The sequence below is a fragment of the Aphis gossypii genome, chromosome 1 (assembly GCF_020184175.1).
Source record: "Aphis gossypii isolate Hap1 chromosome 1, ASM2018417v2, whole genome shotgun sequence".
Classification (NCBI taxonomy): domain Eukaryota; kingdom Metazoa; phylum Arthropoda; class Insecta; order Hemiptera; family Aphididae; genus Aphis; species Aphis gossypii.
This window is the reverse complement of record NC_065530.1, coordinates 68455618-68518778: the sequence shown is the minus strand read 5'-3', so window position 1 is coordinate 68518778 and position 63161 is coordinate 68455618. Positions and strand designations below refer to the sequence as shown.

General features: G+C 28.9%; 1 protein-coding gene and 1 long non-coding RNA gene across 4 annotated transcripts; one reads left to right on the top strand and one right to left on the bottom strand.

The window, feature by feature from the left end:
- Positions 1-19606: 19606 nt before the first annotated feature.
- On the bottom strand, positions 19607-45769 carry LOC114129534 (early growth response protein 1-like). 2 transcript variants are annotated; one of them, XM_050197405.1, is made up of 4 exons: positions 45165-45767; positions 44890-44924; positions 27981-28397; positions 19607-23218 (listed from the first exon to the last, which is right to left on the bottom strand). In XM_050197405.1, exons 1-4 carry the CDS (start codon positions 45236-45238, stop codon positions 21915-21917), a joined length of 1830 nt encoding a protein of 609 aa, XP_050053362.1. In that variant the 5' UTR covers positions 45239-45767; the 3' UTR covers positions 19607-21914. The 2 variants fall into 2 exon arrangements, with proteins under 2 accessions (XP_050053362.1, XP_050053361.1); XM_050197404.1 differs by having other exon boundaries at positions 44890-45769.
- On the top strand, positions 24083-24805 carry LOC126549045 (uncharacterized). 2 transcript variants are annotated; one of them, XR_007603188.1, is made up of 3 exons: positions 24083-24170; positions 24241-24433; positions 24717-24805. It is a non-coding gene; the product is annotated as an uncharacterized LOC126549045 (long non-coding RNA). The 2 variants fall into 2 exon arrangements; XR_007603189.1 differs by having other exon boundaries at positions 24087-24174.
- Positions 45770-63161: the final 17392 nt, after the last annotated feature.

Genomic DNA, 63161 nt, shown 5'->3' with positions numbered 1-63161 from the left:
TCTAAAGAATAAAGATAGTAGAAAATAATGCTCTGATCATTATTTTTGATAGTTTTTTTGTTAAAAATGAGCTCTATTTAATACTTTTGAGAGGTTAAACATTTTCAATATTTTTTAAAACAATCGGCGGGAGATACGAACATTAAATTTGTTAAAAATATTCTGAATTATTGTTTGGATGTTTGGAATCTAAGTTAGGTTAAAAATTATTTAACTATGGTTGTCAAAAGGTTTGTCTGTCTTCACTTAGACTATTTTAATTTATTTTCCATAAATGTCTATAAAAATATTTTTTGCTTAGTCGAAAAGGTTGAAAATGTAGTGTAAAGTTGCTTATAAGTTGTTAATATACTAGAATTAAAAAAAGATCACCGAAATCCATAAATATTTTAGATAAAATATTTAAAAAAATAATTATTATTAAAAATTAAATCAACCTGTAAGAGTAATACTATAACAGTAAAATTAATTACTTTAATGTACACATCAAAAAATATATCATGAAGTATACTATGTATACTTAGTAATATAGACAGATCGTCTTCAGAATCATTTTTAATAAGTAATAATTTATTATTGAATTCAAATTTAATATGCATAGCATAGTGAATTACTCAATGACGAGGTAATAAGTACTCGACACCTACTGTAGAGCAGAGTGGTTACCTACTTTCTCCCTTTTTTTTATAAATTGTTTTAATTTTATAAATATTTTAACAAAAACAGTAAATATATTGAACCAGATTAAACGAATTATTACTTTTTATACTTAGCTTCATTCAGTAGAGATTAGTGTTCCTATTTTGATAAAATTAATAAAAAAATCTATTTTGATATGTTTTTTTTTACATAGTATTTTATGATTTTAATTTTAAAATATCAAATTTAATTCAAAATAAGCTTATTATAAAATATAAAGTACAAGTCAATTGATAATTTGTGTATATGTATTTCACACTAATATTTTGATAAATAATAAATTATAGGTATATAGTTACTTATATAATTACATACTCGTATAACTACATATATAAGAGTGTCATCATTTTATTAAATTTTTTGTGATGAATTATAAATTAAAACGGTGTTTATACAACGAAACTAAAAAGTATAAATGAGTAAGTGGCAAGTAAAAATTGATATTATAAGTATACTACAGTTTATGTTCTATTATACTCTTTTATTTCTAATTTGTTTTTTCCTATTATGTATAAAACATATTTTATAAAATAAATATTCTAAAGTAATACAAAATATGCACAGTTAAACATTCAATTATGTTAACACACTTGAAAATTATATGCATTTTTGAATTCTTATTCTTATAACCCTGCAAGAACGGACTCGATCAGATTTTATTTTCAGCTCATCTATTTTTAGAGTGAATCGTCAAACATTTTATTTTTCGTAGGACGAGCAAACTTGGTGGTTTGTTTGGTACACAATGACCTTGTATTTTATATCAACTAAGTTCATTTTGGCACTGTTCAATAAATTTCCATAGTATTATAATGGTTATGATTCATTGTAAATTAACATTAAATAATATATGCCTATAAAATACATATTTTAGATTCTCAATGAATTGATGAATTAATTGGTTTTAAAATTGTACATTGATGTTTTTAATCTTTCTTTGAGCCCCTTTTTTAGGCGGAAAGGATGCTTGAATATTTTTAACCAGCCGTACACACCATTAAGACACTGTATGGTAATTATGTACTGTTTTTTATTAAGCCATTTTTCAATTTTATCAGTTGTTTAGAATAATTAGGATTAGATTAGGATATTTTTTTTCTCTTTAAATTTATTGTTACAAAAATTTGTAGCATAAACGGTTTGTGACACGGTTTGATGGTCCTATCGAATTTCATTATTAGGTTTTTTTATATTAGGTACAGCATATACATCACACACTTATGTAATAATATTATTTATTTGTAAATGAATCAAAGTATCCATACATAATATTAGGCATAGTGTATGAAATCATCATTTGTATTGTATTATATTACATTGGTGTATTATTTTTAAAATAATAATATATAAAATTATTCAACATATTATATAAGTATAGGTAGGTAATCTAGCTTACTTAATTTACTAAGAAGAAACTTAATAATTTAAAATTTAACTTTTAGGTAATATATTTTGTAATTGCAAATATATTTTTAAATTCATATTATATGTATTTTCATTAATTATACTGTTATATTATATAATATAATTAAATTGTTATGTATAAAATTCATGTAGTATAATATAATGTACATAAAACTGTAATAGTTATGCGATTGGTTTATAGGTTGTATGGTTTGTTGTCAATTATTATTTCTGTTTAAATTTAATCGAAAATAAGGCACTACTGCAATATAAATATACTTTATTTATTTTAATTTCACCCAAAAAATCAAATTAGAAGTAAAACATAAAATATTTAAAATTATTTTTTCTCTCTCTTCAATCTAGCCTGCAGAAAACTAAAATAATTTCCATACGCCTGTTAACCCATTATTTGGTAATAATTTAATGGGTGACCAGATGGTCATCACACCTTTTGATGGGACCCAACTCTATACACATTTATATATATCTATATGTTACATGTACATTGTATATATTTTATATATTATATATATATATAACTGTATATTATATACACCGGCCAGTTTAATGAGATGCAAGGCCACTCCTATATGTGTATATATGCGCCAGGTTCTCTGCCACCTCCTCGACCTCTCCGCCAGTCTTTTTTGTTTTGCTTGTCTCCTCCGTCCGATCTTGTTCACCCTGAACAAAATACACGTGATTTATATACAAGTCTATACGACGTTTTAAAAAAAAAAATTATATACTTATATATGTATATACATAAACAATAATTCGATTAAAAAGACCCTCCCCTGATCAACAAATGTTTGAAAAACGAAGATTTTCACGATTAAAACGTCCATCGTGACATCTAAGAAGTAAAGAAAACGAATGGAACATAGTAAAATGTACAATAAATGTTAAAACGGCAAGTTATTGTGATTACCGTGGCCGAAAATGTAGTACCGGATGGTCAGTCTGACCCCGGAAGGCTATAATAGTGGATATAGATGGAGGAAAAAATAGAAATATTTCGACTGGATTATAAATATGTGAAGAACGTCTCGGAATGTAAAATTATGTTCATGATATAGTAATTGACGCTGGTTTATAGTAGATTACTTTAAGACTATAGTCTATATTATATTTGAGAAACATTTTATAAATGTATTTAAAAGAAAATATAAAAAAAATAATAATAATAAACGTTATAGACATGATTATTAGACTAACAAATTTAAAAGAATAATAGCCGCAGTATGTTATTTTATCATGTAATAATAAAATATTGTCTTAACAAAATGTAGTAGGTATGTGTCATGAAAACCTCACAAGTTGGGAACTATATTATATTACATAACTATTCGAATCAACCTGCCACAGTTATGTTTAAATGATAGGTAGGTACATTACCATCAAACTTTAGTGCAATGATTTTAAGTGCTGTAGTTGTGTGATGTATGATTAAATAGTAATACATGAACTATAAAAAGTAATGATTATCATAGTAATTTTAAGCTCTTCCTCGAGAGTACCAAAATTGTATTAATGAAATTAAAAAAATCATAAATCTTGAATCATTTATCTTAGTATCATACACAATAGGTTTGTTTTCTTTTAATACAGGCTTACATTTTTGTTAATAACACATAAGTTTACCAGAAAGTTGTGTAAATGTGTTGGGAATATTAACTTCATAGTTTAACTTAAATATTGAAGTTTTAATTTTCTGACCTTTTTTTCTAACAAAAATTAATATAATAATTATAATGTTTTGGCTACAAAATACAATTTATGATAAATACAATACCATAAACAAATACAGTTTTAGAGATCTGAAGATGTATTTTTATTATTATTATATTACTATTTTTTAATAATTTATTATCAATTGATTTACTGTTGTAAATATTTAAAATTTTAATATTGAATAATAATAATTAATTTCGCTTAATAAACTGTATTTGGTTTTTATGGCATTTAATGTTGGTTTTTTTATATTTTTATATACCTATCAAGTTGAACACAATGTGGCATCTATATGAAGCATTTGTATAATAATGTACTCGTACATTAGAGTAGTTGAGTGATAGATAAATTATACTACTAATTTTATAACATGCATCATTTTTATAATAATAAAAAAAGTACTTGATTTTTTATGCTATAAGTTTCTGGATTCAAATTTGACCAAGTTATTATTTGTGCGTGTGTGCGGGGGGATCAAAAGTAAAAGCTTCGGACTTTTCTTAATAATCATGGAAAAATAAAAATAAATTAAGGAAAACAAGAATATTTAGCGTTGTTGATTTTTGACAATAATTATTTTATTGTATTTCAAAAACAAATAACTAAAGATGCATTGTAAATATATGATGATTAATAAATCATAAAAAAATCCTAAATATTATGATGTGGTAGTTATGGAATAAATATTTAAAAATAATTAGTGTATTTACTGTATTTTGTTTACAATATTAAATATTAAAAATTATTATTTATATCAGCGTTTCCTGCAAAGTGGGCAATACCGCCCCCCTCGGGGGCGATATGGCTATCCAAGGGGGTGATGAAAGCTACAAGCTTAATTAATTTGTTATTGCTTACTGATGTACTAATACATTTTTTTATGGTAGGGGCGTCTGTTATTTTTTATTTTTACAAGTAGACGGTAAAGATAAAAAGTTTGAGAATCACTGATTAATATGATATTTTTATTATATATTTATATATAATAATTATTATTTATTTAAATATTTCATTGGGGTTTTTGTTTTTATAATCACATCTTTGAAAACCTTGAACTTCATGTTTGGAAAGCACAGTCAATACTTTTAAATTCCAATTGATTCTGTTACACACTTGTATAAAAAAAAAAATAATATCAATATATTCGAATCAAAAATACCTATTATATTATACATAACCACATTTTAAGACGTATGTGTTGTTAACATTAACTTAATACTAAAATCACAGGAGTATTACCATTCAAACGCAATCCTATTGATGTTGGTATTATTCACTTAAAATTTCTTTGTACGAGTAAGAATGTAAGATGCTGAATATTTGTGCTTTTTGAAATGTTTTCACACACTTAAACATATGTATATTGTATTATTTATAAATATATATAATATGAAATAAACCATAGGTATATTTTGTCTGTATAATTGAAATGGTTAGGATACATTATCGATTAATATTGATACATCCCTTAACATAATGTATAATATATTTTGATGATGGCCTCCCTCTCAAAAAATCACTTGTAAACGACACAATGACTGTATACGCTATATACGAGTACATGTACAAACGAAGTAGTGTCATAAATTCTTGTTTTAAGTGTTGTAGCCTATTCAAATTTTGAAAAGGTCAAACACGCACAGGCGCACAGTGCACACCCTAGTTTGTAATAGTATTTGATATTAAGACTTAAAAAAAAAACTTGGTATCTATGGGTGTAGATAGTAGAGGGATTATGGTACGCCGTACGATGTCGTTTGCATTGTTGGTGGACCGGCTCAGTCGTGTTATTAGGTGGCGCAAACGATAAATTAAAACGGAAGCCTTCTCTCAATTCTCAACCCGTTGTTTTCTTTCTTTCTCTTACTCACTTGAATTATTTTTAGATAAGCTGCTTAGGTGTATTACCCGACACAATGAGTGTATAATAAATGTATAAACTCGAATGTTATCGATTGTCCATATTGTTCCAGACCGAATCAAGGAATGTTATATACTTATATAACCACATGTTATGGTATATTATATATATTATACCCATTGAGCAATTAAATACGTTTACCTATTATAATAAGTATATAAAAACTGATCATAAGATTGGCAAAACTTATGAGACCATCTGCACATTATAATATAATATATTCGAATTGCACCTTTGAATAGAATATATTTTAAACACGGTTCATTTTAACTATATCTATAATGAACAAACGACAAAAAAGTATCGAAGAAGGAATTTTATTTATTTTTCATGTACAGTTGATTATAACTATACATTCGTATAATAATATTATAATAAACAAATAATAACAATTAATGATGTAAACATCAGTAGGTTTAATTATACCACAGCAGTCACACGTACGATTCTTATGATATTATAAAATCAATATTGAAAACCGTCAGCTCGTCCTGCAATCATAAAAGTTTGTTAAACATTTTGGTTTATCGTATTTCTGTTGATCGCCAAAATATGTGATATAATCGTCATAGATATCTATGGACGCAATGCCAAATTATGCTTACCGATAAAATTATCGTCGTTCATAATATTCGAAAGTACCTATATATGATGTCGAAACGAAAGTGGTCTATAGTATTAAAACTGTATTCAAACGCGACATTCGATTTCAGAGTTTGTATAGGTACCAGTATATTATAATATACACAATATATTACATGTACGTATATTATTATATATTGTATAGGGTGTACTCCATAAGACGACACGAGTACAAAACAAATAATAATAGGTATATATTGCAGTAGGCCGATAATTGAATATTGCTGAATAGCACATACGACTCGTGTACAAATCGTTTAAGTTCTAATATTATAAAACGTCAAAACGATGATAATTGTACGTGACGTATATACAACGCGAGACTTAACCCGACCGCCGTGTAAAATATATAATATTATTATTATCTCTTATTATCAGCTCTCCGTACACAAGTATGACTTTCTTACGGGCGTACGTCGTCGTCGTCGTCGTCGTTTCTAAATGGTGTCCGGGGTCGTAGGTCACGGGCGGTGTGTACGACGACGATGACGGCTGAGGTCGCGGCGGGCTCCGGCCGTAATCGCGGGGAGGGGAGGTAACGGCGGGCAGGGGAGGTGGTCGGGGGGGGGGGGGGAACGCGTAGAAACGGCGTTCATGAATGAACGCGAGAACGGTCGAGTTTTGACGGTCTGGCGGCGGTCGTGGTAGAAGTGGTTGTGGCGGCGGCGGCGTGCACGCGCGCTTCTTCCGACCGACCGAATAATATTATCATATTATATGTATTTTTTTTTTCGACAACGCTCGCCGTTCTCGTGAATGGAGAGCCAGAATCAGAGAGACTTTTGACTAAGACTCGATGGGAGCGCGCTAGGCGCGTGGCTGCGGCTCTCGGAATCTCTCCGGTATTGACGATAACGCGGCGGCCGCGGGCACCATCACATACAGGTATCGTATACTTACCTGTAGAACATGTGATGCTGTGGTGGCGCTGTGCGGCGCGTGCGTGTACGACAGGTGGAGTTTTGTATATGTAATAGGCCGAGGCGGTTTAATAATACTGCAATTATTATTATTGTGTATACGTACGTATTATTATAACGACGATGATAAACACAATAACAATAATGGCTTGTTTTATACGGTTAGGCGAGTAGTCGTATTATTATGTCATATTTTAATATAAAATATATTATATTATATGTGTCAATAACGGTGGCTCACAGATTATTATAATATTATATACCTAATATTACACCGCGATATCAATTGTAATATTATATTTTGTACACAAGGCCGGGCGAGTCGACAGATTTTTGTATGTACCTATTTTATATACAGCTGGCAGTTAAAGATTTCCACGAGTTGATTATAAGTTTATGAATATTGTTACTATATTATGTACAATCGTTTCAAAAAAAAAAAATACGTATAATTGCTTACAATATATAGTTTTTATGAACCTATACGTTTAAAACGGCATTGTTTTTTAAGCGCAATTAAAACGAATAACGTATTTTATATAGGTACTACCTAACCTGTAGTAAAAGAGATTATACTAACCTATAACTTACTTATAGTCATATACGGCGACATTGCAAAACTGTAGAATGTTTACAAAAAATGAGTATAATAATATGTTTGGTGCTGTATTATATTATATAAATACAAAGCGAGAAAATATAATTATAATATTATGTAAATTTAAATATTATATTTTGGCTTCTTCACATAGAGTCCGATCAATTTTAAAATTACAATAATAATTTGTTAATGCACTTTTTCCAAAATCCTTATTATATCTCCTAGTATACCTACTTGGATATACTAGTATATTTTTGTCACAAACCGATTCAATTCAAATTGAAAGTCATTTTCTAAAAAAGTATTTAGTTTTATCATTAATTTTATACTTCGTATATACAGACATAATATGTACTTAACGTTATATACTCGAGCAAGAGAATTGTCCGAAAACAATAGCATATAATGGTACATAATATATTAATATACATGTACACACTTAAGATATGTGAAGGTGCAGATAAATAATGGTAATAATAATAATAATAATAATAATAAAGAGGTTGTTCGGGTCAATCGGGGAGGCGCACAAGGCACATCCGGAGCAGTGGGACACCACCGCCACGGCTGTTCGTGACCGTTCAATATTCATAATAATAATATGTACACCAATGTGATAAATACGGCGTATTATAATATGACAATAATAATAATAATAATAATAATAAGACTGTAATATCAACAGGTAGGTACTATAATAGTAAATAATATTATGCGTATGTTATTATAATATGTCATCAAACTATTGTAGTTGTATTTGTACCTAAGTAGGACAAGAGTATATACTAAGAGGTAAACGGGAGTTGTTTAAAATCGTTTAATGAAATTAATTATGACTATATGACTGGTAATATTTAATCAAGCAATAGTAAAGTTAGATTATAAAAAATAGAGGTACAATTAAGAGTTATGAGGGAAATAGTCCCTCGGAATTTTATTTTAATAATATTTTACTTTTTTTTGAAGTACCTAATAAAGTTTACAGTTTTTAACTTAAAAAATTTAATCCCCCCATCCCAAGGGAAATTCATAATAAATTACACCATTGATGACGAATACCAGAATATCGGAAAATCCTTTATACATGGCTATATTATTAAATCATTTGGATGATTTTATATTCAGTACCTACTACCTATACTAATATACGTTATACTAATTTTTATCCGATATCTGTAATAAGTTAAAACTTAAAATATATAAGGAACCATAACACGTCACATAAGCTCTTAAAAGTCTACGAAAAACCGAGGGACTTATTTATCTAGTAAATATTTTAATTTTAGAAAGAGCTTATAGTTATAACTTGTAATTTTAAATTTATTCGTAGTTATAAGGTATTAAGGTATAGCCCAGATATACGCAGGAAAAGTTTTGATTATATTTTTAGTTTTCATAAATAACTTTCCAAGAATCAAAATGCCTAGAATGATAATTCTTTTATTCATAATTCTTTTTCTTATAATATAAATAATACTCGTAACTTACCACTTCAGTTTACTTTTTTTTGTATTTGTTAATATTTTATATTCAATATTAATAATATTAAGTGGATATTATTTTCTAGTTGCAGCATTTGACATTTTTGTATAATTGTATTTTATAACCACGGAAAGCACTTAAGTACTTCAAAATTAAACAATGTATTATATTTTATCAAAATGTATAATAAATTTTTTTTTTTTATTTCTTTAATTATGTTAAATTGATATCTTGCCCGATTTTGTTTTATAAAAATATCATTTATAGTATATTTTATTAATAGTTTTTATATGGTAAGAACACTAAGAACAATATCTAAATTTAATACATAATATACCTATTGACTATAATATAATATTATTTAATTTTCAAAGATTTAATATTTAGATGATAACACATTTTTATAATTTTTAAGTAATTATAATATTATTATTAACTGCTAATAATGTCTTCTAATATTATCATTATTCATTAAATAGTACATATTTATTTATTTAATGTTTTAATAAGGATACACAATTTTCAATATAATGTGATGATGAACTTAATAATAATAAAATTATAGGTACGCATAAGTTGGTAATGTCAATAGGTTGTGGGGAGGGAGTTTAAAAATAAATAATTCAAGTACTTTTCTTAATAATTAAAAATATTAATGTGTAACTTTTTTTTTTTGAATATTGATTTAATTTTTTTGATATACCTATATTTAATAATTTAAAAAGGTATAATCGAGAAGTATTTAGAAAACTAGTAGGTACCTAATTCCGAATTTTCGCCAAATATTTGTCATATTACTTACTAGAAATAATGTAATTTAAAAATATTTTAGCATTTTTAAAGCTATTTGAAATTATTAACTTTTAAAATTTTATTTATTTATGTTTATATAATTTTTGTTTTTAGTTCAAAAAGCATGAAAATTTAATATAAAGGTTTTAATTAATTGTTCTCAAAAAAGTTAAACAATGTCAAAAATAAATAGTTACGTATTTTTTTTTTTATTAGCTTATGATGTTAAAATGTTGACAAACTTTAATGTAACAAAATTTTTAATAAAATATCAAAATATATTTTTTTCAAAACTCATATTTATGTTGCATCAAAATACTACGTTTATATATCCAATCATATTATGATTAATTAAAGAAAATTTAGTGCCCATATAATATTACGATAAATATAACCTATATTAATAAGCATTATTAATTTGATAGTCTATGGTCGTAAATTCGTAAATATAAATATATTTTTTAAATATTTAATTTATATCCATTTAGTGTATTAGTGTGCATGTTTTGATCAATGAGACTCAATTAAAAAATTTGGTTTAGGACTCATCGCTGGAATATTCTGCTCCTGTATACTGTTTTTAATTGTCCAATTAAATGATTCTTTATATTTTAGCAGCTAATCTGAGCTGTAAACATATACTATGCATAATATTTTATTAGATACCTGATTTTATGATCTAGTGATCAGTTCATTGGTAATTTAGTTCATGGTACATTATCCTTGCAATCAATTAACCGGAATAAAATATGTACAAATTAACTATTGGTCAAACTATATTATACATGTAATTAGGAATTGCATCTTAAGTTACAATAAAATATAATGTACTTACTTAACATATTATGGTTAATTTTTATCGTAATATTAATATGTTTTTGTTTTTATTAGTAATTTTGATTCTATAATATTACAATAATTAATAAATAGTGGTATTTTACTAATTTTATATTATTATAAGAATATATTAAAATTTGTATCGATATTTTTTGTACCTGAAGGCTAATAAATCATGATACTTAATCTAATGCAGTAGGTTTAAAAACATTTTAATGTTTATTGTTATTTTAGATACACCAAATCTAATAATAAAAAGTCAACTACGAGTCGTAGTTGAATTCGGACAGTCCCGAAGCTTAAAATAAGTTAAATTTGAAGGAGTAATGTATAGCTTTATTTGAAAATGAAAATGTTTTTTTCTTTTTGGTGCTACAATAATTTATTTTTATTTACGAATAGCTGTCCAACACAGAATATGTTATACATACTATTTTTAAATTAATGTTGTATTTTATTTTTACTAATTTTCAGTGTTGCATTTTGTTAAATTATTTTTTATATTTTTAATTTTATGTTGAGTGTAAGTTAGAATTGTCAAGGTTTAATTATAACTAGATTCAAGCTACACATGAAATACTTCCACTTTTACTTTAAAGAAAATATTTAACTTAAAGTGTAATAAACTTTTATTTTATGTGATTTTTTTTTTTTAGATTCGATAACGCCGATAACTGATATGTTTATTTCATATCTACTGTTTGCTTGTACGCAAAAAATAAATATAAAGTCAGAAGCGGATTAAACACTTCTAAAATATACGTTAAAAGTATTAAGTGTTTGCTATGTATTTGTCTATATCTATACTATACTATTTTTAAGTGATAGTCCATGCATTTTAAAAATAATAATGTTATTAAGATTCTCAGTAGCTAAATCAATAACTAATAAAAGAACATTAAATTATTTATGGTATTTATATTATTTATAATATGTCAACAATTAAATAATATTAATAATAATCATAATTATTAACTAAACTATAACAATTTATAATTTTACATATTTTACTATTGCTTTTATTTAATTTTGGTAGCACACAATTATATGATTTATTTTATAGGCATATTACTTTATCAGAGTATCGTGTTGGAAATCTAAACTGCATTTTTAGTATATTGCCATATTATTATTATTATTATTATCTTTTCAATGATATATATGTTTATTGTTTAGGCGTCAATGAAATATTAATTTGTTTACAATAAGTATTATATAACATGTTTTCTGATCATGTTTAAGTCTTCATTCTATAAAATACTAAGGCTTTTTTTAGAATACCAAAAACTAGAAGGTATGAAAATTAAACATTTTATACAATGATTAGATATTCTAACTAATGTTGTACCCCGAATAGGAAGTGTATAGAATTTATACAAAATTATACATTAAAAAATATGATCAGATAAGAAACTTAAACCAGCAGAAATTGGTGCTACGGTATAAGTTTCAGTATCCGATGTAAACAAAGATCATGAGATGATCAAAATGTTTTAGTTGTTGATATAAAGATAAATATAAAACAATGTATAGTTAAATATTTAATTTATTCATATTTTATTATTTATAAATTATAACCAATTTAATATTATTTCAACTAACAGTTGATGGGTATTATCGATAACGAACTATGGAGAAGACCTTTAAAACGTCACACTCAATCCTCTAGGACTCAATTCATAATAAGTATGTTAGATAAATTTATTAATGATCCAAAGGAAAATACATTTGATTTACAGACAATAGTAACTCAACATTCTACTGGACAAGATATTGTAAAATGTACATCCACGTCAAAATGTCAAAGCAAAAAATAATATTTTATACAATTGAAAGTGACAAGCATCAAATTTATACTGCAATAAATAATAAACAAATTAATGTAATCGAATAATATATAAGTATTTAAAAATTGATTAAAACAATAAACGTATTTTGATAAAACACTAATTTAAAATTTCGGATCACTGGCATTATCTTATATAGAAATCTCGAGAATTTCATTAGAATGGCCATAAGGCATAATTTAAAATAACATTAAAACGTAATATATTGCCAAATAGTATACAAGAGTTTCTATAGAGTACTTGGGATTTCTATTGAATTCTTATATTCATTACATTTCCGATAATATATACATTACATCGTATATACTGTAAATTGTATATAAACACATTGTACAATGATCGAGAGTGCACACGTATATCTATCTACCTATATATATACGTCCGCACACTACAAGTAATTGCAAATCTGTCGCAGACACGGCGGGGAGAGGGCGTAATACGTTCTGTTCAAGGAGGACTAAATCGGTGGGGATAGTTTATATCCGTAGGCGAAGTACTACAAATTGACCGGACGTATCTGGATCGGGTTTTATGGTAAATTAATGCTAATGGAGTTGCATGTTATTCCCTATGTATATAAAATCGCGAGCGCGCTCATACACATTCCCAGTACGATGGCTAGGCGGGATACGTGTTGTGCGTACGGATGTATGTGTAGACGAGATACAGAGGTGCTATAAAAATCTCGACGGAAACTGGACTTTTTTATTTTAATTATTATTATTATTACTATTACCTACTACCAGTGGTGTATATTACTAATACACTCGGTATAATATAACGGCATCACGACCTTTTATTTCATTCATAATGAGTAATGACCCGCACAAACCGGGTGACTTTACGACGATTTTTACTGTATCGTATTTTGCTCATTCACTTTCTCGTTTCTTCTCACTCTATTCTTCCACAAATCATAGATATTTGTTGTACCGACATCGGTAACAATAAGTACCTATATATTATAGTGCAGTCGCTGATCGGTAATTGAAAACTCGGCCCGATATAGATACAGGTAATAAAAATATCGATTGTTTTTGATTTGGTTAACTTGACCAATACTATTACGGTAATTAATACAGCGACTGTATACTAATGGTATTTATTTCAAGCTATTTCATTTTTACATACTTACAAGTTATTCAATTTACCACGAAAAATCTGTTTATATATCGTTCACGCTACCATCAATATATGAGACTAAGTCCAATTACTTTTACTAAATAATATAGATATAATAAGTATTATAAGTACCTATTTCGCACGAATACCGCATTTACACGATTAAATAATGTTACTTAACTTGTTTGATTTATTTGACTAAATAAAAATTAAAAACTAATATATTAAACTCATGATTTAGACCGATAGGTAGGTATATATGGTTAGAATACTCCTATGGTATAGAATCCTGGAATTCGGTAATAATCTCGAATACCAATAAAATACGTGAATATTTCAAGTTATTCAAATGATATAAATCCTTCATACTATATAGTATATATTTAGGACGCTTCCACAGAGTATGAATTCATCAAACTAATAAGATTTCGCTATCAAGCGTAACTTACTATACCCAACATTTTTTTTAAATTCTAGTAAGCACAATTTACTAAAAATCTTATTGTATTACATTTTTAAGCCTCATAGACATATAGGTATTAAAATTAAAATTGTTATGCGTTTTAATTTTTAACTTTATTTAAATATTTTCCTACAATTAAACCAATTTTTAACAATTAAATTATTATTATAAATATATAGGTAATAACTAGTAAATAAATAAATAAATACATTTAAATCGTTAAAACGTTACATCTTACATATATCATTAGTTATTACTATGAAGGTATATAACAGATACATTTTTTATTTATACATGATGCGTACATTTAAAAATCTATGTATATAGGTATATCGTATATGTATAGAACATTATTATCATCATGGATATATTTAATTTCAATCTTAGTCCTCGTTATAATCCTTTACTACTTTTTTATTCAGTTTGTATTTATTTTATAAATGAGATATTATCTGAAAGTGATGATCAATTATTGCGTTTGAAATTTAATTACGAGTAAGAATTATATACAAAAATTATTCATATACAAAATATTTTTAGATTTTATAACATTATAAACCTAAACTGTGACTATCTGTATTACATTTTAGTATTTATGTGTGTTTTTATTTTGCTTATCTATTAATTACCTTTTTTAAGTTATCCAAGATTTCTCCAAATTTCGAATTTTATAAAAAAAAAAATTATCTATTAAATAACATATTGTATATTTTATTGTTTTTTAAAATTATAATGGTATTCATGAAAATTTAAATACATAAATTTGTTAAATTATTATTGACTGTTAAGTAAGTGGCTGCAGAAGTACCATTTTAATAACATTATATTGTCTATAACGATTGTTCAAAATCTATAATTAATGTGCAGATATTTACAAATTTTTTTTTTTTAATACATTGGTTCCTACCAGGAATGTATACAACGCCTTGTGTACGTATGTTGGAATTTCGAGTTAAATTGAAAAAATAAATAAATAAACAACACTACAAGAATCTGTGGCTGAACAATTCTTCATTAGCATATTCAGTAGCACTCGGTACACAGGATGGTGATAAACTGTTGTTTGTTCAGCTATCATGTGTTGGTCTAACACTTCTCCTGTTACGCCTTCGACGTGGCCCCCGTAAGTGTAAAAAGAGAAATAAAGAATCGGTGTGTGTGTGTGTATTTGTATGTGTGAACACATATTGTAATCGTTCAGACACCTCTTGGGTAGTCGATAATGAGCAAACACACCGAAAAGAAGTCGCGAGTTGTTTTTTTTACCTTTTTAATGGACGTTCTTTTTGGAATTATTTTTAAACACCGGAAACGAGACGTTTACATCGAGAAGCATAAAATTTACGATTATTATCTTGACCGTACGATGTCCTCAGGTAGTATATAAAATCAAAGTAGTCAGCTCAACCGACTGTAATTTCAAATACTTGTATTGTACATAATATATTTTGTTTAAATATTCTAGTGTTAATACTTTATACAATACAATATATTATATTACTCTTAAATTATAATACATAATAAATTACGATTATTTCATTATAATATTCTTCACTATTAAAATATTAATTACTGCTGATTATTATTTGTTTTTTGCCTGTTTTAAAGTACGATATATTTCAAAACTATTAAAAAGTATGATGTGAAACAAATAATAAGTAATAAAGTTTTTGAACATTATTTTCATACATTTATAACTAATATATTATTATTTGTGCTCTGCATTTAAAAAAAATATCTTTAGATTTTATCACTGATGATAGTACACTCAACTTTTTTTTATAATCTTTATAGGTACTGTTCATTATTCAAGTCGTATTGAAAAAAAAAATTAAATTGATAGTATTTTATTTAATTGACCAACAATAATAACAATTTGTCTATGTAGCATCAATATACAATTAAAGTGTCTTTTCTTACATCATATGGGAATTTAATCTAGGCGATTTTTTTTTTCAAAAATTTATATTGGTGGTACTATATTAGTCATAAATTTATATTAAAGTACCATAAAAATTATAATAATAGATTTGTGTATAACATATGCGGGCGTATGATGTTCTCGTGCAGTCTATTTATGTATGTGTCATAAATTCATATCTAATAAAATATAGATTCTGATAAAATTATTCATACCTATCTATACTCTCAACAAATTTAAAAATTTTAGTTGTTAATTAGATGCTGTTTTTAATTTTTTTTTTTTTTAAATTAATTGCTGAAATCACCAACAATAGATTTGTATACTATATTTTTCAAGCGAAAGTAATAATAATATGCTAAGTTTTATAAGCACGTTTATGTAAATTATAGGTAGAATAAAAAAAAATCTAACCTAAATTGTACTTAGAGGAGGTTATTTCACAATAATTAAAGTATAGTTATAAGATAAATACAGATATTTTAGTAGTATTTAAAATTGTAATTTTTAACCATATTGTTTTGTTGAATTGTGTTTTTAGGTTCTTAGATCCTTATATAAATTTAATAAGTTTTGAAATTCATTGTATAGGTATGGATAGGTACGTATTGAACGTATAGGAATTTTATTTATTATATTGTATTCAGTATTATTCATATACGAACAGTGTTCACTTGCAATTTTTAAAATGTTCAATAAAATTTATAGGATGAAAAAAATAAATATTTTTAAATATTCATTATATTGAATTTCAATAATTGAAATAAACGCTTTATATTCTTTATTATGATTTCTAGTTATTGTATAGATTTAAGTTCAGAAAATGTAAATAAGTTTTAAATTATTAAACGGCTTAGGTACCTATTTACATTCCTTAAAAGTATGACATACCCATCTAATATTGGCATATATTATTAATACATAGAGGTACACCCGATGACTTAATGATAAGGTTTGACAGCTTATATTATTTAAAAACGATGTCTATTGTCTCTAAAATTGGGTCACTACTCACTGCTCACTATAATACAAGTATATTATAATCAAATATATAATTAAAAATTAAAGTAATTACAAAAATATAAATTTAGTTTTAAAAATATACATTTTTACATACATCAATTATAACTTAAGTCAACAAAATAATTCACGTGCAATAATCTCATCAGATAATTAATAGTTCTTTTACTTCAAAGCTTTCTAATTGAATTTTATTTCACAGACAGTCGGTGTGTTTTAAATGCTGAAAGTAAATGTTTTAGAAACTTTTTGAATATGAATTATAGAATTGTACGGACATGATATTATATATACTATGTTATAAATGTTAAGATGAGTATCTGGAGTAATATTTTTATATTATTTATGTGAAGTTTTTATAAAGATTCTACAAATTGTAGATACATCATAGAGATTTGCTATAGTATGAGACAAAATAATATGAAAACACAACATTCACATACAATTTAGCAAAATAAAATAAATACTGAGCACTGTGGTATAGTTAACATTAATAAAACCAATACAACTATATATTACAAATTAAATACCGATTTATTTATAACTAAAAACAATTTAATTATGTATACGCAGTTTCTTTATTGTTGAAAATGTATATTGTTCATAAATTATGGTACAATTTTACATAAAAGATTTTTTGCATTTTAATATAGAGTATTTTTTTCAATTTGCATATTTTATTGGTTATTACAAATTTGTTTATTATGAATTGTGATGCCTACTAAAATTGTTTCATAGTAAAACATAATTAACGCGTAAGAGTTAAAAACGCATAATTATGTGTCTTAAGATATCAATAGTTTGTAAATATTATGAAACAAGCCGAGTACATACAATTTTCTTTTATTATACCTACCTATCATTATAATTTTTAAGTATTTTGTGACAGTTTCCTCATCATTTATCTGTATGAATATATGCATTAAAATGTAATGTAAACTTAAATTTAAATAAATAAACTTTAATAAGAGTATATTATGTTCATTGCAGCTGTGAGATGTAATAATATTTTTTTTCGCGCAACCGATTTAAGTATCATAATATATGATCAATTTAAAAATTGGAAAATATACAAGAAGTATTATTGTAAGTCCAGTCTTTCAGCATGCCCGTAGACATATGATAATTGCGACGAGATGTGGCCGTTTCATTAACTTTACTCGACCATTGTATTATAAATTTAGATGTCAGGGATCAAAGGTCTCCAAGGTCTTATTCGTTCAACCGGAGCTTATATTCTATTAACGCCGCTGCAATGTACGATGGTTTCCGAACCGTAGACTTTTTCTTGTTTACCGCACATTCCGCCGTTGTTTTAATGAATGTCCTATTTGCGCAATGCCCGAACACCAATCGATAGTGTCTTCTAATAAGTTATAAGTCATGAATATACTTACCTTTTTATATCTGCGGACACGTTGTGCATAAAATTATTCAGTGTTTTTTGAAATTCTTTGACGAGTGATGTCGTGTATGTACATTATACAGCTGCAGGTTATTAATATTATTATATGATAATTGTACGCATTTTCAAAAAATAAAATATTTACTAGACACTCTAAACGGCGAATACCTATAATTTCAGCGTATATACTCCTTATAGTAACTTTAATAGCCTGAAATCACAACTAAATAATAATATTAGGTACCTACTCATCAATTGTTCACCCGCCTAAAAATATGACAAATCGTCCACATCGAAACGACGTTCTGCGTTTATTTGTCATAAAGTATAGGTATGTATGCAATGAGTATATTGTTATAGTCACCGGTCATGAACTGTGTGTGTGTGTGTTGTCCAATATGGTGGGCCTCAGATAGTTATGTCTTAATAAAAATATTATAATACCAGTATTTTACCCTACTTGCGTTACAATATGTGATTCTGAAACGATAACCAAACACAACTATGACAATTGACACATAAATCACCACAGCGCCACCATTCACAACGATTCGACACGCCACATTCAACGTCCAATACACTGCATAGTAGAAGATATATACTTACATTTTATAACGACACCGTACCGAGCATAATGTATACCAATATATAATAATAATCATGTTATATTCGTTTATACGTAACTATACATATAAATAATAATAATTATATTATTAAAATATACAAGACCATACGGGGTATTATTATGTATAAAGACAAAAGTGTGTTTGGAAAAAAATAATAGAAAAACAACTTTTTTTTAGTTAACAATTTTACAGACATTTATTTTTTAAAATATTGTACACATAAAATATAAAAAGAAGAAAAATACATGTCAGTCAAAGAAGACAAAACATTAGACACTTAAAGTATAATACAATAAATATTATAACGTCTATTTTTAATTTTTAATTTTTTATACAAGTAATAAAAGTAAAATAATAATATACACTTATACATAAACATCAAACTTCACAAACTAGATAGAAAAATCTTTTAATTTATAATAACAACGATATAATGTAGTAACGTTTTTTTTTTTTAGTATATATATTTAAATATATGTATAATGTATATAACAAATGTTTGGCAGCTCAAAAATGGAATAATTTTGCCTGCCATGTGCTTTGAACGTGTCAATTTTAGACAAATTATTTACTGTAATATAGATTGTCAAATAATTTTTAAGTAATTAATACATAATATTTATAGAAGTATATGAACCTATGAATGAGCATGGAAAAAGTCATACCTAAGTTTACTTTCTGTTCTAAAAAAAGAAAAATAAGGGTTCTCCTCAATACTCTCTTGCCAATCTATCGGATATTTTTCTACATCGGTGAGTATTATCATAGCGCAGAGTAATTTAATGATATACCCACTTAAGTTAATATCTTTATTAGCTATTATCAGTTATGTATCATCTTGTTTGTGATAATTATCAGTAGGCAGGCATAACTCATACTTGAAGGAGAATTTATAAGTCTAAATTCGAATTATTTAAGACGTCATAAATGGTAACAATAATTATTTGAAACGTTTTTATGTACTAGTATACTACTTCTACCTCTTTATCATACGAATAAATGATATTAAAATTACTTAGATCAAGTAGTAGAGAGTGCGCGATTGAAAATATTCTTAACACGATTTAATTATTATTTTTATTAGTAAAGAAAATATGATTTAGAGACACTGAGTTATGAAATTTATAATGGTAGAAAATAGAGACATAATACGAATAAAGTATAAACCCATTGAGCGATTTACCATTTGTTGTACAAACGTTCGTATACAGATACAAAAACAAGCTATTACATTGTATAATACAAAAAATACGATAAACTTACAAAATAACAAAATGTAAGACACCAATGAATGAATAAAAAAATAAACAACATTAATTATTTTATACTTACAGTAAAACACCTTAACAGTAAGTTGTTAAATAATTGTTAATAGTTTTCAGCGTTTTTTATTTTAAATTTAGAAATTATATAAAATGCTTTTACCGAAGAACAAGTGGGTGTTAACAGAAACAGAGATTTACAAAAATTGTACTAAACCTAATTTTGAGTAATTTACAGAAAACATAGGAGAAAATAAATAAATAAATAAATAAATAAAACGAAGTATTAATTCATTTTTTTTGTGTGTACAAAAATATGTCTTTTAAATTTTATTAATTTTTATAAGAAAAGAATTCGTACCGTTTTAGCCTTCAAATTTAAATTTGTCCATAAAATAAAATTTCCAAAGAAATACCAGTAAAAATATATGTTGGAATGCAAAACGGGCATACCATAATAATAGTAAAAATGAAAATTACAGTTATATTGATAAAAAGCAAATAAAATAAATGCAAAAGATAAAACAATACATACTAATAATGCTAAAAGTAAAAACCTCGGGATATTCTATAGCCCAACGGTATATTTTAGCAAGGAATGTATTCGTGCATTATATTTTAATCATGGTTTAATCAGGTACTTCGATGAGTTTGTTTCCTCGAACCGACATAATTGCTATAAATCTGGGAACCAGGAGCACAATTAATATTAAATATTTTTTCACACAACATATAAGAAACACGGCTTAACTACGGAATATATTAATAAATATTACGAATTCACCTATTTGGATTGACAGATTTATAAGTTTCACAGATTAGTGAAAAGTAAAATACCTATTGCGTTGTTAGATGTTGCAAATCCTTACTACTTGAAAAGTACACAAACAGATTTAAATTACTCTACGATGGCGTATTCTACATTCAAGATGATCCACATTAAAGATACAATTCGTGTAGCACCAATAATTATTACAAATATAGTTATGTCCCTGTTTTGATTTTGGCGACTTCATTGCCGACGGTATTAATACTCTGTAATCCAATAATAATGATAAGATAGGCATCGTAAGATGGAGCGACTCATACATCGGTAGTGTAACTAAACATGGTAACAGTGGTTTCTTCCGTGCTTAACTCTAGGTTTCTAGCACCCTAGCGTACGAAGAAAAAATAAAAAGGAATAATTAAAGACATATTTGTATGATTGAGTCTACATGTGACCAGTGTCGCCGGTTTGGAATCCCATGTGATGCATGTGTTGTTGTTGCGACGATCCTTGTTGCTGTTGATGCTGTTGTTGTTGCTGTTGCTGTTGCTGCTGCTGCTGCTGCTGTTGTTGTTGTGCTAGCAACGCTGCCATTTTGGTCTCTTTTTTCGTCCGTTGCTTCAAATGAACTTTAGCGTGTCTCTTCTTTTCGTCGCTTCTCGCGAACTTACGACCACACACGTCACATGTAAACGGTTTCTCACCGGTGTGTGTTCGGATGTGTGTCGTAAGATGGTCAGATCTGGAAAACGATCGCATGCATATACGACATTGGAACGGTTTTTGACCCGTGTGTATACGGATGTGCCTTGTAAGTTCGTCCGATCTGGAAAACCGACGGTCGCAATGCTCCACCGGACATGCATATGGTCGCTCGTGCACTGGCGTCTTGCTAGGTCTGTTTGGGTATTTCCGGGGTTTCACTGGCACTAGCTTCAGTGGTAGTGAAGACTGCTGGTACACTTGTGATAGTATTTCGTGACCTTTGCTCGTCGACGGGTTATATTCAGCTAATTGGACGCTGTAGCCGCTCTGTGACACGCTCGACGAACCTGGTGATTGAACGTCAACATTTACTACGTTGAACTCTTGCTTGGGAATCATTTGTTGTTGTTGCTGTTGAGATTGTAACTGCTGCTGCTGCTGTTGTTGTTGTTGTTGTTGATGCTGTCCACCGTATTCGACCGGCGAATCCAACCAATGGTATTTGTTCACTGGCGATGACTGTTGTTGCATCATTTGACCACGGTTATGGTATATGAGATCTTGATCGTTTCCAGTCACTCCGCAACCGGTGTATGTGGGTGGTGCTTGTTTACCACAGTCGATACTCATTCCAAGCAATTCTACTTGACTTTGTTGAGATCTGTCTTCGTAGTGAGGACTGGAGCTGTGGTATGAGGTGGGCGTGTTCGACGGCTGAGGTTGGAGCAGGTTGAACAGAGGTGGAAATATGTTCTTGTCTGGGCTAGGCAAAAGCCAAGAAGTGCTGAGGTGGTTGTTATTGTTATTTGAGGAACTAGTTGAGCACGGAGCTGTTTGCATAGGACTATTTGTTGAGAATCTATAACTAATCCTGGACTGCCCTGATGGTATGCTAGAGTTAGTTGTGTACATGACGTCCTGGCCGGCATCGTCCTGTTCCGGCTCACCTCCGATGGCTTCTGTTTTCAATTGAAGCGATACCTCTAACTTGTGTTCAATGCCACTTCTATTGCTACCATTTTCATCAGTGTCTTGCAATGATCCTGAAAAAAAAATACAAAAATCATTATATTTTTATATTATGAATATAATATTATATATTAAGTTATGAAACAATTTATTGTGTTTTCACACTTCGTAAAGGATCATATTGGTGTTAAACTAAATAGTTTAAAAAAAACTTGTGACACGTGTCGGCTGGTGATTATTTTTTGTATAAAATTTGGATTTCTGCCACCATTCCACATTATACATTTACACGTTTAATAATAACTACGTGCTAGTTATATATGACTATGGCACGAAATACGAACACCAAAATTTCACTGATTGTTGCAATCCATTACCAGACCCTACCTTTATTTATTTCGGACACATATGTTTGTCAGTTTAAATTTTAAATTTTTTTTATTATTATTTATTTTTCAATATCATAACTTTTCACAATAATTTTCCAACTTTAAATCGAAACTCACGATACTAAAATTGTCAAAAATAAAAAATTCTATTAGAATATTAATTATTATACAATATCAAATTATACTATGTTTGTTATTTTGTTATAAAATAATGTGTAGCATAAAAGAGGAAACTGTATAATGGAGAATGAAATGATAATAATTGTATGCGATAAAGGATTTTAGCCAGTATCAAAATTTACTGATAATCTGTTTTTTTTTACGATATCGAATTTTCGATAAATATTCACAGTGATGAATAATATTTTTGGACGTCAGAATTTGTAGATATCGCGTATAAAACTGTTTGTAGTTTTTTAACGTGTGTCACATATTTTTCGGATTATCTCGATGGCGACGACAACTGGTTTATGCTGATGGCGAATTTGTTACTTTTTTCTACATACTTTATTATCCCGTCGTCTTTTCAACCCATTCTAAACTATGTAACCATTGCAATGCACGTACATTATGATGTTGAGCACGTATACATAACTGAAGACCTTATTAGAGGCATTCGTTAATCCGTGAAAATCCCGTAGGTACTCAGTAAATGTTGTATAAAGATAGAAATAGTAATAAAAAAAATTATTTTTTTTTGTATCCAGGGCTACGCAAACACTCGAAATGTTGTTGAATATTATTTTTATTCATTTTTTTTTTTTTTTAAGCAATTGAAATGAAACTGTCGCGGTTTTATATAAAATCTAGACATTATAATAACGTGAACAATAAATAATGATTGTAATAATTGTATAACATTTTATTTTATAAAAATTAAAACAACACAGATTGAAAATAGTGAGTCTAAACAATTACAACTTCTGATCAATGTTTATATTAAGTAGTTTTTTTTAGTATTTCGTTATTGTTATTTATACATTCTTCTGAGATTTATTAAAAAAAAAAAAAAAAAAATAAAACAACTGACCCAGTGGTTTGTAGACTATTGGGGATCATTATCAAGGCACCACATGCTGAGTGTTTAGTTTTGATTTTTTTTGTATAAATATACGTATATAAACAACACTGCCACAAACTAGAATACATTATTTTTATGAAAAATATTAACTTGCGTATATAGTGTGTAGTATTATAAATCGTCCGGTAGAACCATGGGATGCCGAGAGAAAGCAAATGCCGCGACATTTTTTCAAGTCGGTCTTAGCTGAGTTTTTGAAAAAAAAAAGTAAAAACAATATTAGACGCATTGGACGTTTGACGGTTATGAATCGCCATTAAAGATTTGTGTCGTGAATTAATCCAACACGCAATAACTCACATTATAGGTTATCTTATTAATACTTATACAAACGTATTTTTTTTAGGATTTAATTATTTTTATTGTTGCAAATGCATAATATAAAGGACGTTAAGAATGTGTACAAATCGTTGAATAATTGTTACAGTTTATGCCGAGCGGTACCTATATATAACTAGTAATACACGCACATATTAAATCATATACACGTGTAACAGCTATAATTAATAATTAAAATGTATGTAAGTTGTATTTAATATAACTGTTATATATTTTTAGGTTTATATTTCTTTATCATATACTGCAGGTTTTAAGGACAACAATACGTAAATATGTGAATATTGTAATATTGGTCGACTGCCAGATATTAGACGAGGTATGTTAGTATATAATAGGTATCTATACACTTTTTAATTTTAAAATTAACGCCGTTCTACCGGCAGAGAGAACTAATTTGTTTAAATTAATGCTTTTATATAATTTCTCAATGTTTATTCAAAGATTTAAATAAACGGATTCTAATGATAAAAAAAAATTTTAAAAAGCAAAAGCGCTTAGACATGCCATGAAAGCGGCAGCTCACTGATGAATGTAAACGTTTCATTTAGACACATGGTAATTAATACTTGTATTGGAACACGTGGATTGTACATGGTGGAATTCATTTACGCAATTGAAAAATATTAATTTATTGCATAAGTTTAGGAATGCTATTGGTCGTAATCGAACGGTCGGTGCACGGCAGTGTATATAATTATTGGCTGAGCGCGTTATGTATCATAAATATTATAATTCATTATAATTCAGATTATTATAACCGTAACGTGAATTGATGGACACACTTTCCATGTAAATTAAGTATCTAATACCATGTTTATAATTGCAACTTATATTACAGTATATATTATAGTAGGATCGTTGAAAATACTGTCGTGATTGTTGTGATTTAAAAAACTTATTACAACAGTTTTGTTTAGTTATTATAATGGCTTTACAATCGATTATGTATACAATAAAGTATACACTTTTATTTTTTGCTGAATTGCGAGCGATCGTAATAAAAAGTGAAATCATTTCTCGTCAACTATATATGTATAACGACCTCGTCAGTCGGCTTACAGGGGTCGGTAACGCGCGGGTTGTGCGTGAACGTAGGCGAAGAGTGGAGTTATGTCCGGGTAGGAAGAAATATTGATTTCGACTCCATCGCATAACCTTCCAGGGAAAGCAATATAAAGTATGTAAATTGTAATATAATAGAGTAAAATATTTTTCTACCAAATTTCCACTTATATATATGTATTATATATACATTAATACAACACAACATGGCAGCAATGCCTAATTAATGTCGCAGACGTTGATAAAATCGGAACTTATCGCTGTATTTTCTCTGAGTAGTTGCGTATATAATTTGTATAGGTATATATATGTATATAAGTTCACCACCCGCCTTTTATTGATCTTTTCCTTCACAGTCCTTCTGACATTTACCTCACCGTCAATTCACGACGCCACATAATCGACGATCCGTCCCATTCATGTGGAGAATAGCAACCACTATCAATACAATTCCATTATAAAATATTTAAGTCCCTTTCACGGCTGGTATTGATCCACCGGTGGTGGTGGTTCGGACGCAATGCCACGGCCACCACCCTCTAGATCGCGCTCGAAACGCACACATATACCACGCAGCATTCCTGGTAAGTCCATTCAACTTGGCAGCACAATCTCTGTCCTATACATGACCCCCCAACATCCTATCTCCGCCAACACCGCGATAGAAAATTCAATCCTGCGCTATAGCGTTCCCCGGACGGCCAGATTACCAAGCGCCTACAATGACATCTTGCCCGTGATCCGATTTTTGTGTATTTTTTGTATTGTACCTAATTATTGCAATAGGTTTTATTGCTTACATAGTATTTAATAATGTTTGCATATTTATTTATAGGTCGTTAGGTTAAAATAAAAGTATGTAGCTAGTAGCTTAATCTGTAAGTACCTATAAGCCACGCGAGAGAGTGACGGTGAAAATATATAGTCATGCCGAATTGTGATATATATTTATAATATTATATATAAATAGGTGTATACTGTATATACGTATATTGGAGCTGTAGGGTGGAAACGAGAGGGAAATATATTTCATTCACCTTCCCGGCGTTCCGAGGTCACTGCGAAATCGATAAACGACTACCAGCGCGGGAGGGTCACCGACACCACCCGCGTTGTTCGGGGGGTTATGGAAGTTGTATTCACATAATATTTCATTCATGTATACCTACTGCAATATGAAATAAGGTACCTATACAACAATGCTAGTGCTTTACAAATTAATTATAATTTATAATCAAAGCGGCATAACCAAAATACTATACATCCAGTACCTATACACTATACACGTTATATTATAATGTAAATTTCACGAAAATGTATTATAAGAAATTTCTGATATAAAATAATAATTATTAACATTTTGTAAGTAGGTATACTTTCGTTTTTATTTACCTATGTACTTGGCTTATTTTGTGTACTATGTACTTCCCCTAATTTTGATTGGAAATAAGGCTTACGTATATAATAAGGTATTAAATAGATTGAAATGTAGGTGTTTATACTCTATCCCTACACATATATACCTAATTAACATTTTATCGAAATCATTTTCACATTTCACCAAGTATTCTTATTTTACGATTTATAACAGAAGATTTTTAATTTTATTTCTACTTAAATATCGTTTATCTGCAGGAAAAATGTTCTTTTTTTAACATTGCGCACATAACATTACTTTTTGTCTAATTTACTTATGCAGTTTATCATTTTATCGTTAAACCTACCTATGGATTATTACGTACGTATTGAAATGATTAAGTGCGAGATAATTTTGTTTTGTCGTAAGATACCTTCTCTAAAGTAAGATTCACTTCGAAATAATAATACTATCGGATTTTTGATTTTTAAACATTTTGAAATCGTAGTAAAACGTAGAACGAGTGCCTCATTATAGGCATCTACTATAGTCGATTAAAATATATAATATACTTATATTATTATTTAAGTCATAGTATTTGTGGGTACCTGTTATGAGTGGCGGTTCTACGACTGTGGACGGGCCGAAAAACGAAGGTACTTCGGCGCTCGTCGTGACGGGCGTGTTGAGATCGGTGCCGGCGTTTCCCTGTGCCGGACTGTGACACGCCGAGTTTCCGGTGCCGTGTCCGCCGTTGCCCACGTGCCCACCGGTGCCGGTGGCCACGCCGCCTTTGTACGTTTCGAAGCTGAGCACGTTAAAGTGGCCGGCGGCCGTGGTGGCCGTGGTGACGGCGGCCGCGGACTCGGCCAACAAGTACGGGTGATGGTGATGGTGGTGGTGATGATGGTGATGCGCGTGATGGAGCGGCCCGACGCCGGGCTCGAGGGCACCGCACTCCATGATCATATCGGCTTCGGGCTGTTGTTGGTGCTGCTGGTGCTGCTGGTGCTGCTCCGGGACACCTACGGCACAAGCGTCACGCCGATCGCGATTATTATTAACAGTGCCGGTGTTGTTGTTGTTGTTGTTGTTGTTGTGGTTGTGGTTGTCGTTCGCGTCGGTACGATCGGCAACGGGAGCGCGGTCTTTTGGATCAATTATTGGGCACGGTGGTGGCGATTCCGGCGATTCGACCAGCTCGATGTCGTGGAACGGGTACCAATCGTCCGGCGGCGGCGACCACGAGCTGGGGGCCAGGGGCACGCGGATCACACACCTGGACAGTGCCAGGCCTGAGCTGGGGGGTTTGCGCGTGCGGTGACAAAAACGGCGACGAGCGAACAAAGTCTTTTTAGCAATCGTTATACTATAATAATATATAGTGCGTACACTCGACGTGCATATATAATATAATAGTATAATAAAATATTTATATAGCGTACAAACTGTGTGTGTCGAAAAATAGCAGTAGCAGGCGTTCCGTCGGTGGAAAAACCAAAATTCGTCCTTTTTTTGTTTTTTTTTTTTGAACACCCGATCTATGCGATCTCGATGTCACCGTAAAACGCGCGTGCGGCGTAGGCGTAGTCGACGATATTATATTATATTATAATAATTTTTTATTATAATATAACGATAATAATTATTAATAACGGGGGCGAGCGCACTCGACGACGACGGTAAAACAATAATATATTATTTAAGACTCGCGTATCGTTCGTTACTGCGATGATGGTACTGCGGCAACGCACATGACTCTGGGGCCGCTGCACTTGCACACACACACACTAACGTAAAAACGCACACGCACACGGTCACGCACACGCACGTGATGCTGGCGCCGGTCGACTTGTTGAACTGAAGGCGCGCGCGGCGCGTGTGTCGGGATACGCGGCGGCCGTACACACTGAGAACGAGCGCACTGCCCACACCGCGGCGCGGGGCGACGTATAAGCGACGGTTTTATGAATGAAGCCCGTCTCTGTCCCATATATGGCAACGAGCGCCGGGCGGCGGCGGTGCGGAGGAGGCCGGGCGGACGGCGGCGGTCCGGACCAATGGCAGCGCGCCCGTAACGGTGACGTCGGCGTGACGTCACTCGCCGCAGACGACCTGCCGTACGCGCACCGGCCGCCGCCACCACCGGCCGCCACCACCGGCCGCCGCCACCGCCACCGCCCCGCCGCCGCCGTTGACGGACGGCCGCCGCGGCGTGGCGGTGTGCGCCGGCGATGGTGTCTCGCCGTCGGTGTGGGAAGGGGGTGGTGGGGAGGAGAGGCGAGGATTTCGCGATCCCTCCCCACCGCCGCTACCGCGGTCGTCGCGCCCCGTCCGACCCCCCCACATCCCCCCCACACACACAACAAGTCCGCCGAGCGAAACCCTCCGACGACGACGACGCGACGTCCCTATACCCGGCAATAACGTCGTTTTGGATTTCACTCGTTATAATACGAAATAATAATAATATATTACACCGTATTTATAAGGTATTATATATTATATATTATATATATATATATATATTGTAAGTAGGTAGTATGGTGTGTCGTTTTATTTCTCTAACCGCCGTCGATCGCGTGCGCAGTTTCAAAAATCGTTTTATTTCTCATCGTGTGACGTCTTACGTATATACATACGTATTTATAATAATATATTATAATAATGTCACACGATGCACCTATATAATATACAAATAATATATCACCATTCCCGGCACGATACACGGTCCGCACCGGGTGTATTTTCTTTCGAACGCTGCGTGTTTTATTATATATTCACATCTTTGGTTTACATATATTTATTTTATTATATTCGCTGTTGTGATTTATTTTTTTCCATGTACATTATAGATATTTGCGCGAGTGTATTATGCAACGTTTTATAATATTTAGACTCGACTATACGCTGCGAGTACCTATTACAGGTATACGTCTTTTCCTCTTTCGAAATCGAACCCTCAACGAATCGTTATTATTCATAAATTATGACTGTATTATGTGCCTAGGTATACACTACAACAATATTTCTGCGATGCGTCGAGTTTGAAAAAATTTTAAGCACCGATCTGCAACACGAACCCGATTTTTCTAAAACAATAATATTTCTGCAGTATGTTCTTAATATTATATTAGGTAATAATAATGACGTTATGAACCTCACCTTATGACGAGGTTCCTGAGTAACGTTACAAAAAATTATAAGTGATACAGGTGTTATAGTCGGTAAAATAATAATGGTTATGAAAATGTATGTTTGGATTCTCTGTGTGTCGAAACTGTAAGATTCGATTTTGTAAAAGCATAATAGTATTATGTCTTCAAAGATTGTATATTTGTACAGATTATTCAGATTAAATATTGTACATAAGTTGATTAATATATATATATTATATATGTATTTCTACGAAAGTCTATAAACTAAATATAATTGTAATACATATTATACTAAATGAAAAGTGTTGCAATAAATGAGATTCTTATAAAGTTTATATGAACTTCTAAATATTTTGGTAAACATTTGAAGGTTATAGATGACAATAATATTAACCTTTCGTTTTTAATTCAAGAACTTTTATTGGCGTACAAGTTAAGAGATATCAAACGAGTTTCAGGGACTTACTATGACAACTTATGTACTCGACATTTGACCCACCGAATAATTTATTAATACCTAAATATATATAAATATCACTTACGGCTGTATGTATAATACCTAATACATTGCTTCTATATACATAGATATATAGTTCAGTAAGTACGTTTATAATGCTTTGAACGTTTTATAGATTTCATTCTTATATACGTAGTATTATATAGTCAAATATTGATTTGATATAGTATATATAGTGAGTGTTTACTAAATGTCACGATGGAATGTATATTAATTATTAAATAATATTAAATTTGAGCCAAATACTTTAATTTTATCCCTATAAATAAAGTAACTTTAATACTTTTTTAGAATATACCTAATGCATAAATAGGATTATGCTATAACATGCCTTTTATTGTAAATTATGTACTTAAATAAAATTAAAAATTGTAATTACGTTTAAAATAATTATTATGAAAATTACAAATATTAAATATTTATATTATAATCTATAGGTATGTTATAGCCAAAAACTAATAATAATTTTTATTTTTAACCATGAATATTTTATTTTTAGCAAAGGCAACGTTCTGTCAAAAAAAAAAAAAAAATGAAAATTCTTTATTTAGTACATACGTATAATTATGTATATAATATTGATTTAAATGACTCTTGAAAACTTTGTTTAAAACGGCTGGTAATAAATAATAATATATGTATTAGAATTTTTTATTTCCAACCTCATATACTGACTGATGTTCCAGAGTACCATCAATGACGTAGATTGCTGGTTACTCGTAGGTTATATTTTATATTGTCAAAAATAAACGATGTGGGTTTCCGGTGTCATTTCAAAGAAATCTCATCATTACAAGACACAATTAAAACTAAGCATGTGATGTTTAGAAAAATAAAATAAAAATATTCTTATAAAATAATATACTTAATAAGAAATAGGATCTAAAAAACATTCTATTTTCGCATTGAGTTATAAAATATATAGAACCATACGTTTATTTTTATTAGATTTTAGTGAAACATGAAGAAATTTTGTAAAATCAGTGACATACGCCTATAATATTATATTGCCATCATACATTTTAAAAATCTATAAAATTTAGATTTTCCAGCTACTTATCAGTTAAGAAACATTAAATATTTTATGTTCGTATTGTATTTGAGTTTGATATTAAGTTATTATCCAGTATTTATCCAAATACTTATATATATCGAAAAACTCATATACTTGTATTATCAACTTAATAATAGTAGTGGTATTTGTGGTAACCAGGCATTAAGGAATATTCGAATACATGATGGTGTAGATAATACCATGGTGTTTATACATAACTCATACGTTATAGTCTATATTTGTTCTATCATTTGATATCTGTATCTGTGTTTTTTTATAGGCTGTTTTTTTTATATTATATCTACAAATTTATCTAAACCATTCTCTAACTGAATGAAAATCTAAATCAACATTTTATAAATAGTACCTACCAACTCGTCTATCACAGAGCAATACATTTAGTTAAACTATGATGAAAATAAATTTTCATCAATACGGAATAATTTCTATTTGTTATGTTCAATGTTGTATGTGACATGTGTTATTATAATACATATAGAATCTTTCAAGTGATCTGATTAACAATAAGTCATTATTGTTCTAAAAACTATTGTATATTTCATTAAACTTGTATTTTCTATCTATTCGGAGAGTAAATTCAATTAATTATCAAGAGAATTCATTAAAATGTTTAAATGACAATTTATTTCAGGAATTCTTAACTTGTGCGAATACACAAAAGCCGAAGAAACAACTACTCGAATATGACGTAGGTACCTATTGTTTTAATATTTCATATGACGTATGAATCAATTATGATTTAGAATATAATTTATATTTATATTTGAAGTATAATATAACCTATAGTTATGTTTTATGTTATATATTATAGAATAATATTTAACGTACATATGATTTTAAATATATTATATGATTAACGGAGTGTGGCACTTCTATCATGAATCATAATATTTTCATATTTATATTAATAAAGATTACAGAATAATAATAAACTATATCTGTATGCGATTGTTATGATACATACATTTTCTTATTCAAAAATGAAATATGATTATGTATTTTAGATCAAACAATTTAAACCTAATATAATGATTATGTTAGGTAAATTAAATAATTGATTTTTTATATTTTTGATGAATTTACCCAAACGATATTATAGATGACAAAAATAAAAATATACAATAGGTATAATAATGCATTATTAATATATTATTACTTGTATTATTTTACACAATTATTATATATACTTGGCAAAATCGAGAAAAGTAAAATTGTATAACCATTGCGTATTTGCGTAGACGATATTAATATTATATGTACACATGTTTAATATTATGCATGTATAGTGTATACGTTTTGTAAACGTTTCTGACAAACGCAATACCTATACATTCGTACAGGTGTAATAAATATAACTAATGCTATTATTATATAGTTCATAATATATAATATAACTAACACCGTAGATATTAACAATAATTAATATTATTGTGTACGTATACATATTATTATTATACATCCTTCTCGAGTCCCGGCTCATCCCACATTCGTTGTCCGCGCGGAATATTCTTTATACCTATAAGTCCTGCAGCATCGTGCGTAAGACACTAAACTATAATTATTATCGTTTATTTTCTGTTTTATAATAATATATGTTATTATATTGAAATAGCATATTATTATATTATATACACACGATGGCGGAGGTGAGATCGGAACGCGCTCTCGAATAACGGATATATTTGTAGGTCAGTACAATACCGATATATCGGTCACTCTGCCAATACAACAACACGACCACACATATGTGTATAATGCGACCTACATAATATTATTATTGTGATCTTATGTTTTTTTTTTCTCGCCCCCGAAGTTTAACGCTACGCACATTGCATATACGTTATTTGTGTTTGTGCGTGTCTCGTGTTTGTATATAATACATATTATAACATATACGCGCGATCGTGTATTGTGGAATTCGGACGGCCCACGGAATATGGTCTTCTAAAATTAAGCTGGCTAACAGCCCGGATCGGTTATTTTGAGTACGTGACTAAGTCGTGTTAGCTGTGTGAACAAATAATAATAATAATAATAAAAAAAAAATAACATATATCGCAGTTATACGGTTTTCTGTTTAAAGCTTCGGCGATTCCACATTGTTTAAACTTTTTCGTCTGTATATTAAATTTTCTCGCATTTAATAACTGTTTTCACTATATCTATATAGTCCTAACAATAATATTGTGTTTATTTATGGGATTTAAGTATTTCACACATAATTTCACCGGTATATCGCCGCTTGTACTATATATATTCAATATTGTTTTGAGATTAATCGAATAAAGAGTCTTATATTTTGGCCATTTTGTATTCTACTGGATTCAGTTGTTGTATAATAGTATAGGTACACAAGACACAATAAAACATGCGCACAAAAGATCTTCTTTTTCATTCTTATCGGAGATGGGTATAAAACAATAGAACATAATAATATTTAGATACGTAGTTTAGGTATTTAAATTTACCATAATCAAAATATTTTTCGTTTTTATTTATTTTACAAGTTTAAGTCAATATTTATTTTTATATCTACGCTTGAATGGTTAAAACGTCTTAAGAACTAATTAAAAATCATTACCCGTTGATGGCGCCGTTTTAATTATTTAGACGAATTATCTTATGACTTAATGAGTTATACTTAATAACTATGTGTCTTTTATATTTATTATTTTCATAGCTTATAAAATTAAAAAACAATGTTGAAGAATCTATAGCGAATGTTTTATTATTGTGGTAATCTTGTATAATGAAAAATATATAATGACGCAAATCTCTAAAAATATACAAGCATCTCTCATCTCTGCTTGTACATTGACGTCTTCTGTTTTAATTTTGGTATCAAGATTTTTTTTTTCTTAAAATCTACTCCAATTGTTTACGAAGCTTTTGCGTATAACGCAATATAACGTATAAGTAAACATGTTTCAAATTTCAATCAATTGAAAACAAATATAAAGAAACCCTGAAAAATCTTATAATGAATCTCATAGAAGAGAAACCAATAGAAATGTACTGACTACTGACTAGTGACTACAATAGTAATAATACTCATGGGTTCTTTAAAATATACTTTCTACCATTTTTTTTTTTTTTTTTTTTTAATTTGGTTTTGCGCGTCTAATAGATATAATATATACATTGTACATAATATAATATGATGATAGTTACATTTTAATTGTATAGTTTTTTTTCCTGATTATTATTTTTTTTTAAATTAATTTGTGTATTTTTTTTAATTATTATGAAAAATATTATTATATATTTCTACTCATTGCATAGTTATCAAAAGAAGTAAATTTTTATGGTATATAATATATATATATATATATATATATATACTCGTATTATTGTTCTTATTTAACTTCGGTGACAATTGTTATTAGTTACAATTTACAAATACAATTATTGTTTGTTACTTACACATTTTTTTTAAAACTAGATTGTACAATTTGGTTTTGATTAAAATTTTAAAATTTTTGTGATGGCGTCTAGTTGATGGTGTCTGGTCTGAGTGATTGTATAATGTAATTATATGTAATAACATAATGATGACTGCAAGTTCTGCATTAGAAATCATTTGTTCTTTCAGATGTACATTTGCATAATTCGGAATTACATTAAAATAACTACATTTTTCCTTCGCATGTATGTACAGTATGTGTCATATATTCATGTGTATAACTCCATGTGTATACATGGAATCTAAATGGTGGCAGCTGAATACGAATTACATCGAGTGTCATGGCACACACACACGCACACACAAGTATAATATATATACATATATGTGCCAATGTGCCATATAAATCGCTTAGGTATATACGATGAGCCACCTCGATACGAAATGTACCTTTTTATTTTTTCATCTTTTCATTTTGTTGTCTTACTCTCTCCGTTCGCATAATATAATAATAATACGTATCGACGAGTAATAAAATATATTGGATTTTATCGGGTGTCTTATATATATATATATTCTCCCGTGCAAAATTGTAAAATATAGAAATTCTTTTCGTCTCCCTTCCGCCGTCTCTCTCTCTGTACCGCACTCTCTCACTCGATCATTGACAATATTCTTCCTCCTGGTTTCTCTTTTTCTTCAGACCAACCCTTCTCCCCGTTAGATATCACACCTAAATCTTTCTGTTGTTCCATAGTACAGTAAATACGATGACTGCATGTGTGTGCGTACTGTAATCTACGTATAATGTATATACATAGAAGGATAATACACGTGCAAAACAGGCACCGGATTACTGCGCGAAAATGATAATAACTCTTCGTTTGGCCGCCACTGCATATGTGTTGGCGCGCGTGTGTGTATACTTATCGCACCAGACAATCGACTTTACTTTATAGGAGCTGCTGCTTAAATGCAATACTCGCCGCAGCAATATTGTCATCTATACTCTATACGATGGATGTCCGGGGATAGAAGCGTTTGTTTTGTATAATATGTGTTTTATTGTTCGAGGTAAATTTTCTTTCAGACCATTGTTAAAGGCGTCTGTTTGGTTATTTTTCACTACGTCCAAGAATATGATATAATATATTATACATATTATATAATATTGCTGCTGTATAAGTAAGTACTCGACGAATATACGCCAGACCTCTGGAGGAATATTAAAAACGACCAAAACCAAACAACAGTGTTCACAAACATCGATAAAATATTTTCCTATACTTACAAGCTTTTAGGTTTATTATTAAGCAAAAACCTGGCAAATTTACAATTTGTTTTTAACTTATTAAATGATACGAGAAAAAAAATATTATGATCAATTTTTTATTGAGTTTTTAGTATTTTATGTAACTCAAGAAAGCAAATATTACATCTACAAAGGGGAAAACTAGAAAAAAAAATCCAATCCATAAAAAAAAATACAATTAACTTCTGTATAAAAAGGAAAAAAGCTTATTAACTAACAAATAATAATTTTTTTATTTCAAAATAAAATTCAATTGATATATATTTTTAATATTTAAAAAGATTGAACTTTTCAAAATGTAGGTGGTAAATAAAAGTAAAGCAAATGGGTTCACAAAGAACTGTAATTTGCAACAAAAAAGTGAAATAATGCCTTAGTTGTAGATTAAAGATAAGTGGAGTAGGTACCTACAATATAGTCAAAACCCATATAATTATCTATTTTTAGGATTTAAACATTATTTTAATGATTTTATTTAAAATATCATTGTTTTATATTAAAATATCTATACCTATAAATCGTATTTTTATGATATTTATAAACATGGTTTACAATGTATTGTACTATATCAATGATACCTGAGATCCGAAACCATTTTACCCTCTATTTATAAATAAAAAATATATTTTAAATTACTCTACTAACCTTCCGATGGTTACTGGTAAAACATAAGCTTTTGATTTTATATATAACTTTTTTTTTATCTTTATAGTATTGTACCTAATATTTGTGTACACTAATTTGTTTATATTTTCTGTACACGCGTTTTAAAAACTTCACGAGGCAATTAATTGATGTACAAAAACAAATTAAAACTTACTGCATTGTAGTCACAATATAACTTTTATGTTTACATTCAGTTAAAATATACCGGATATTAAATTTTTAAATTCAATTTTTTACTGAATATATTTTAATATAAAACTAGGTAGAAGTTAAAAGTCGCACAAAATAACAAAATACGTCATAATTGTTATATTCTGTTAATCCTTGTGGATTGTTTACAGTTTACATAATTATATTCTACATAATATAACGCAGGTACAACGGACCGTTTTAATATTGAATAAGGTTTACCATCTTATTAATTATAATAAATAATATTTGTATAAACCATTTTATGAAAAACCATATTATACGAGTATAAGATGATAATTAGAAAAATAAATGAATGAATTCTAAAAGCACCATATTTAAAAGAGGATAAATGCACTGAATTGTCTTTATTAAAAAAAAAAAAAAAATGATAACGTATAGTTACTCCTCATCGTTAAGAACGAAACTGTTCTGAAAATATGCAGATGTACCTACCTAGTCTTACAGATAGGTTTAATATTTTTTTTTCATCTACGTAGTTTGTTTTTAATAGTTTATCATATCAAATGTCATTCAAAGCAAATAATGTTCGCATTTTACATATTGTGACGTTGTGTTAGTGTCAATGTGATGTTTGCCTTCAGTATATGAACGTGAAATTCGCACGTGCGACAGCATATATTGATGGTATCACGGGGACGAGGAATTAAAACTACGTCATCGGTTGATTTATCGCGAACAGTACACCACAGATGAAAATTATATATATTTATATAGGTAAGTATATGACGTAGTTTTAGCGTACTTTGACTCGCTCGTCGAAAATTTACAGCATTCTCTTTATTTTCTAAAGTTTAAACCTAATAATACGTATATATATATGTATACACTGTCGTATTTTATTATCAGCACGCTTTTTGATTGACGTGGTTGTCTGGCTATGTTATAAATATTTAATTTAATAATACATATATTGTATTGTATCTATATAATATATCATGCACAGTGGCTAAAATACGTATACATAAATGCTTTCTTTGTTGTAACCATCATTGTAATATTATATAACAACGCTTTAAGCGAAAGAGAACTTTTTGATATACACATTACACATACCTGATATAAAAGATTATAATATTAGACTAAAATAGTTTTTTTTTAATTAATTAAAAAATGGTTTAATATTGATTAAATTGTAGAAAATAACAACTGTACTTTATTATTGTAACGGATCAAACATGCAATATTTTCTGATTTTCACGCAATTAAAAAATGTGACAAACATACTAGTCCACAAGGTTGAGTTGTGAAGATTTTTATTTAGACTGTTCTTCGAATATATTCTCGAATAATTTTCAAGCATAATGTTAAATATATATAATATAAAATAAATGTATATTATATAACGGTTTGTATTAATTTTAATACTATAGTGTATAGGAACTATAGTGATTCTTTCATCACGAATCACTAATTATTTCAAAAATTATTTCTGATTTCAATATGTCTCTGGAGTAATATGTTTAAAAATTATTCGAATAATCGTGAATCGATAATTATCGGAATAATATACCCGATATTATGTTATTTAAATAAAACATGTCATTCGAATACAATACCGTGTCGCAAGGTCACCTCCACACTACCCTCACAGTCTATGTACGATAAACGCTTATCAAAAAAAAAAAAAAAAACCTATCGCCTTCAAACACATATTTTCTGCGAACGTTCCATTTACCGTCGAAATTCACCCCTCACACGCGGACGGTGGAGGATCGTCAGCGCGCGCATCCGCCCCGGCGAGGCGGCGGCGGTCGTCGGCCTCGCGGTCTTTGATCGTCGCCGGCCGTGCACGTCGTCCTCGCACAATCGTATTATATAGGTATATGGTATTATTATATTGGGCCGTGTGCGCACGCGCGCCCGTTTTCTCGTGAATGGGCCGTGACGTCACGCCGAACGTGTGCCGCGGCGCGTGCCTTGCCGGGTGACGGCGGCGGCGGCAGTAGCATCGGCATTTGCCTACACCGCAGCCGCCGCCGTTTTCGCGGTCACGGCCAACAAAGGTCGACCACCGCCTCCCGATTTCCACTTTACAGCCGGGCGGTGGCGGTGTCGGCGGTTGAAACGGCACGTAAAGTATTTCATGGCGGCGTGCGTGGGGTGCCCATTGACTATAACGTTATACCGTATAGAACGGTGTCCCGCGAAGGGTATTATTATCCCACCGCCGCCACCTCGTCATTGGGTCATTCGTTTTCGACCACTCTCGAGTCCGGATCGATAAGCAGTAGTCTTACTTTTTTTTTCCCTTTCATATATACCTACTTTTATTCGTAAATTTTTTGGATTTAATTTCGTTTTTCCCGTTAACAATAATACTATTATTCTTTATAAATGACGAATCCGACAGTCGAATAAATAATAATAATGTATTTTTAGTACTTACTACACGACGTCATGTCGAGAGTATAGGTGAATAATATTATAATATTATTATTATTATCGGAAACGTTTATTATTACTTCGGTTCGGTTCTTAAAAATTAATTTCAGTTCCTCGATAATAATATATTGTAGTTGAAAACACATTTGAACGATTCAAATCGTTTCGTAACATATTAAGTCAAAGCATGAATTTATACACGACTTGACTAATAAAATAATAATTAAAAATCATTAATACGAGGAAAAATATATTATCTTCGTAGTAGGCAATAATCAGCGTTTGGGACTTGTTGCATTTAAAATTATCGAAATACACAGTCAAATTCGTTAAAATATGCAGCTATTTTTTTTATTTTTAAAAGGTTTTCTGTTTTTGTCTTTATCGAATTTCCGTGTTCACCACATTTTTAGTTAGTCTTAACTTTGAATCTACTACTATTTGAACTGAGCTGGCAAGTGATAGTCCTCGCTTTTCAAGACTCGTTATTGCGTTAGGCAAAAAATCCAAAATTGGATTTAACAAACATGCTAATTGATTTTTAATGTTTTTTTTTGTTCGATATATTTTTGTTCCGTTTTTAATAGAGACCGCACCATCTTCATCCGAAACGTTTAAATTTGACTGTATTAATTTAAAATGTTCATCATAATAGAGAGAAACTTCAATTCATGTGTCCCATCTCGTTAACCAGTTATAGTGATGTATTTTTAGGTTATTATGCCTTTAGCGAGGTCCCTGTTTTAATATTTTCAATATCTGAGTATAAAGGTATGTCAATTATGCATTTGATTGCTAGTTTAAATCAGTCAATATAAACTGAAATAAACTGCTATTAAAATTATTGCGAATGTCATATACCTATCTCATCAGTCATCATCATTGTACTAATAGTTTTGAACCACAATACACCGCAAAATGTCGACTTGTGTGTGACTTCGAGAGTGACAGGAATAATATGAATATTAAGCAGTAATAGTAGGTATATTTCAAATATTTCATAGATTTACCGACATTTAATTAATATATATTAATAATAAATAATAATATAAAATACATCGATCAGCGTCAGCATCAGCATCTATGCTACGATACCAATAACAACCGAGACGTGTTTTACATTTTAATAAAAATTAAGGATATATCATTGTATTTCTGGTTAGTAAATTATTCAAATTAATATGAAGTCACGCAAAAAAAATATTAATCTCATTGTATGTGCTTGTAAAATAAAATATTTTAATTTATTTTTATAGTTTATACACTAATTCCGGTTAAATAGAATATTCCGATTGGTATAGCTTCCTGTTGATTGCAACATGTAATCGTATATTTTTAACATGGTCATCATTTTTTATTTTTTTTTTAATAAATTATTGTTTCATAAGTATACTACATGTATGTTGTGGTATCAACTAAGTACCTAATTTTTAACGATAAAACATTTTATATAATTATTTCTTTCATACATTTTTGTTCTATAAACAAGCTAATATGACTTATCTTATTTTCATCCATAAATTAATTGATAAAAATATTTTAGAATTATGGACCACATAATATTATTTATTAACTAGCTATAAATTTAATAGGTATATTAACATTATAGTACCATAATCGGCCTAACCTATGGTTATTTGATACTGCTAAATTAAAAATGGTAAAACTTTATTAGAACTATGTTCCTATTGTTGTTATAGATTACTGAATTAGTGAATTATGTAGACTACATGATACATGTTATTGCAGATAATGCCAAATAGTCAACTTTTATTTTTTCTTTACCATCAGTTATGATAATTATTAATTACTATGTAGGAACCCTATGATTTTACCATACAAAGGTGTAGTGAAACAGTAATACCCTCTACACCCCACTAACATGACCTTTTATACACCGGAAATAATGTAGACATTGGTATGGGATTTAAATTATTTTTATATATTATTATATTTAACTTAATCAAGTAAGTATCTGTATACTAAAAGTAAACACAATAATATAAATATTATGTTAGAATATATTATATCAACAAATATGAATTCAAATTTGTAGTCGCTATTTAACTGCTGATCATTATTATTTTTTTTTAATATTATGTATGTAATTTGTACAATTAGGTTAATAAAATTAAGTTTTCACAGTCTAAAGCATACATAATACATAAATTATCCATATTTTGCATTATACTATATATATGTATACGAATATATAAATAAATTCGTTCAAGTTGTTTTATTTTTAGTGCTTAAGTATTTATAGGTTTTAAATAGGTATTTATTCTACTCTATTATTTAGTTTCGTTATATTTTTAGATTCTGAACGGAGTGATGAATGTATTGATTTTACAATGATGTATGTTTTTTTTTTGTGTTTCCCTTAATTATACGTTTAGTTTTGATAATATTTTATGTGTTCCTTTCAATTTTATATTTTAATGCATGAGCATTATTCTTTATTGATTATTTATAATTTTGTCACTATTATGTAGACGTATTATAGTATGATGCATTCAATGTTGGATAGTATTGCTTTTTTCAGAAGATTCTAAGTAAAAGATGTGCTTTTCAGTAAGATTGTAATGGTCGTTTTACTGTTTTCTTTTCTTGACAAAGTTTTTTAGGTAAACGTTTCCCCAATAACCGGATCGAAATTATGTTTTTAATTAACCACTATCCAGTATCCACACTAGGAAACACTATTAAACTGAGTATGTAAACCGATTATTACAGTGCACCTCCGATGATTATTATTATTATTATGTCGCCCACTCGGGACACCTTGGGTTTACTGGCCCTCTCTGATCGCAATTCCATATAAAGCTATACACGGCCATACCTGTTTTTTCTTTCTTTTATTTTATGAACGTTTTGCGAAAACGATGTGTTATTCTAACTTTAAAAACCTTACTCAGGGCCTCCGAAAACCGTAGGGTTCCTCTCCATATTATAGAATAATGTATTCACATACACGTCTAGAAAACGTTCATTCTGTTGATAATATTATTTTTAAGTTTTCTGTGAAAAATATAAAAGAATTTTTGTAAAAAATTTTGCTTAAATATTTCGAATCTTCGTGCACCGATGTGAGTATATTTCGATTTATAATTCGAATATTAAAATGAACAATTATTATTAGGTACTAACTAATAGGAAGGTATATCAATTATTTGGTTTGAACAAAAAGGTCTTGCGCGCTTGAATGTACGGAGAAAATATAATTTACTTACGTATTTAAATTTATGTAAAGCCAGGGTGTAGTGTCCATTTTAGTACCTACATTCAACTCGTATAATATAAACGCATCAAAAGGGTATAACTCTGTAGAGAATAAAGCGGTAAATCCTATACAAATTGTGTTTACAAGTGTGGTTGTTAACGAAATACCTAATAAAAACATTGTTTAGTTACAAACTTTCTCTTTTTATTTTATTTCTCAATAATGTTTCAAATTGCAATCGATATTCTAGTTACAATATTGTTGAATTTTAAATAATCATCTCAAACTTTTACAATTAAATTTATTATACATTAATAGTTTTATCTATACCTAATGATGTACATTAGGTATAATTTATAGTTATATAGTTAATATTGTAGTGGTGTAGACTATAGAATATTGCCCAACGACTTTGTGATAAGTATAGTGTACAAACTAAGTAGTGAGGCTTGAGCAAGACATGTTATTTTTTTTTTAAAAAAAGGCTATTATTTCTTTATTTTTTGAAATGTATTCGATTTTGACATCCGTAAAATCTTAAAAAGTATAAATTTCCAATAGAGCTGACTCATCCGGTTAACGTGAAGGAAAAAAACAAACTAGCGAGTACACCCGCCAGCGGTTTCTAAGCTATTTACAAATCGAAGTACACTCACCGATACCATAATCAATTATAAATACCAGTAATTATAATTATGTTTTGCTCGTGCGCACGTCTGTGGTGTACTTAAGAGGCCCGAAGGGAAGAATATACGTAAAATATATAATGTAATGTGTACACGATGTTATCTGTACGATGAAATTTCTATCAATCAGTACACACTATATTCTCAGTCCGAGATAAAAAGTCCCTAAAGCTAATAACCGCCCATAACGATTGGCTTTTAGACTTAAGTTGACAGTGTAACGGATTTTATGGTTGATATAGTCCTTAACATTTTAATAGTTCTACATATTTTTCTAATATTACAAATTAATAATGCTTTTCAGAAATTTATTATTCATATTCACTATTAACGGTAAACTGTAACTATGTGTTAGTATTATTATTTATTATATTCACATCTAAATACCTAATACTGCAAACTAACAAATCAAAACTCGGTATACACAATAGAAGTTCTAGTCATAATCTAATCACAGCCCTCGACCACTCAACAATACAGCATTTAAACTTCAACATGTATTCACAAATTCCAAAAACACCGTCCGTATAGCAAACAAAATAATTTCGAACTCGATGATATCGCAACAGTAATTATCAATAAAATACAACCATTATTTGGATACTGAGCCACCGAGGCACTGTAATATCCACGAAAATGAAGAAGCCGACTGACTAGTATATATTGTAGACTTCATCGTAATATCGGTCACGTTGTTTTATTTCGCTAATACATTCGTCGTCGTCGTCGTCGTCGTCGTCGACCGCCGTTTTAAAACCGCACGCGCTTTTCTGCAGGGTAGCAAAGGGGTGTGATTGTGTTGTAGTTCGGAGGGATGTTAACGATGGTCGTAAACGTAGAGTGTAATATACATATTATATAATATATAGTAGTGGTCGTACGTACCTGTTGCAGCTGTGCTCGCACCGGAACCGCCGCCGCCGCCACCGCTGCCACCACCGCCGCCGTCCAACCAATCGGCGAACAGCCAATCGTCGGTCGTGGTCACGGCCGTCGTCGAATCCCTTCCGTCGACCACCACGACCGCCGACGAAGACTCGGCCGCGGCGGCCACCGCCTGGAGCCTGTGCAGCGCTCCGCTGGTGACGGTGGCCGCGGCCGCGACGGGCTGCGGCGGCGGCTGAGCCGTCGGCGACGGGGACGGCGGCGGCCCGTCACCGTCCAACCCGCGACGGCGCCTGTTCCGCAGGGACTTGCGTTCGCCTCCGCCGTCGACGCCGACATTCTTTTTCATAGCCCGCGCGACTTCGGCGTCTCGCGTCCGTCGTGACCACCACCATGGCCAGCGTCAGCTGCGCACGGCCGCGCCGCCGACCATCGGGTAACAGCCGCCGCGTCCGGTGTGTCTGATCGATCGTTCATGTGTCGAGCCGCTTAATGTCCTATATCTCGCGTATATAGGTAATTCGAAAAACCCGCGAGCGAGCGCACGACCCGGCGCTCAAGTCGGTGCCGACGAATGCGGCTCGGAGAGGGGGGAACGAAGAAGATTCGAAACTGGCGCGCACTCACACACGCGCACACTCGTACACACTCGGATACGTTCTAACGACGACGGCGGCGGCACTGCACGTGGATTGCGCGACGACGGATAATATCGTGCGGTCGCGTCGCGGCGGCGGTCTAAACGACAAGTACGCTCGCGATATTATAATATTAAACGTTATCGCGTCGATTAGGTAGGTACGGATTTCACGTGTGCGCGCGCGTCCGCACCTGTTGGCGTTCTGGTCGCCGTCCGGACAGGGTGTGCGCGCCGAGAGGACTTTTTACGCGACCGGCCGGTCCTCCGCGCGTACGTGTGGCGGCGTGGCCGCCGAACGAGACCGGCGGCCGGCCGTTGCCTATGCGGCGCGACCGGTGAACGGTGCCGCCGACGGTGTCCGTAGGCGGAAAAACCAAGGCAACAACACCGTAAATGAAACGCGCGGCGGCCGTGTTTTTCGTCGGAGACCGCGGGCGTACGGCGCGCGCTGACGTCACGGTCGTGTTAGCCGCCGCCGCCGACACGGGCATGACGTCATGCGCGCGCGAGTTTTGACGCGCCCCGCCGCCGGTGCCGCGCGCGCGACTCCGCGCGTTCAGATCGCTGCGGTTCGCGGTGTGTACGCTGCACATGTCGTGAAATCGTTGTGATTTTGGGCGTTAAACCCGACGACGATGGGTTCTACAACTGTGTATAGAGCCCGTTAGGTTGGGTTAGGTTAACCTAACCTGTGTCGTCGGATCTCGACGTGTCCGCCGATTCGAACGCGTCCTGCGATTTGTTCGGGTTCAAAGGATTTCGCACGAAAATTTATACTTCTGTAGGTGTATACCTACAGATATTATTATAACCTATGAAAATTAATGTCCTTTGGGTTCAAATGACGCGCGTATAACTTTTCTACGCGTTTACGTCGTGTTCGCGTATATACTTTGATCTTATATCGTATACGTCTTTGATTCTCGACATGGCCGTATTTTCACTACGAATAACATTTATTTTTTACACTTTTAAAAATTTAACTATATAGGTATATTCAAAAAACCTATCTATCATTTGTTGTAATATCAGTGTTAAGAACATAAAACGAGATTATAATATTATGTATTGTGTTCTCTTTCGCGAGACAGTTAATAGTCAGATATTTATGTTTTGAGATTTTTTTTCTTCAAAAATCAGCATTAAACTGTAGCTAAATGTTTAAAAATATGTACAACTAAAAAGTAAAATATTAAGAGTCGTACTCTACATTGTTTACAAATGTATGTGTTAGAATTTTTTTAACTGGTTTAAATGCAGTACTCAAGCATACGAGTTGTCTGATCCTATAAATGTTCAAAATTACATAATTTTACGTAAATCATTTAATTAATTTACGTTTAAACTTTGTACTTAAAAATAAAATAAATAAGTAAGAATATTGTTAGTATATATTTGTTTGAAGCATTCTATATAATCTTAATAAAGGTCTCTAAGCGCTTAATCTAACCTAACATACGAATATATCCTACAACAAGTATTTAGCAAGAACGCGTACTCTGCAAACATTATATTTTGGTCATTTAAAGTTTTAAACTATGTTCATTTTTAATATTATTTTTATCAGATTTTAATTTTTGTTGGCTAGTACGTATAATTTTAATTATGTTTCGGTTTTAGACAAACATTAAAAAATAAATAGTTTATGGAGTTATGAAAATTGTTTTCACCGTGTAAACAATACATAACAGTTATTTATAGTTTATAATATAGGTACATAAAGCTGCGAAGGTTACTAAAACATTTTCTATATTTCCTTTCGTCTTTACTGACTCGAATTATTTATTTATTAACTCTTGCTATTTCTACAACAACTAAAATATCTATGAAAAGATATAATTTGGATAATAAAATATCAAAAAAGATAAGTTAGGTTGCTAAAACTAACAAACTTAATAATATTTTAGTTATTAACAAGTTTAATATTTTTTACATAAACGTCGAGAAATGAGAAAAATACAACTAAAGTGTATACTATAATAGTATACAATAATATAAAACACTGAGTAATAAAATATATTTTTTAATTTTTATAACATAATATATTTTATATTTATTTTTATAAAGGTTGTATTCGTTAAAATCAATACTGTTATTATTGTTAATTTGAATTGTTTATTTTCGTTGTATTTATATTTCATAATCGCATCAGTATTTGAATTTTTCGGTTGTATTCGAAATTATATGAAACAAAGTATACTATGTATAATCAACAATTTCATGAGGATATAATTTTTATGTATCTGTAATTATTATAAGTAGTATTTAGTTTCTACTTTTAATATTATGATAAGTGATATAGTTCTTACTTATTTGGTATAGGTAATAATATTTTTAGTAAACTTAATTCAACAGTTTATTATAAAATTGATAATTTATTTGTCATACTTCGAATCTGAAATAATAATCAATATAAATTGTATCTATACATTCGGTATCAATTAACAGAAAACTTATCCTTCGTTGAGTATATTATTATTTATCTATTGTTATTATTTACTTGTATAAGTAGTATTATACTTTAAATATAATTGGTTATGTAAAATGTATAATATTTAAAATAGAACACACTTTATTTTAATTATATAATAAGTGGTTTCTGGTTTATCAATATATGTTTATTTAGAGTTTGCAATAATCATAGTATAAATTTGTGACTTGTGCAAGAAGGGCTAACAGGGCCGGATTAAGTCCGTAAGCCTTAGGCACTGGAAAAAATCAAATTTCATAACATAGGCACTTTTGAGTACTATATTTTGTATATATTTTTTTAATTTTGCATAATATGTACCTATTGTACCATATCAATTATTATTTACTCGTAAATGCTAATTATTTTAAAAGTATAATCTATTATAATTATTAAATTAGAGTATCTACAATAATGATTTCTTTATAGCATGACATGTGCAGCACGTGTCCCAAAAATATAGCGCTCATGTATACGATTTGACTATATATTTTACATTAATAGACTGTTTTTAGATTTTGAGTGAAGTGAAAGATCTTATGTTTTCACAATGTTTTTTTTAATTTAGTCATATTTTCGTTGGCCTTCCGCTTGTCGCAAGCCCTAGGCGTAGGCCTATAATGATTAATACGGCTCTGAGTGTTAATATCAAAAAAAAAAAAAAATCACTGTAGGAAAATTGAATTTAAAATATGCCATATTTAAAAAAAATATATGACTATTACAATAGTGAGCTTAACGTTATAGTTTTAGAATTTCAATGACTAGATTTTTTTCGTTTTGTTTTTGTTGATTTAATGAAAGATTTATTAATAACTGAAATTGGTTAAAAACTTATATATAAAATAAAGAATTTTTTTAATATTTAAACAAAATAACTTTTTATTAAAACCTAATAATTATAATCAATTGTACACAATATTAATAAGTTATATATTTATAAACTTAATCACTTAATGTTAAAGTGGCTAATATAATATGTATTAATTTGATCGTATTGCATCAAAACATTGTCCGTTTTAACACAAACAACATAATCAAACATTAATGATATTTGCTTTTTTTCACCAAGCCACAGAAATAATTATCCAAGAGAGTATCTATACCTACTTATATATAATTTTAAATTATAATATAGGTATCGACGTTTAGTATTAGTTAATTTGTAAGTATTTTAAATGTTTACTAAACACAAATACATATATATGTATAACATATATTGCAGGTAACCATGTTACAATTGCAAGGTACCTTAACTTATTAATTACTAAGTATCTATAGCTTTAATTTTATGAATATTTATTAAATATATTATGTTGACCAGGATAATCATAAATCAATTATTTTTTAAAATTGTCAATTTGAATTAGACGCGATTTAAATGTGTATACTATTTTCTCTTAATGGGATGTAGATAGTGTACGAAATCAATCAATTATATTAATAAATAATCTTCTCATTAAAGCAATTAATCAAAATTTTAGGTTTTTTTTTTTTTATTAAATTCAATAATTTTATATATTCTAACTTTATGATACAGTAATTGAATAAAATCGGATATAATATATGGTTCCCGATAATTGCAGAGAAGTAATATTGTTCACACAGAGACTCCTTCGCTGTCGGTTAAACAGGAAAGAAGTCCAAATAGTTGACGTTTTTTTACCTTAAAATATTGACACTCCATTATTGTACTCTACAATAATTTATTATACCAAGAGTTTACAACTAAACGAGTGGTGTATTTTGATGATATACTTATCCAAACAAATGCAGTCAAGTTTTATAAAATTTAATGTTTTTATTTTTTTATACATTTTATTAAAAAATTATCTTGTGGAATAACAAATAAATCAGCTAGCTGAGCCAAATGTTTGACGACTGGTATAGATGTCATTTAAGTTTCAACGAACAATTTTTGTCAAAACATTTTGAAATACGTATTTAAGATATATTACAGTCGTTATCCTCGCTTATGTAGTTAAGTAAAAGTGTTTTGTTTGTTATTTTTAAAAAATGTCTTTTTTTAATATATAAATACCCGTTTAAATAATGATTTCAATGACTGTAGGATTCTGGTCAATTTATGAATCTTATAAAAAGAAATAATAAATTATTTTAAGGTTGAGCCATTACTTTTTAAAATAAAACACATACCTTACTGCAATATATTTTTTTAAGTATTTTAAGTTTAAACTCATTTTAAACGGAAATTAACGTTGTATGTATTTTAAGCTAATTATTTAAAGTATGATGAATCATCTGAACTATTATTAATTATGGTTTTAAGTTCAAATACTTTTAAAATATTTGATAACTCGATTTCGAATTTAAATTAATAATTTATTACTTAAAATAAACTATTTGTATGTTATATTTATAAAAACATCTACAGATAAAATATATTTTATTCTATATAATAAAATCAAAAATTTGATTATCTGGTAGAATAAATGGTATGCTAAATTGTATAATACAGAAAAATATTTTCTCGATAATACAACAAATGTCTAAAATAACTAACATCCTTCATTTATGAATTATATTTAATTGAGATTTTGATGAACATTATAATTTTACATTAAATTAAATTAAAGTCAAAATAGTTTTCATTTTATTACATCATATAAATGTTGTAAAAATTCAATCAAATTGTATTTAAACACACATTTTTCATTGCATTTATATTTATAATATAAACACCACACCTTTTGAATACACGCCCATTTGGTTTATTTAACATGTGAAGGTTTTTATTTATATAAATTAATACTTAAAATATTTTATCTTTGATATATTAAAACTCATTTGACTTAGAATGCAAAATACTTTTTAAAGTTAAAATCGTATTTTTATATATCTTTAAAAATGTATTTTTAACTTGTTTAGATAGTTTAACAATAAAATTAGATAAATTATAATTAATGTGTCATAATAAATATCATACTAAAGTAATATCTACCATCTAACCTCATTATTTAAGGCATCTATACAATAGTATGTACTTTTTTATTTTCTTTAAACTTTGTAAATACAATTAGTTTCGACAATTATTAAGTATAATATAAAAGTTGCTTACAAGAAAAAAGAGAAAAGATATAAGATTAAATTAAAAAGTCTGTATGTTTAAAGAAAGATAATATACATATTTTTTTATTAGTTTAAGAATATATTTATGATATCGAAAAGGATGTTGGTGGAGTTCAAAAGGGGCAATAGGTGTCATGATGTGTTTATAAAATGAAGCAGAAGAAGAGTAAGTGACCAATATCGCAGACCATTGGGTCATTACGGAGCGTGCAGAGGGTTTCAAAGTATATGGATTATGTACTTATATATACAAAAATACAAAACTATCAATTTTTTACCTATTGTACATAGTTATATATTACATAATATATATTGTATTGTAAATAAAAATTACACTAATTAAATTAATGCATTTATTATAAGAAAAACGTCATTAGCAATCATGTTCACGTATAAGTAATATGCCATCATTGAGGGCAAACCATTTTAGATTACATTATTTTTGTACTATACAAAATTAAAGTGTTGTTGAGGGATTTGCGAAAAGTTGGCAAGTGAAAATGACATGAATGAGATGTCGTGTTAAATGTTAATAATGATTTTAGTAATGATTGAAATGTATTACTAGACATGGTGTACTTATAAAACAGTAGCACTAGTGAAAGTCAAAACTCCAAAGTTTAGTTAGATATGCATGTTGTTAGTTGTTATTGCGTTTATTTTTTATGGGAATAAACAAATTAATGAGGGAAAGGGGTAGAAAATGATGATTTTATTCAGTTAAATTTTATATATAAACTATTTTATACTCTAAATTCAAATATATAACTATTTTGATTAATTATTACCTAGGTAAACAACGATAATTATTAAGTATAACCTAACATAGTGATATATTGAAAAACTTTTAGCACTATTCACTAGTCAGTAAGGATTTATATGCATTGGCTTAATTTTATTTGTAATATTATTTTTAAGTTTGGATAGATATGTCTACATTTTTTTTCATATTGATAAAATATGATATATTATTTTACTTCCAAAAATGAATGTTTTATAGTGTTTAAATATATTTTTTTCATTATTTAATTTCATAAAATCAGTGATTTTGTTTCTTATTAAAAAAAATTATTAAAAATGTTATTAAAGTCGAACTTAAGGAAACAAATTTAAATTAAAGTTTAGAAATATTATTTATCTTACACAATAATAAATCATTACTAATAATTTATTGTTTATGACAATAGAAAATACACTTTTTTCAAATTATCATTTAATTAAATTGCTTAGTTTATATTACTAGATAATTACAAGTGTTTAAAATGTTCTAACCAAGTTAACTTTACTCCAAGCAGAGTATTAGAATAATAAATCATTAAGTTAAAAATGTCTTTAAAAAAAAAATATTCATAATTTAAAAATAACAAAATTTAGTAGCTATACAAAATAAAACAAACGAGAGATTCTGGAAATATTCCAAGATTATGGTAATACAAAAAATACTTAGTTTTTCAATTTGTAATTATTTTAAAGACTTTATATTTTTTAAATTACATCCTTGTTATGAATTTTGTGGGACTTTGTTTTTCAATGAAAATATTCATAACTTTACGATTATTAATTTCTATTCCTACATTTATATACATATTTATATTTATTGAAATCTTGAAAATTTATAAATATAAAGTATTGGTTTGTAGATTCATTGGTGGTAAATTATTGAATTTTGAATGTAGCCTATTAGGTCTTAAAATATTTTTAAAACAGCTAAACGGTTGTTCAATATCTACTTATTATAATTGAATTATATTTGAAGCACGTAATATCCGAAGACGATAATTCAAAATTTTTATTCTCTCTTAAGGACGTATTTTTAATTTCTAATTTCGTAATTTTATGAGGAAAAAAACTAAAATATACAGTTATCAAAATCAAATTATTTTTCAATATTACACTTAACATATTTAACGTATTTAGAGTTTTTTTTATAGTCATAGAATTTAATATTTTCTGGAACTAATCTTGAAATAATTTCTAGTATTTTTGAAAAGGGCTCACAATAATATTAAGCAGTCCTAAACCACGTACCCTATTTAGTAATTATTGGCTCGAGTGATTAAGCAAGATCAGAGTACTTTATTGCTTAAAATTCATCATCATATCATGATGGTATGATTGTATATAAATATATACAATATAAAAATAAATGATTAAAACTTAAGTACTACATATTACACTGTATGAAAAGAGGGTCGAGCACGAGCAAGATAAAGACTAAAAATATAAATATATTAATGCCGATAAATGGCTGTTTTCGTTCATTGACATGGCTTGAAAACATATGAATAATGAAATAATAAAATATATTTACGAATTAGTGAAATATTATGTACAAATATGTAGAATTTAATTGGAGTCATTTTAATAAGTTTGATTTAATTCGTGAACATTTCTTATTAAATTTTTAATATTATTATATAACCTAACCTGTTATAATAAAAATGATAAATCCGTTTCTACTTATCTTAGTATTTTTAATTTAACACTCGATTGTGAATTAGTTTAAGTTGTAATTTTAGAATTCTGCATATCAAATTTGTTTTTCAACTATTGTCTAAATATTATCTGTTTAATCAGTTCAATATTTGAACAATATAGCACGCAAAAATAACTGTGAGTTGCGTAATAGTAGTACCTATCTACCAATATTATAGCTTAACGTCGATCTGTTGCGCATATGACGTGATACGTATTTATGATATGCATTAAATTCGTAATAAAAACGTATTCACTAAATAAAATACGTCCAATTAAAAAAAAAAATTAAAAGTAAACAAAACGAAAACAATATACTCTATACATGTACTCATGTGCGTTGTACATATATATCGTTTATACGTATACAATTATATGAAGGTATAACGTGTACCTATACCTAACACAGTATCTATTACACATATCACATACATATATACATAGCAACACATTAAGTGCATAAGATATTATATGGAATTTTATATACCTACTGAAGTTTTATAAAATTATTATGAATGATTTTAATTTTAATGTATTAAATGAAAAAATCGGAATTTAAAGAAAATAAAAACTTTTGTCTCTAATTCGTTTCAGAATACCTTAGTGTCTAATGAAGTTAAATAATTTCAACCATTATTGTTATTATTTTTCGTAGCTAAAAGGTTAAGTGTGTAAGGAGCATTGTACAATATTATCAGCAATAAATATCATGATGCAAATTTACAGCCACTTGGATCTATCTATAATCGTTTAATTCACTCTAATTTTCAATAGTCGACCTAACGAGTATTCTGTTATATTTTATCAACCCCATCACCGAATCGGTACAACATTTCTTTAAAAGTTTAATTTATAATGTGTTTTATTGAACATTTGTGGTAATATACATAAGTTGCGGTGCTATTTGGGAATGGGATTACATTACACTTAGTTCCACTTAATGTGATCACTAGTTTATAGAATCAAACATTTATTGAAATCGAAGAATGAAACCATAAATCAAGTCATATGTTTGTAATAAATTGCCTTATTATTAGAATCTTTCTTTATCAGATAACTGAATCATTTTTATGAATTAAATGCCAACATTAGAATACGTGTAATAAAATATGAAACTATTTAATTTTAGGCTAATATTGAAAATAAAACTACGTGACGTTTAAGTACAATCAAATTATTCGTTCAATTTTTCTCATTAAAATGTATTTGTACGATCCGAATATTGTATTTATTTTATTTTTAATCTGTAAGTGGGTAGAATATTATAACTAAGGATAAGTACTAAGTAGTTAATAAAAATACATTTTAATCTAACCAGTTATCAAAATTATTTGCACCAAATTTGCTTTTGAAATAATATAACCAAAAAACTATTGTATCTTTGCCACAGTTAATAGTAAAAATCGTAAAAAATATATTAGGTATGAGGCTGAATCGTAGATGATATATGATGGAAATTATACTCCAATCTACGAGTCCTTGAGCGTTCTTATAGGTTTGAAGCTACATAATATAGCAAATAGACGACGTCACAGAATACACAAATATCATGTCTGTGCTCACTCTCTCATCTCTTTCTCTCATGTAACCGATGGAGTATATCAGTATAATTATATAATATATAGGTACACAGTACTCGGCGTGAATGACAATTATCGTGTCAATCTGCGGCCAATATTTATTAATCCGACGTTTGTTATTTATATACGTCTACAATTTTTTTTTGCTATTCCCTCCTCTATTCTTAAATCACACTATTATTATAGTACTATGCACGGATAATCAATCGTTATACTATTACTTATATTATATTGAATTTTATGATATATTATAAATCTTGTGTTTACTTCATATATCTACACTTGTTATATAATATTATATATTACACATCACGCTATATTGCACACACTGCACACGTCTAACACGATATACACCTATTATATATATTTATATACTCTATAGTGCCGTTTTCCCCTATTTTCCGATAAAGTTATTTGTTTTTTGTTTTTATTATAATATTGTTATTAAATCGTTCACGTTATTACGTGATCATATATGTTATATAGTGTTAAGAGTAAACATCGTTTTCACAAAATAAATCAATCACACGTTTATGTATTATTTGGTAGGTAAATACACATCTCGTAATTATTATCGTTAAATACCGCTATTGTTGTAGATGCCACACATGATGACTATAACCGCTTACCACTGTCGTTTTTTGTGTTTTCCTTACACGTGCGCCCTTTTATGTATATTTTTGGAAGAAAATTTACTGTATTTGCACAAAAACGCACCAATTACCAAATTACTTGTACTAAATTGTGTAGGAAAGGGAAACATAACATTTGATTTTCTTTTATGAACGTAAATACATGTAGGTATGTATTTATTGGATTCTATAGCTAGTATGGTTAGTATTAATTCAGTATAAAGTTACGAATATTGTTCCATTTTAAAGCTAATAATATTATTATTTGATAAAAAAGTACATTTTTAAGTAAGACAATTTTTATTGCATTTTTAATCGAATGACTGTGTTATAAAAATGTAGTGTAACTTTAGTCATATTAAACACTTATTTGTTGTAAAAACGAATTAGTCAAGTTTTCCCTCATATATCTATATCATTTGTTTAATGAACTTTCCGATTAAACAATGGTCTTAAACAATGTGGCAATGTTCATATTTTTTGTTTCGTGCTTAGCAATCTCACCACAATTATGATAAATGATACCGTTGATACAACAGTAGTTAACGAAAATAATTATATTAATATGGGTATTATACGCGATCAATCAACAACGCAACAGAAACTAATTAATATAACTAACAAAAAGTGTGCTTTAATATATGACTCCATTAAAAACATTAGTACCTGCACGGCATGTATTTATATTTGAACACCACAAAACGTGTATATACATATATTTTAAATACATAAATATAATGTCAATGTTTTTTTTTTATTATTTATATTATAGTACTAAAAATAAGTTATCATAGGTAATGCCATTGATGGTTGACTATACAATAATACTAATAATATGTATAATTATATACATTGAACAGTGTATAGCCCATTAATGAATGACAAACGCTCCTTATAGAATAATTATTGTATTTTATTTAAGCCAATTTTAAAATTATTTATAACAATTTCACCAAAGCCCTAAAGAATAATAATACGATTACAAAATCATAATACATTTGTACACTTTCTAATTCTATTGCTGTACCTATATATGACATGTGTTTTTAATTTTCACAATAGAATAATAAAACATTACATAGATAATACGTTTGAAATACGTTTAGTATAAATATTAGTACCTACATATTATTGGTTACGTATTCATTATTATAATCATTTCAAATATAAATCTGGTGCAAAATCAGGTATCTATCTTATATTTATTTTTGTTAATTCAAGTGGAAAATAATAATTGCTTTTGATTTATATTAGATTATTAGCTATTAGTTTTTTTTTTTATATAGTGAGTTTTTAAAACGAAGAAAAATCATTTTACCTCGTATAAAACCTTGTTATTATTATAAAAACTTATAAAATAATATAGATATAAATATCATTCATATAAGACACATATTTATAATCTAAGATGCTGTTAGTGATCTTGGTCTTACTTTAACTGTTAATTAAAACAACATTCATTATAAATATGGATGTTACGTAAAAACATGGTTTTATTGAAATGTAAAAAAAAAATATAGAGGTTGTTTATCATCGATTCGAGATGGATCGTCAAGTTGATTTATCTTTTAGCGTAGAAAACTATTGTAGTTACATGTCACGGATTTTTTTTTTTATAGTATAATATAATATTTTATACGAAATTCTCAAAGCATAGTGCACAGTTCAAGACGTTAAATAAAATATTACAACATACCTAATAGGTATTTCATTTAAAACATCGCGATTTTTAAAAACTATTACGCTATTCAATCGTTTAAATTACGTTTCGATATTATAGGTATAAAATATACATCTATCGATTAAAGTAAATTTTTATAATTCATCCAATTGTTGTACTTCTGCATAGAGCATATTTTAATACCTTTTATGCTTTTTAATAATAACTTCACATATAATATTATTGTATATTTAGGAATAAAAGTCTAAAGTATATATTATTATATACATATTATATTTCAGCATCAATAACATTTTAAACGCGTTGAAAGCCAATTAGGAATTTATTTTTTGTTCAGTAAACGAATTCCATCTAGATTACCTATACTAATAAGAGTTTTAACAATGAGTCTATTTTATAGCAATATATATTATTTATGAAATGTAAGTACAATCGTAGTTATAAAGGTCTTGGTTTGTATAGATTTCGAAAATGCCACATAAATTTTAGTCTATCGCCAAGAATTATAATATAATATAATATAGTAAGGCACACTGCATGTCTCTATAATGGAAATAAATAGCCAAAAAGTAAATATTATGTGTCACACGAATTTATAAAGATAATGACATAATACAATCGAATAAAAATTGTCCGGTGATCAGATCATTTATTTACTCTTTGCAGTAAAATCGTTGTTCTCGCGACTTATTGAAACTAGGGCAATTGCATTCGTGGTATAAATATACATTTATATAGGTAATATTAGCACAGCATCCACCGCATGCACGCAATAAGTTTACCTATTATATTTAAAAAAAAAACGCATTGCTGCTAAGCCAAAGCTTTACGCAGAACAGCTTGTTCCAAAATATTTTTTTTAATACTTTGCGAGATTTTGTAGCCGCGTGTTAAAAATAAACAACCAGGTTTAGAAACGATGACGAGACTATATTTTCGTCACTGGCAATTTTTGCCCTCCTCTTCGTGGCCTCCCCTCTATAAGTTATAAATTTCTGTGGCGTAAATTTAGAACATAATAAAAATCTTATGACGTCATAGCTGTTGGTGAACTTATCCTGTGCTTTTGGCCCGCTGGCAAAAATTCGTGTGGACAGCGGGGCAGTTTAAAATTAGTTGGCCGCACTTTCGCTCGAGTTAGTTTTGAATATTACTTTTGCAAACAATTCTATTATTAAATCGGTTATTATATACTTATTTAGTACATCGTATTATGTAAAACACCGATAATTGAATGTAGATATAAATATATTATATGTGTATTTTAATCGTATTAAAATGTATGTATCAAAATATTCGTAGTTAAACTATAATAAAACTGTTTTATAATAATATATTTTTAAAAATGTGTGATAATATTTTATACAGCGATATCAATTATATGTCAATTATCATTTCGTAATATACACCAAAGTATCTGGTGGTATAATTATTTACACTTTACAGCTCAATAATAATTTTGAACACAGCGCTAAATGATTTTAATTATTAGACATTTATATTAATTTACGCTATTATTTGTAGTTAATATATATATTTGTAATTATAATTGAATGAGATCAATAATACATTTTTATAAAATTACTTCCTTAATATTATTTTCAAGATGTAGATAATAATTGGTTGGTGTGTATTTTCCTAAGAAATGTGGAAATAATTTTCATTTTATTTGTTTTTCTTCCTTACGAAAAATATAAGCGGTAACATATAATATTTAATTTTTATGAGACATACATAAATACACTCATAATAATATTATGATTTCACATGGGTAACAATTTTAACGAAGTTATATAAATAATAGTATGAACTTTTTACAAACATTTTTATACTTATGTAGTATAGTTATAATGTCTTACGCCAAAAACAATCACCGGAACAATTATGTAATTTCTAAAATAATTTCTTTGATTTTTTTTAATGTTAGTATAGAAATCACGAGTAGGTATGGTAGGTATATGGAGTAGGTATATGGATGCTGTAACGTTTTACGACTGTTCATATTGAAAAAAAATCTATTGAAGTCGAGTGGGCTTTCGTGTTATATTCTATAGGGTTAGGGAACGATTTATTCGTGAGGTCGGATAAGAACATGTTTTGTACAAGCGGACTTGTTTTGTTTTTCCTTCGAGTTCAGACACGTTATAATTGTTTACACAATATTAAAAAGCATACAAATCACCGCAACAAAGATGTCATCCCGACTATGTCCGTCTATTCTTTCACCTTAAATAATTCGAATAGGATTTATATTCGATTTAATTACGTATTATCTAAACTAGTGTTTACATTAGAAACGGACTGAAATCTTTATTTTTAATGTATTTTATTTTAGGCTATTTTAAATTCCATTCTTGAATTTATATTGGTAGTAGATACTAAATATATATTATATTTACATACACAATCTCATGAATATACGTTGAAAGTTGCAACATACTACTTGTCTATATTAGAAACCACTATTTCTACCATAAATTAAGTAAAATAAATTTATATCAAATTGGGTATAAGCTACGAACCTATATATAACGCGCATTTAACTTATATTTCCTAGAAAATTAATATCCGTTTATAAAATTATAATATTGTAAGTAGAGCTAGTCGCAGTTAAGTGGTTTTTCTTTTTAGTTATATACTTGTATTTATTGTTTTTACAGCCATATAAGGTCCCATATAATAATATATCGTGTAGGTATGTAAGGATAATAATTTATTACAACCATTATACATTGTTTCCGATTGAATAATCCTATTATATGTTTTAACAATCAATATATTTAATAAATCCATTATATTATTAAACTATGATAAATTTGTTTAACGTAATTTAAATTGTAATATTTATGATGTTTTTGTTTAATTTAAGAATTTTAATCAACGAGCATTTTTTCACTCTCGTTTAAACGTGTATTTAAATGAATATATTGATTACACTACTTATTATCAACAATTTATATTAATTATTAAAAATAATTATAATATAGAATTTAATATACTTGATTTAAAATTATAATGACTTGGGAAAATATTTCTTCAAAACATAGTACTTAGTATATCATAGTATATGGTAATATATTCGTAATATTATGATTGTATTTTATTATATTATTTATTCATAATTATCATTATAGATTTATTGCATGCATACCTAATTATTCCTATAATACGCTTGTATACTATAATAAAATATTTATTAACACATCTATTAAAATCAGTGTTTTGGATGAAATTAACTTTTATTTACAAATAGTTACTACCTAAAAATTATAGTTGTTAATGCATTATAGTTAAACAGTAAAAATATAAATCTATTTCAAAATTCCTTAGTATATTATTGGACTTCCGCCGATAAAGTGTTAAAAATTCAAAATTACATTGCTATTTTTTATACGAATCTAAATATCCATCATCAGTTAATAATGATTGTCAACCACATGATAAAAATACAAGACACCGCTATAGATATTATATAGTAATAGAAAATAGTGTAATGAGTAGGGCTCGGATTTTAAAGAACATGCTTTTTTTTTTTTTTACATATTATGAGATAGAAATCTAATTTTTGTACATAAATTCATTTCACGTCATTCTGATTTCAAATAAACTAATTTATTTTTGCTTTTTTCAGTTATTTCAGTTATAGAATTTTTATATAATATGTTTACTATGCTACTATAGTAATAATAAAAAATTGAATTAAAAGAAACGTAAAAACCCAGAATGCAGACTAAATGGTTATTATTGCTTTCGTTATCGGGTTGTTTATTAAATGTATTATAAACGTATAAATTGTCGATTAACATAATATAGCCTGCAGTATCTGCATGTACGGTCATTATGCCTATAACATCGATATCGATCATTTCAAAATTCAAGATTTAGTGTTGGAATTTTAAGCCTCTTGTATGAAGTATGCACCGATCACTTTAGTGGAAGCAGAGAGTTCGTTTTCTATACATAAAAAATTCCATCGGACAATATAGAGTCAGTTTCACTACTGCAAAGGTAGAAAAATACATGATAATTATTTTTTAGATTCTGAACGAAATTTTATTTTAAATTAATTTTTCATATTTTTTTATTCATTTTTATAACTAGTTTGTGTTAATTTTTAGTCTTATTTTTTTTGCTGCTTTTTTAAAATAATCGTGTGCTTTTTAGTTGCTTATAATGCTTCAAAATTCGGGTCCTAGTAATGAGTAATGAATTAGGCGGGGCAATTATGTATTTACCATATGAATATTGGACATGTTTTGAATTAATATAAGTTACTTTTTTGTTATTATCTACTTGTGAGTTGTATGTAATATGATGTAAGTACAATATTATACCTTACTATCAAATAACTATTAGGGGTATAAACATGCGACTTTATAATTCTGTTGTTTCAATTATTATTTGTGACTAATATTAAACTCACAAAACAAAATTATCTATTTATTGTTTCAAATTTACGATCATAAAAACCATCTAAATAATTAGAAGAAAACTACAAAACACTGTACACGAAATAAGTAATGACTATCATCGTAAGATAGGTACCTAATTATCGAGCAAACATATTATTTTTAGTATCATACTATTCATATTGATAGGAACCACCAGGATGTTGTTAACGATAACCGAACAGGAAAACTCAACAGCGTTATCCTCCAAATACATGTATAATATGTATATTATGTTACAATACTACAGATAAAATGGTTATACATTTAATACATATTTCAAACAATCCAATCGATATCTAAAGTTTCCGTTTTGCAATACGTATAACTAATAATATGAGTGTACATTTGAGATCTTCAGTAGTTAATTTAATTTTTATTTTTTGATCGGATATTTTTTCAACGCAACATTTTAATTAAAACCTAGTGCTTATATATAATATTATGTACCTATGTATTACGAGTTGAAATGAGTATTATTCTCAGGCTTCTATATTAGGAAAGTTATATTAAATAAAATGAAAATCGTTTTCTGTCATTACCTATAATATGTATTATAATTGTATATGCGAGTCGTCAAAAATGTCAAGAGTTTTATTATAATAGGCCGTAGTTTTGGAATAATCAAAGAATCGACATATGTGAAAGCACTTATATATTATATATTATGAAAATTCATCGGTATAAAATACATACAAGTGGGAGTTTATATATTTTTTCATTATTATTCTGTAAGATCTATCCGCAGATGTGTGTTATTGTAATGGCATTAATAATACCATATAGTAATATATGCGTAGTGAAATATTGTCTGAAAACTACTAAATAAGTTTTTTCTCTGGTTGACTTTTTTTTTTTTTTTGTGACTCATTCAGCTCCTACACACGGCATATAAAATTTAGCGATTTCTAACGTTATTTGCACGGATATTGTCGTCGTCGTCGTTGTTGTTGTATAATAATTTCCTTGGCCTTATTCGTCTTTCATATTGTTACCGTCCTATGGCTTAGGTTGATTCCATAAATCTGTGGCTATATAACATCATTATAATAATGCTCTGTGCCACAGTAGAAGGCGTAGATTTTGGATTCTTTTTACGCTTATAATATGTGTTAGCCCACGCGGTGTGCACGCGATCGATGTAGCACCCGACGATCGATCGCGTCTCGTTTTATAAATTGGTGGTTTCTACTTTTTAGTTTTTGGTACATGTGACCCAAACCGTTTTTGATTTTTAGTCTTGCGATATTTAACTA

Coding starts and splice junctions, on each gene's coding strand:
- LOC114129534 (XM_050197404.1), bottom strand. CDS start 45,238: ATGAAAAAGAATGTCGGCGTCGACGGCGGAGGCGAACGCAAGTCCCTG. Junction 28,398..44,889: donor TGCGAGCACAGCTGCAACAG/GTACGTACGACC, acceptor CTTGTGCCGTAG/GTGTCCCGGAGCAGCACCAG. Junction 23,219..27,980: donor AGAACCGCCACTCATAACAG/GTACCCACAAAT, acceptor TTTTTTTTTCAG/GATCATTGCAAGACACTGAT.